Below are 72,089 nucleotides of genomic sequence, written 5' to 3'. Positions count from 1 at the left end.
CCGGTGATCGGGGGGATGGGGGGTGTGCGCACATGATGTGCGATGGGTGCCGGTACTTGGCTCTTATATTGCCCCTCTATCTCTCATCAAACCTCGAGAAACCACACCATCTTAAAGAGCATTTGAGATTTTATAGGTTTGCTGCCAGTAGCAATTAAAGTGTCTAAAATGGGGACACTTTTTTCAAATGGTCACAAAATCTTGTACACTTTGAGTTTTTAGCTGAATTTTTTTGTGCATGCCAAAAAAAATACTAGGATCACGTCTACCAAGTTTGGGGCCAAAAATCCTTCCGAAAAAATTTTAAAAAATCCCAAACCACAAAAAGTTTCAAAAATCATGAAAAATAAAAAACGAGTCGTCTTGCCATGAAACTTCACGTGAAGGGTTAAGGGACCATTGTGTGAATTTACAAGCCATAAAAATGGCATTGGCACACAGAAATATGAAGATGCGCCTAAACCCACCTACCACCCTATCGATCCACGGCTTGCGCTTCCTGTCTCTATGGCCGGCATAGTGCCCGCCCGCCCGCCCGTTTGTTTCATCGGTTGGCTTAGGCATATGGAGTTCATTGCCAATCTAAGATCAGACTGGACCGAGGGTTGTGGAGGCAGGATCGGTAGCATGAAGAAGGGGACCCAACCAATCCCTGGCTTACGCATCCCGCCCCTCTGGCTGGCTGAGTGCCCGCACATTCGTTTCATGGGTTGACTTAGGCATACGGAGTTCATTCCCAATCTAAGCATACGGACTTCATTCCCAGTCTAAGATTGTACTGGACCGAGGGTTGCGGCAGCACATTAGAGGCTCGGGCATCTGCTGGTGCCTTATTTTTCTTTACCGGGGCACCATCGTCGGAGCGTCGCCGGAGAACCTGACCGGCGGCATTGAGGTTCCGGTGATCAGGGGGCCGGGGGGAGTGTGCGCACATGATGTGTGATGGGAGCTGGTACTTGGCCCTTATATTGGCCCCCTATCCCTCATCAAACCTCGAGAACTCACACACTCTTAAAGAGCATTTGAGATTTTATAGGTTTGTTGCCAGTAGCCATTAAAGTGTCTGAAATGGGGACACTTTTTTCAAATGGTAACAAAATCTTGTACACTTCGACTTTTTAGCTGAATTTTTTTGTGCATGCCAACAAAAATACAAGGATCACGTCTACCAGGTTTGGGGCCAAAACTCCTTCTGAAAAAATTTTAAAAAATCCCAAACCATAAAAAGTTTCAAAAATCATGAAAAATAGAAAACGAGTTGTCTCGCCGTGAAACTTCATGTGAAGGCTTAAGGGACCATTGCATGAATTTACAAGCCATAAAAATGGCATTGGCACATAGAAATATGAAGATGTGCCTAAACCCACCTACCACCCTACGATCCACGGCTTGCGCATCCCATCTCTCTGGCCGACGTAGTGCCCGCCCGCCCGTCCGCTTGTTTCGTTGGTTGGCTTAGGCTTACGGAGTTCATTCCCAGTCTAAGATTGGATCAGATCGAGGGTTATGGCAGCAGGATCAACAGCACGCAGAGGGCAACCCGACCGATCCCCGGCTTGCACATCCCGCCCCTCTGGCCGGTTGAGCACACGCACGCTCGTTTCGTGGGTTGACTTAGGCATACAAAGTTCCTTCCCAGTCTAAGCATACGGAGTTCATTCCCAGTCTAAGATTGGATAGGACCAAGGGTTGCGGCAGCACATACGGGGCTCACGCATGTGTTGGTGCCGCATTTTTCTTCGTTGGGGCACCATCGTCGGAGCATCACCGGAGAACCTGACCAACGGCATTGGGGTTTCGGCGATCGGGAGGGCCGGGGGGGTGTGCGCACATGATGTGCGATGGGTGCTGGTACTTGGCCTTTATATTGGCCCCCTATCCCTCTTCAAACATTGAGAACTCACACCCCCTTAAAGAGCATTTGAGATTTTACAGGTTTGCTGCCAGTAGCCATTAAAGTGTCTGGAATGGGGACACTTTTTTCAAATGGTCACAAAATCTTGTACACTTCGACTTTTTAGCTGAATTTTTTTGTGCATGCCAACAAAAATACAAGGATCACGTCTACCAGGTTTGGGGCCAAAACTCCTTCTGAAAAAATTTTAAAAAATCCCAAACCATAAAAAGTTTCAAAAATCATGAAAAATAGAAAACGAGTTGTCTCGCCGTGAAACTTCATGTGAAGGCTTAAGGGACCATTGCATGAATTTACAAGCCATAAAAATGGCATTGGAACATAGAAATATGAAGATGTGCCTAAACCCACCTACCACCCTACGATCCACGGCTTGCGCATCCCATCTCTCTGGCCGACGTAGTGCCCGCCCGCCCGTCCGCTTGTTTCGTTGGTTGGCTTAGGCTTACGGAGTTCATTCCCAGTCTAAGATTGGATCAGATCGAGGGTTATGGCAGCAGGATCAACAGCACGCAGAGGGCAACCCGACCGATCCCCGGCTTGCACATCCCGCCCCTCTGGCCGGTTGAGCACACGCACGCTCGTTTCGTGGGTTGACTTAGGCATACAAAGTTCCTTCCCAGTCTAAGCATACGGAGTTCATTCCCAGTCTAAGATTGGATAGGACCAAGGGTTGCGGCAGCACATACGGGGCTCACGCATGTGTTGGTGCCGCATTTTTCTTCGTTGGGGCACCATCGTCGGAGCATCACCGGAGAACCTGACCAACGGCATTGGGGTTTCGGCGATCGGGAGGGCCGGGGGGGTGTGCGCACATGATGTGCGATGGGTGCTGGTACTTGGCCTTTATATTGGCCCCCTATCCCTCTTCAAACATTGAGAACTCACACCCCCTTAAAGAGCATTTGAGATTTTACAGGTTTGCTGCCAGTAGCCATTAAAGTGTCTGGAATGGGGACACTTTTTTCAAATGGTCACAAAATCTTGTACACTTCGACTTTTTAGCTGAATTTTTTTGTGCATGCCAACAAAAATACAAGGATCACGTCTACCAGGTTTGGGGCCAAAACTCCTTCTGAAAAAATTTTAAAAAATCCCAAACCATAAAAAGTTTCAAAAATCATGAAAAATAGAAAACGAGTTGTCTCGCCGTGAAACTTCATGTGAAGGCTTAAGGGACCATTGCATGAATTTACAAGCCATAAAAATGGCATTGGCACATAGAAATATGAAGATGTGCCTAAACCCACCTACCACCCTACGATCCACGGCTTGCGCATCCCATCTCTCTGGCCGACGTAGTGCCCGCCCGCCCGTCCGCTTGTTTCGTTGGTTGGCTTAGGCTTACGGAGTTCATTCCCAGTCTAAGATTGGATCAGATCGAGGGTTATGGCAGCAGGATCAACAGCACGCAGAGGGCAACCCGACCGATCCCCGGCTTGCACATCCCGCCCCTCTGGCCGGTTGAGCACACGCACGCTCGTTTCGTGGGTTGACTTAGGCATACAAAGTTCCTTCCCAGTCTAAGCATACGGAGTTCATTCCCAGTCTAAGATTGGATAGGACCAAGGGTTGCGGCAGCACATACGGGGCTCACGCATGTGTTGGTGCCGCATTTTTCTTCGTTGGGGCACCATCGTCGGAGCATCACCGGAGAACCTGACCAACGGCATTGGGGTTTCGGCGATCGGGAGGGCCGGGGGGGTGTGCGCACATGATGTGCGATGGGTGCTGGTACTTGGCCTTTATATTGGCCCCCTATCCCTCTTCAAACATTGAGAACTCACACCCCCTTAAAGAGCATTTGAGATTTTACAGGTTTGCTGCCAGTAGCCATTAAAGTGTCTGGAATGGGGACACTTTTTTCAAATGGTCACAAAATCTTGTACACTTCGAGTTTTTAGCTGAATTTTTTTGTGCATGCCAAAAAAAATACAAGGATCATGTCTACCAAGTGTGGGACCAAAACTCTTTCCGAAAAAATTTTAAAAAATCCCGAACCGCAAAAAGTTTCAAAAATCATGAAAAATAGAAAACGAGTCGTCTTGCCATGAAACATCACGTGAAGGCTTAAGGGACCATTGTATGAATTTACAAGCCATAAAAATGGCATTGGCACGTAGAAATATGAAAATGTGCCTAAACCCATCTACCACCCTATCGATCCACGGCTTACGCATCCCGTCTCTCTGGCAGACGTAGTGCCCGCCCGTCCGCTCGTTTCGTTGGTTGGCTTAGACATACGGAGTTCATTCCTAGTCTAAGATTGGATAGGACCGAGGATTGTGGTAGCAGGATCGGCAGCACACAGAGGGGGACCTGGTCGATCCCCGACTTGCGCATCCCACCCCTCTGGTCGACTGAGCACCCGCACACTCGTTTCGTAGGTTGACTTAGTCATACGGAGTTCATTCCCAGTCTAAGCATACGGAGTTCATTCCCAATCTAGGATCGGACCGGATCGAGGGTTGTGGCAGCACATGCTAGGCTCGAGCATGTGTTGGTGACGCATTTTTTTTCGCCGAGGCACCATCGCCGAAGCATCGTCGAAGAACCTGACCGGCGGCATTGGGGTTCCGACGATCGAGGGGGGTCGGGCGGTGTGCGCACATGATGTGCGATGGGTGCTGGTACTTGGCCCTTATATTGGCCCCCTATCCCTCATCAAACATCGAGAACTCACACCCCCTTAAGGAGCATTTAAGATTTTACAGGTTTGCTGCCATTAGCCATTAAAGTGTCTGAAATGGGGACACTTTTTTCAAATGGTCACAAAATCTTGTACACTTGGAGTTTTTAGCTGAATTATTTTGTGCATGCCAAAAAAAATACAAGGATCACGTCTACCAAGTTTGGGGCCAAAAATCCTTCCAAAAAAATTTTAAAAAATCCCGAACCGTAAAAAGTTTCAAAAATCGTGAAAAATAGAAAACGAGTTGTCTTGCCATGAAACTTCATGTCAAGGCTTAAGGGACCATTGTATGAATTTACAAGCCATAAAAATGGCATTGGCATGCAGGAATATGAAGATGTACCTAAACCCACCTACCACCCTATCGATCCACAGCTTGCGCATTCTGTCTCTCTTGTCGACGTAGTGCTCGCCCGCCCGTCCGCTCGTTTCATCGGTTGCCTTAGGGATACAGAGTTCATTCCTAGTCTAAGATCAGACTGGACCGAGGGTGGTGGCGGCAGGATTGATAGCACATAGAGGGGGAGCCGTCCGATCCCTGGCTTGCGCATCCTGCCCCTCTGGCCGGCTGAGCACCCGCACGCTCGTTTCATGGGTTGACTTAGGCGTAGGAGTTCATTCCTAGTCTAACCATATGGAGTTCATTCCCAGTCTAAGATTGGACTGGACCAAGGGTTACGGCAGCACACACTGGGCTCGAGCATGTGTTGGTGCCGCATTTTTCTTTGCCGGGGCACCGTCGTCGGAGCATCACCAGAGAACCTGACCGGCGGCATTTGGGTTCCGGCGATCGAGGGGCCGGGGGGGTGTGCGCACATGATTTGCGATGGGTGCTGGTACTTGGCCCTTATATTAGCCCCCTATCCCTCATCAAACCTCAAGAACTCACACCTCCTTAAAGAGCATTTGAGATTTTACAGGTTTGCTGCTAGTAGCCTTTAAAGTGCCTGAAATGGGGACACTTTTTTCAAATGGTCACAAAATCTTGTACACTTTGAGTTTTTAGCTGAATTTTTTTGTGCATGCCAAAAAAAATACAAGGATCACATCTGCCAAGTTTTTGGCCAAAACCCCTTCTGAAAAAATATTGAAAAATCCCGAACCATAAAAAGTTTCAAAAATCATGAAAAATAGAAAACGAGTGGTCTTGCCATGAAACTTCACGTTAAGGCTTAAGGGACCATTGTATGAATTTACAAGCCATAAAAATGGCATTGGCACGCATAAATATGAAGACGTGCATAAACCCACCTACCAACCTATTGATCCACGGCTTGCGCATCTTGTCTCTCTGGCCGACGTAGTACCCACTCACCCACCCTCCCGCTCGTTTCGTTGGTTGGCTTAGGCATACGGAGTTCATTCCTAGTCTAAGATTGGACCAGACCGAGGGTTGTGGCAGTAGGATCGGCAGCATGTAGAGGGGGACCCGATCTATCCCCAGCTTGCGCATCCCGCCCCTCTGGCCGGCTGAGCACCCGCACGTTCGTTTCGTGGGTTGGCTTAGGCATACGGAGTTCATTCCCAGTCTAAGCATACGGAGTTCATTCCTAGTCTAAGATCCAACCAGACCGAGGGTTACGGCAGCACATGCTGGGCTCGAGCATTTGTTGGTGCCGCATTTTTCTTCACCGGGGCACCAATGCCGGAGCATCGTCGGAGAACCTGACTGACGGCATTGGGGCTCCGACGATCGGGGGGGCCAGGGGGTGTACGTACATGATGTGCTATGGGTACTGGTACTTGGCCCTTATATTGGCTCCCTATCCCTCCTCAAACCTCGAGAACTCACACCCCTTAAAGAGCATTTGAGATTTTACAGGTTTGCTGCCAGTAGCCTTTAAAGTGTCTAAAATGGGGACACTTTTTTCAAATCGTCACAAAATCTTGTACACTTCAAGTTTTTAGCTGAATTTTTTTGTGCACACCAAAAAAAATACAAGGATCACGTCTACCAAGTTTGGGGCAAAAAATCCTTCCAAAAAAATTTTAAAAAATTCTGAATCGCAAAAAGTTTTGAAAATCATGAAAAATAGAAAATGAGTCGTCTTGCCATGAAACTTCACGTGAAGGCTTAAGGGACCATTGTAAGAATTTACCAGCCATAAAAATGGCATTGGCATGCAAAAATATGAAGATGTGCCAAAACCCACCTACCACCCTATCGATCCACGGCTTACGCATCCCGTTTCTCTGGTCGGCATGGCGCCCGTCCGCCCGCCCGTCCGCTCGTTTCGTCGGTTGGCTTAGGCATACGGAGTTCATTCCCAGTCTAAGATCGGATCAGACCGAGGGTTGCGGTAGTAGGATCGATAGCACACAGAGGGGGACCCGATCGATCCCCGACTTTCGCATCCCGCCCCTTTGGTCGGCTGAGCACCCGTACGCTCATTCCGTGGGTTGACTTAGGCATATAGAGTTCATTCCCAGCCTAAGCATACAGAGTTCATTCCCAGTCTAAGATAGGATTGGACCAAGGGTTACGGCAGCACCTATTAGGCTCGGGCATGTGTTGGTGCCACATTTTTCTTCATCGGGGGACCATCGCCAGAGCATCGTCGGAGAACCTAACTGGCGGCATTGGGGCTCCGGCGATCGGGGGGGCCAGGGGGTATACACACATGATGTGCTATGGGTGCTGGTACTTGGCCCTTATATTGGCCCCCTATCCCTCATCAAACCTCGAGAACTCACACCCCCTTAAAGAGCATTTGAGATTTTATAGGTTTGCTGCCAGTAGCCATTAAAGTGTCTGAATGGGGACACTTTTTTCAAATGGTCACAAAATCTTGTACACTTCGACTATTTAGCTGAATTTTTTTGTGCATGCCAACAAAAATACAAGGATCACGTCTACCAGATTTGGGGCCAAAACTCCTTCTGAAAAAATTTAAAAAATCCCAAACCACAAAAAGTTTCAAAAATCATGAAAAATAGAAAACGGGTCGTCTTGCCATGAAACTTCACTTGAAGGCTTAAGGGACCATTGTATGAATTTACAAGCCATAAAAAAGGCATTGGCACGTAGAAATATGTAGATGTGCCTAAACCCACGTACCACCCTATCGATCCACGGCTCGCGCATCCCGTCTCTGTAGCCGGGGTAATGGCCGCCCGGTCGCCCGCTCGCTCGCTCCTTTCGTCAGTTAGCTTAGGCATACAGAGTTCATTCTTAGTCTAAGATTGGACCGGACCGAGGGTTACGGCAGCAGGATGGGCATCGCCGGAGAACCTGACCGACGGCATTGAGGTTCCGGCGATCGGGGGGGCGGGGGGTGTGCGCACATGATGTGCGATGGGTGCTGGTACTTGGCCCTTATATTGGCCCCCTATCCCACAACAAACATTGAGAACTCACACCCCCTTAAAGAGCATTTGAGATTTTACAGGTTTGCTGCCAGTAGCCATTAAAGTGTCTGAAATGGTGACACCTTTTTCAAATAGTCACAAAATCTTGTACACTTCGAGTTTTTAGCTGAATTTTTTTGTGCATGCCAAAAAAAATAAAAGGATCACGTCTACCAAGTTTGGGGCCAAAAATCCTTCCAAAAAAATTTTAAAAAATCCCGAACCGTAAAAAGTTTCAAAAATCGTGAAAAATAGAAAACGAGTTGTCTTGCCATGAAACTTCACGTGAAGGCTTAAGGGACCATTGTATGAATTTACAAGCCATAAAAATGGCATTGGCACATAGAAATATGATGATGTGATTAAACCCACCTACCACCCTATCGATCCACGGCCTGTGCAACCCGTCTCTCTGGCCGACGTAGTGCCCGCAGGTCCGTCCGCCTGCTCATTTCATCGGTTGGCTTAGGCATACGGAGTTCATTCCCAGTCTAAGATCGTATCAGACCGAGGGTTGTGGCAGTAGGATCGGTAGTACGCAGAGAGAGACCCGATCGATCCTCGGCTTGCGTATCCTACCCCTTTGGCTGGCTGAGCTCCCGCACGCTCGTTTCGTGGGTTGACTTAGGTATACGGAGTTCATTCCCAGTCTAAGCATACGGAGTTCATTCCCGGTCTAAGATCGGACCGGACTGATTGTTGCGGTAGCACATGCTGGGCTCAGGCATGTGTTGGTGCTGCATTTTTCTTCACCGGGGCACCGTCGCGGGAGCATTGCCGGAGAACCTGATCGACGGCATTTTGGTTCCAGCGATCGGGGGGGCCGGGGGGTGTGCACACATGATGTGCGATGGGTGCTGGTAGTTGGCCCTTATATTAGCCCCCTATCCCTCATCAAACCTCGAGAACTCACACCCCCTTAAAGAGCATTTGAGATTTTACAGGTTTGCGGCCAGTAGCCATTAAAGTGTCTGAAATGGGGACACTTTTTTCAAATGGTCACAAAATCTTGTACACTTCTAGTTTTTAGCTGAATGTTTTTGTGCATGCCAACAAAAATACATGGATCACGTCTACCAAGTTTGGGGCCAAAAATCCTTTCAGAAAAATTGTTAAAAATCCCCAACCATAAAAAGTTTTGAAAATCGTGAAAAATAGAAAATGAGTCGTCTTGCCATGAAACTTCACGTGAAGGCTTAAGGGACCACTGTATGAATTTACAAGCCATAAAAATGGCATTGGCACGTAGAAATATGAAAATATGCCTAAGCCCATCTACCACCTTAAGATCGGACTGAAGGTTACGGCAGTAGGATCGATAGCATGCAGAGGGGGACCCGACCGATCCCTGGCTTGTGCATGCATCCCTTCTGGTCGATTGAAAGCCCGCATACATGTTTCATCGGTTGACTTAGGCATACAAAGTTCATTCCCTGTCTAAGCATACGGAGTTCATTCCCAGTCTAAGATCGGACTGGACCGAGGGTTGTGACAGCACATGCTGGGCTCGAGCATGCGCTGGTGCCGCATTTTTCTTCGTCGGGGCACCATCGTCGGAGCATCGTTGGAGAACCTAACCGGCGGCATTGGGGTTCCGACGATCGGGGTGGCTGGGGGGGGTGTGCAGACATGATGTGTGATGCGTGCTGGGTCTTGGCCCTTATTTTGGAACCCTATCCCTCATCAAACCTCGAGAACACAAACCCCCTTAAAGAGCATTTGAGATTTTACATGTTTGTTGCCAGTAGCCATTAAAGTGTCTGGAATGGGGACACTTTTTTCAAATGGTCACAAAATCTTGTACAATTCCAGTTTTTAGCTACATTTTTTTTTGCATGCCAACAAAAATACAAGGATCACGTCCACCAAGTTTGGGGCCAAAACTCCTTCAGAAAAAATTTTAAAAAATCCCGAACCAGAAAAAGTTTCAAAAATCGTGAAAAATAGAAAACGAGTCGTCTTGCCATGAAACTTCACGTGAAGGGTTAAGGGACCATTGTATGAATTTACAAGCCATAAAAATGGCATTGGCATGCAGAAATATAAAGACGTGCCTAAACCCACCTACCACCCTATCGATCCATGGCTTGCGCGTCCCGTCTCTCTGGCCTGTGTAGTGCTCGCCTGCCTACCCACCCGCTCGTTTCGTCAGTTGGCTTAGGCATACGGAGTTCATTCCCAGTCTAAGATCGGACTGGACTGAGGGTTACGGTAGCAGGATCGACAGCACATAGAGGGGAACCCGACCGATCCCCGGCTTGCGCATCCCGCCCCTCTGGCCAGCTGAGCGCCCGCACGCTCGTTTCGTGGGTTGACTTAGGCATACGGAGTTCATTCCCAGTCTAAGCATACGGAGTTGATTCCGAGTCTAAGATCGGACCGGATCGAGGGTTACAGTAGCACATGCTGGGGTCAGGTATGTGCTGGTGTCGCATTTTTCTTCACTGGGACACCATCGTCGGAGCATCATCGAAGAACCTAACCGACGGCACTGGTGTTCCGGTGATCGGGGGGGCTAGGGGGTCATCGCACATGATGTGTGATGGGTGCTGGTACTTGGCCCTTGTATTGGCCCCCTATCCCTCATCAAACCTTCAGAACTCACACCCCCTTAAAGAGCATTTGAGATTTTATAGGTTTGCTGCCAGTAGCCATTAAAGTGTCTGAAATGGGGACACTTTTTTCAAATGTCACAAAATCTTGTACACTTCGAGTTTTTGGCTGAATTTTTTGGTGCATGCCAGCAAAAATGCAAGGATCACGTCTACCAAAGTTTGGGGCCAAAACTCCTTCTGAAAAAATTTTAAAAAATCCCGAACCGTAAAAAGTTTCAAAAATCGTGAAAAATAAAAACCTAGTCGTCTTGCCATGAAACTTCACATGAAGGCTTAAGGGACCATTGTATGAATTTACAAGCCCTAAAAATGCCATGGGCATGCAGAAATATGAATATGTGCCTTAACGCACCTACCACAGTATCGATCCACGGCTTGCGCATCCCGTCTCTCTGGCCGACATAGTGCCCGCCCGCCCGCCCTCCCGCTCGTTTTGTCGGTTGGCTTAGGCATACGGAGTTCAGTCCCAGTCTAAGATCAGATCGGACTGAGGGTTGCGGCAGTAGGATCGGTAGCACGTAGAGGGGGACCCGTCTGATCCCCGGCTTGCGCATCCTGCCCCTTTAGCCAGCTGAGTGCCCGCATGCTCGTTTCGTGCGTTGACTTAGGCATACGGAGTTCATTCCAAGTCTAAGCATACGGAGTTGATTTCGAGTCTCAGATTGGACCGGACCGAGGGTTGTGGTAGCACATGCTGGGCTCGGGTATGTGCTGGTGTCGCATTTTTCTTCACTGGGACGCCGTCGTCGGAGCATCGTCGGAGAACCTAACCGACGGCATTGGTGTTCCGACGATCGGAGGGGCTAGGGGGGTCTGCGCACATGATGTGCGATGGGTGCTGGTACTTGGGCCTTATATTGGCCCCCTATCCCTCATCAAACCTTGAAAACCCACACCCCCTTAAAGAGCATTTGAGATTTTACAGGTTTGCTGCCACTAGCCATTAAAGTGTCTGAAATGGGGACTCTTTTTTCAAATGGTCACAAAATCTTGTACACTTCCAATTTTTAGCTAAATTTTTTTGTGCATGCCAAAAAAAATACAAGGATCACATCCACCAAGTTTGGGGCCAAAACTCCTTCAGAAAAAATTTTAAAAAATCCCGAACCGGAAAAAGTTTCAAAAATCGTGAAAAATAGAAAACGAGTCGTCTTGCCATGAAACTTCACGTGAAGGGTTAAGGGACCATTGTATGAATTTACAAGCCATAAAAATGGCATTGGCATGCAGAAATATAAAGACGTGCCTAAACCCACCTACCACCCTATCGATCCACGGCTTGCGCGTCCCGTCTCTCTGGCCTGCGTAGTGCCCGCCCGCCCACTCACCCACTCATTTCGTCAATTGGCTTAGGCATACGGAGTTCATTCCCAGTCTAAGATCAGACCGGACTGAGGGTTACGGTAGTAGGATCGACAGCACGTAGAGGGGAACCCGATCGATCCCCGGCTTGCGCATCCCGCCCCTCTGGCCATCTGAGGGCCCGCACACTCATTTCGTGGGTTGACTTAGGCATACGGAGTTCATTCCCAGTCTAAGCATACGGAGTTGATTCCGAGTCTAAGATCGGACAGGATCGAGGGTTACGGTAGCACATGCTGGGCTCGGGCATGTGCTGGTGTCGCATTTTTCTTCACTGGGATACCATCGTCGGAGCATCGTCGAAGAACCTAACCGAGGGCACTGGTGTTCCGGCGATCGGGGGGGCCAGGGGGGTCATCGCACATGATGTGTGGTGGGTGCTGGTACTTGGCCCTTGTATTGGCCCCCTATCCCTCATCAAACCTCCAGAACTCACACCCCCTTAAAGAGCATTTGAGATTTTATAGGTTTGCTGCCAGTAGCCATTAAAGTGTCTGATATGGGGACACTTTTTTCAAATGTCACAAAATCTTGTACACTTCGAGTTTTTGGATGAATTTTTTGGTGCATGCCAGAAAAAATGCAAGGATCACGTCTACCAAAGTTTGGGGCCAAAACTCCTTCTGAAAAAATTTTAAAAAATCCCGAACCGTAAAAAGTTTCAAAAATCATGAAAAATAAAAAACTAGTCGTCTTGCCATGAAACTTCACGCTAAGGATTGAGGGAGCATTGTATGAATTTACAAGCCATAAAAATGGCATTGGCACACAGAAATATGAAGATGTGCCATAACCCACCTACCACCGTATCGATCCACGGCTTGCGCATCCCGTCTCTTAGGCCAACGTAGTGCCCGCCCGCCCGCCCTCCCGTTCGTTTTGTCGATTGGCTTAGGCATACGGAGTTCAATCCCAGTCTAAGATCAGATCGGACCAAGGGTTGCGGCAGCACGTAGAGGGGGACCCGTCTGATCCTCGACTTGCGCATCCGCCCCTCTAGCCAGTTGAGTGCCCGCATGCTCGTTCCGTGCGTTGACTTAGGCATACGGAGTTCATTCCCAGTCTAAGCATACGGAGTTGATTCTGAGTCTAAGATCGGACCAGATCAAGGGTTGCGGTAGCACATGCTGGGCTCGGGCATGTGCTGGTTTCGCATTTTTCTTCACAGGGACACCATCGTCGGAGCATCGTCGAAGAACCTAGCCGACAGCATTGGTGTTCCGACGATCGGGTGGGCCAGGGGGTCTATGCACATGATGTGCGATGGGTGCTGGTACTTGGCCCTTATATTGGCCCCCTATCCCTCATCAAACCTCGAGAACCCACACCCCCTTAAAGAGCATTTGAGATTTTACAAGTTTGCTGCCAGTAGCCATTAAAGTGTCTGAAATGGGGACACTTTTTTCAAATGGTCACAAATTCTTATACACTTCGAGTTTTTAGCTGAATTTTTTTGTGCATGCCAACAAAAATACAAGGATCACGTCTACCAAGTTTGGGGCCAAAACGCCTTCTGAAAAAATTTTAAAAAATCACAAACCGTAAAAAGTTTTGAAATTGTGAAAAATAGAAAACGAGTCATCTCGCCATGAAACTTCACGTGAAGGCTTAAGGGACCATTGTATGAATTTACAAGCCAAAAAAATGGCATTGGCACGTGGAAATATGAAGATGTGCCTAAACCCACCTACCACCCTATCGATCCATGGGTTACGCATCCCGTCTCTCTGGCCGGCGTAGTGCCTGTCCGCCTGCCCGTTCGCTCATTTCGTCGGTTGGCTTAGGCATATAGAGTTTATTCCCAGTCTAAGATCAAACCGGACTGAGTGTTGCGGCAGTAGGATCGACAGCACGCAGAGGGGGACCCGATTGATCCCCGGCTTGCGCATCCCACCCTTCTGGCCGACGAGCACCCGCACGCTCGTTTCGTGGGTTGACTTAGGCATACAAAGTTCATTCCCAGTCTAAGATTGGACCGGACCGAGGGTTACGACAGCACATGCTGGGCTCGGGCATGTGCTGTGCCACATTTTTCTTCATCGGGGCACCATCGCTGGAGCATCGTCGGAGAACCTGACCGGCGGCATTGGGGTTCCGACGATTGGGGGGGCCGGGGGGGTGTGCGCACATGATGTGTGATGGGTGCTGGTACTTGGCCCTTAGATTGGCCCCCTATCCCTCATCAAACCTTGAGAACTCACACCCGATTAAGAAGCATTTGAGATTTTACAGGTTTGTTACCAGTAGCCATTCAAGTCCATTAAAGTGTCTAAAATGAGGACACTTTTTTCAAATGGTCACAAAATCTTGTACACTTCGAGTTTTTAGCTGAATTTTTTTGTGCATGCCAACAAAAATACAAGGATCACGTCTACCAAGTTTGGGGCCTAAACTCCTTTCAAAAAAATTTTAAAAAATCTCAAACCGCAAAAAGTTTCAAAAATTGTGAAAAATAGAAAACGAGTCGTCTTGCCATGAAACTTCACGTGAAGGCTTAAGGGACCGTTGTATGAATTTACAAGCCATAAAAATGGCATTGGCACATAGAAATATGAAGGTGTGCCTAAACCCACCTACCACCCTAAGATCCGACCGGACCGAGGGTTGCGGCAGCAGGATCGACAGCACGTATAGGGAGACCCGGCCGATCCCCGACTTGCGCATCCATCCCCTCTGGTCGGCTGAGCGCCCGCGTGCTTGTTTTATGGGTTGACCTAGGCATACGAAGTTCATTCTCAGTCTAAGCATACGGAGTTCATTCCCAATCTAAGATCGGACCGGACCGAGGGTTGCGGCAGCACATGCTGGGCTTGAGCATGTGCTGGTGCCGCATTTTTCTTCACCGGGGCACTATCACTGGAGCATCACCGGAGAACCAGACCGACGGCATTGGGGTTCTGGCGATCGGGGAGGCCGGGGGGGTGTGCGCACATGATGTGCGATGGGTGCTGGTACTTGGCCCTTATATTGGCCCCCTATCCCTCATCAAACCTCGAGAACTCACACCCTCTTAAAGAGCATTTGAGATTTTACAGGTTTGCTGCTAGTAGCCATTAAAGTGTCTGAAATGGGGACACTTTTTTCAAATGGTCACAAAATCTTGTACACTTCGAGTTTTTAGCTGAATTTTTTTGTGCATGCCAATAAAAATACAAGAATCACGTCCACCAAGTTTGGGGCTAAAACTCCTTCCAAAAAAATTTTAAAAAATCTTGAACCGCAAAAAGTTTCAAAAATTGTGAAAAATAGAAAACGAGTCGTCTTGCCATGAAACTTCACGTGAAGGCTTAAGGGACCATTGTATGAATTTACAAGCCATAAAAATGGCATTGGCACGCAGAAATATGAAGATGTGCCTAAACCCACCTACCACCCTAAGATCAGACCGGACCGAAGGTTGCGATAGTAGGATCGATAGCATGCAGAGGGGGACCCGACCGATCCCCGGCTTGCGCATCCATCCCCTCTGGTCGGTTGAGTGCCCGCACGCTCGTTTTGTGTGTTAACTTACGCATACAGAGTTCATTCTCAGTCTAAGCATACGGAGTTCATTCCCAATCTAAGATTGGACCAGACCGAGGGTTGCGGCAGCACATGCTGGGCTTGAGCATGTGCTGGTGTCGCATTTTTCTTCATCGGGGTACCATCACCGGAGCATTGCCAGAGAACTTGACCGGCGGCATTGGGGTTTTGGCGATCGAGGAGGCCGATGGGGTGTACGCACATGATGTGCGATGGGTGCGGGTACTTGGCCCTTATATTGGCCGCCTATCCCTCATCAAACCTCAAGAACTCACACCCCTTTAAAGAGCATTTGAGATTTTACAGGTTTGCTGCCAATAGCCATTAAAGTGTCTGAAATGGGGACACTTTTTTCAAATGGTCACAAAATCTTGTACACTTCGAGTTTTTAGCAAAATTTTCTTGTTCATGCCAACAAAATTACAAGGATCACGTCTACCAAGTTTGGGGCCAAAACCCCATCCGAAAAAATTTTAAAAAATCCTGAACCGCAAAAAGTTTTAAAAATCGTGAAAAATAGAAAACGAGTCGTCTTGCCGTGAAACTTCACGTGAAGGCTTAAGGGACCATTGTATGAATTTACAAGCCATAAAAATGGCATTGGCACACAGAAATATGAAGATGTGCCTAAACACACCTACCACGCTATCGATCCATGGCTTGCGCATCCCGTCTCTCTAGCCGGTGTAGTGCCCGCCCGCCCGCCCGCTCGTTTATTCGGTCGACTTAGGCATACAAAGTTCATTCCCAGACTAAGATCAGAACGGACCGAGGGTTGCAGTAGCTGGATCAACAGCACGCAGAGGGGGACCCGATCAATCCCCGGCTTGCCCATCCCACCCCTCTGGCCGGCTGAGCACCCGCACGCTCGTTTCATGGGTTGACTTAGGCATACAGAGTTCATTCCCAGTCTAGGCATACGGAGTTCATTCCCAGTCTAAGATCAGACCGGACCAAGGGTTGTGGCAGCACATGCTGGGCTCGAGCATGTGCTGGTGCCACATTTTTCTTCATCGGGGCACCATCACCAGAGCATCGCCGGAGAACATGACCGGCGGCATTGAGGTTCTCTCGATCGGAGAGGTCGGGGGGGGGGTGTGCGCACATGATGTACGATGGGTGCTGGTTTCGCATTTTTCTTCACAGGGACACCATCGTCGGAGCATCGTCGAAGAACCTAGCCGACAGCATTGGTGTTCCGACGATCGGGTGGGCCAGGGGGTCTATGCACATGATGTGCGATGGGTGCTGGTACTTGGCCCTTATATTGGCCCCCTATCCCTCATCAAACCTCGAGAACTCACACCCCTTTAAAGAGCATTTGAGATTTTACAGGTTTGCTGCCAGTAGCCATTAAAGTGTCTGAAATGGGGACACTTTTTTCAAATGGTCACAAAATCTTGTACACTTCTAGTTTTTAGCTGAATTTTTTTATGCATGCCAATAAAAATACAAGGATCTCGTCTACCAAGTTTGGGGCCAAAATTCCGTCCGAAAAAATTTTAAAAAATCCTGAACTTCAAAAAGTTTCAAAACCTTATCGATCCACGGCTTGCGCATCCCATCTCTCTGGCCGACGTAGTGCCCGCCTGCATACCCGTCCGCTCGTTTCGTCAGTTGGCTTAGGCATACGAAGTTCATTCCCAGTCTAAGATCAGACCAAACCGAGGGTTGCGACAGCAGGATCGACAGCATGCAGAGGGGGATCCGATCGATCCCCGACTTGCACATCCCGCCCCTCTGGTCAGTTAAGCGCCTGCACGCTCGTTTCATGGCTTGACTTAGGCATACAAAGTTCATTCCCAGTCTAAGCATACGGAGTTCATTCCCAGTCTAAGATCGGACCGGACCGAGGTTTGTGGCAGCACATGCTGGGCTTGGGCATGTGTTGGTGCCGCATTTTTCTTCACCGGAGCAACGCTAGAGAACCTAAACGGTGGCATTGGGTTTCGGTGATCGGGGGTGCCAAGCGGGGTGTGCGCACATGATGTGTGATGGGTGCTAGTACTTGGCCCTTATATTGGCCCATTATCCGTCATCAAACCTCGAGAACTCACACCCCCTTAAAGAGCATTTGAGATTTTACAGGTTTGCTGCCAGTAGCCATTAAAGTGTCTGAAGTGGGGACACTCTTTTCAAATGGTCACAAAATCTTGTACACTTCGAGTTTTTAGCTGAATTTTTTTGTGCATGCCAACAAAAATACAAGGATCACGCTACAAAGTTTGGGGTCAAAAATGCTTCCAAAAAAATTTTAAAAAATCTAGAACCACAAAAAGATTTGAAAATCATGAAAAATAGAAAATGAGTCGTCTTGTCGTGAAACTTCACGTGAAAGCTTAAGGGACCATTTTATGAATTTACAAGCCATAAAAATGGCATTGGCACGTAGAAATATGAAGATGTGCCTAAACCCACCTACCACCATATTGATCCGTGGCTTGCGCATCCCGTCTCTCTGGCCGACGTAGTGCTCGCCCGCCCACCTGCCCAATCGTTTCGTCGGTTGGCTTAGGTATACGAAGTTCATTCCCAGTCTAGGATCGGACTGACTGAGGGATGTGGCAGTAGGATCGGTAGCAAGCAGATGGGGATCCCGCCAATCCCCGGCTTGCACATCCCGCCACTTTGGCCGGTTGAGCACCCGCATGCTCGTTTCGTGGGTTAACTTAGGCATACGGAGTTCATTCCCAGTCTAACCATATTGAGTTCATTCCCAGTCTAATATCTGACCGGACCGAGGAATGCGGTAGCACATCCTGGGCTCGGGCATGTGCTGGTGCCACATTTTTCTTCGCCGGGGCACCATCAACAGAGCATCACTGGAGAACCTGACCGACGGTATTGGGGTTCCGACAATCGGGGGGCCGGGGGGGTTGTGCGCACATGATGTGCGATGGGTGCTAGTACTTGGCCCTTATATTGGCTCCCTATCCCTCATCAAACCTCGAGAACTCACACCCCCTTAAAGAGCATTTGAGATTTTATAGGTTTGCTGCCAATAGCCATTAAAGTGTGTGAAATGGGGACACTTTTTTCAAATGGTCACAAAATCTTGTACACTACGAGTTTTTTGCTGAATTTTTTTGTGCATGCCAACAAAAATACAAGGATTACGACTACCAAGTTTGGGGTCAAAACTCCTTTCGAAAAAATTTTAGAAAATCTCGAACTGCAAAAAGTTTCAAAAATTATGAAAAATAGAAAACGAGTCGTCTTGCCATGAAACTTCACGTGAAGGCTTAAAGGACCATTGTATGAATTTTCAAGCCATAAAAATGGCATTGGCATGCAGAAATATGAAGATGTACCTAAACCCACCTACCACCCTATCGATCCACGGCTCACGCATCCCGTCTCTCTGGCCGACGTAGTGCGTGTCCGCCCTCTCGCCCGCTCATTTCATCAGTTGGCTTAGGTACACGGAGTTTATTCCCAGTCTAAGATCAGGTCGGACTGAGGGTTGCGGTAGTACGCAGAGGGAGACCCTACCAATCCTCGGCTTACGCATCCTGCCCCTCTGGCCGGCTGAGCGCCTGTAGGCTAGTTTTGTGGGTTGACTTAGGCATACGGAGTTCATTCCCAATCTAAGCATACAAAGTTCATTCCCAGTCTAAGATCGGATCTGACCAAGGGTTGCAGCAGCACATGCTGGGCTTGGGCATGTGCTGGTGCCGTATTTTTCTTCACCAGGGTACAATCGCTGGAAAACCTGACCGACGGCATTGGGGTTTCGACGATCGAACCAGACCGAGGGTTGCAACAGCAGGATCAGCAGCATGTAGAGGGGGACCTGGCCATTCCCCGACTTGCGCATCCCGCCTCTCTGGCCGACTGAGTGCCCGCACGCTCGTTTCGTGGGTTGACTTAGGCATACGGAGTTCATTCCCTGTCTAAGCATACGAAATTCATTCCCAGTCTAAGATCGGACCGGACCGAGGGTTGAGGCAGCAAATGCTGGGCTCGGGCTTGTTCTGGTGCCGTATTTTTCTTCGTCGGGGCACCATCGCCGGAGCATCATCGGAGAACATGACCGACGACATTGGATTCCGACGATCGGGGGGCCGGGGGGGTGTGCCCACATGATGGGCAATGGGTTCTGGTACTTGGCCCTTATATTGGCCCCCTATCCTTCATCAAACCTTGAGAACTCACACCCCCTTAAAGAGCATTTGAGATTTTGCAGGTTTCATGCCAGTAGCCATTAAAGTGTCTGAAATGGGGACACTTTTTTCAAATGGTCACAAAATCTTGTACACTTCGAGTTTTTAGATGAATTTTTTTGTGCATGCCAAAAAAAATACAAGGATCACATCTAACAAGTTTGGGGCCAAAACTCCTTCTGAAAAAATTTTAAAAATCCCGAATCGAAAAAAGTTTCAAAAATCGTGAAAAATACAAAACGAGTCGTGTTGCCATGAAACTTCACCTAAAGGCTTAAGGGACCACCGTATGAATTTACAAGCCATAAAAATGGCATTGGCACACAGAAATATGAAGATGTGCCTAAACCCACATACCACCCTATCGATCCACGGCTTGCGCTTCCCGTCTCTCTGGCCGGCGTTGTGCCCGCCCGCCCACTCGTTTCGTTGGTTGGCTTAGGCATACGAAGTTCATTCCCAGTCTAAGATCAGATCAGACCAAGGGTTGCGATAGTAGGATCGATAGCATGTAGAAGGGGACTCGATCGATCCCCGGCTTGCACCTCCCGCCCCTCTGGCCTGCTGCGCGCCCACACGCTCGTTTCATGGGTTGACTTAGGCATACGGAGTACATTCCCAGTCTAAGCATACGGAGTTCACTCCCAGTCTAAGATTGGACCGGACCGAAGGTTGCGGCAGCACATTTTGGGCTCGAGCATGTGCTGGTGCCGCATTTTTCTTCATCGCGGTGCCATCGCCGGAGCATCGTCGGAGAACCTGACCGGCGGCATTAGGCTTCCTGCGATCGGGGTGGCCGGAGGGGTGTGCGCACATGATGTGAGATAGGTGCTGGTACTTGCCCCTTATATTGGCCCCCTATCCCTCATCAAACCCCGAGAACTCACACCCCTTAAAGAGCATTTGAGATTTTATAGGTTTGCTGCCAGTAGCCATTAAAGTGTCTGAAATGGGGACACTTTTTTCAAATGGTCACAAAATCTTGTACACTTTGAGTTTTTAGCTGAATTTTTTTCTGCATGCCAACAAAAATTCAAGGATCACGTCTACCACGTTTGAGGCAAAAACTCTTTCCGAAAAAATTTTAAAAAATCTCGAACCGCAAAAAGTTTTGAAAATCGTGAAAAATAGAAAACGAGTCGTCTTGCCATGAAACTTCACGTGAAGGCTTAGGGGACCATTGTATGAATTTACAAGCCATAAAAATGGCATTGGCATGCAGAAATATGAAGATGTGCCTAAACCAAACTACCACCCTATCGATCCAAAGCTTGCGCATCCCATCTCTCTAGCCGGCGTAGTGCCTGCTCGCCCGCCCGTCCGCTCGTTTCCTCATATGGCTTAGGCTAACGGAGTTCATTCCCAGTCTAAGATCAGATCGGACCGAGGGTTGTGGCAGCAAGATCGACAGCACGTAGAGGGGGACCCGACCGATCCCCGGCTTGCACATCCTGCCCTTCTGGCCGGCAGAGCGCCCGCACACTCGTTTCGTTGGTTGGCTTAGGCATACGGAGTTCATTCCCAGTCTAAGCATACGGAGTTTATTCCCAGTCTAAGATCAGACCAGACCGAGGGTTACGACAGCACATGCTGGACTCGTGCCTGTGCTGGTGCCACATTTTTCTTCGTCGGGGCACCATCCCCGGAGAACCTGACAGGTGGCATTGGGGTTCCAGCCATCGAGGGGGCGGGGGGTGTGCGCACATGATGTGCGATGTCTGCTGGTACTTGGCCCTTATATTGGCCCTTTATCCCTCATCAAACCTCGAGAACTCACACCCCCTTAAAGAGCATTTGAGATTTTACAGGTTTGCTGCCAGTAGCCATTAAAGTGTCTAAAATGGGGACACTTTTTTCAAATAGTCACAAAATCTTGTACACTTCGAGTTTTTAGCTGAATTTTTTTTTGCTTGCCAACAAAAATACTAGGATCACATCTACGAAGTTTGGGGCCAAAATTCCTTTCGAAAAAAATTTTAAAAAATCCTGAACCGCAAAAAGTTTGAAAAATCATGAAAAATAGAAAACGAGTCGTCTTGCCATGAAAGTTCACGTGAAGGCTTAAGGGACCATTGTATGAATTTACAAGCCATAAAAATGGCATTGGCATGCAGAAATATCAAGATGTGCCTAAACCCACCTACCACCCTATCGATCCACGGCTTGCACATCCCGTCTCTCTGGCAAGCGTAGTGCCTGCCCGCCCGCCCGTCCGCTCATTTCCTCGTATGGCTTAGGCATATGGAGTTCATTCCTAGTCTAAGATCAGACCGGACCGAGGGTTGTGGCAGCAAGATTGGCAGCATGTAGAGCGGGACCCGACCGATCCTCGGCTTGCGCATCCTGCCCCTATGGCCATCTGAGTGCCCGCACGCTCGTTTCGTTGGTTGACTTAGGCATACGGAGTTCATTCCCAGTCTAAGCATACGGAGTTCATTCCCAGTCTAAGCATACGAAGTTCATTCCCAGTCTAAGATAGGACCGGATCGAGGGTTGCGGCAGAACATGCTGGGCTCGGGCATGTGCTGTTGCCACATTTTTCTTTGTTGGGGCACCATCGCCGGAGAACTTGATTGTCGGCATTGGGGTTCCGGCCATCGGGGGGGCGGGGGGGTGTACGCACATGATGTGCGATGTGTGCTGGTACTTGGCACTTATATTGGCCCCCTATCCCTCATCAAACCTTGAGAACTCACACCCCCTTAAAGAGCATTTGAGATTTTACAGGTTTGCTACCAATAGCCATTAAAGTGTCTGAAATGGGGACATTTTTTTCAAATGGTCACAAAATCTTGTACACTTTGAGTTTTCAGCTGAAATTTTTTTTTGCACGCCAACAAAAATACAAGGATCACATCTATGAAGTTTGGGGCCAAAAATCTTTTCGAAAAAATTTTAAAAAATCCTAAACCGCAAAAAGTTACGAAAATCTTGAAAAATAGAAAATGAGTCGTCTTGCCATGAAACTTCACGTGAAGGCTTAGGGGACCATTGTATGAATTTACAAGGCATAAAAATGGCATTGGCACGTAGAAATATGAAGATGTGCCTAAACCCACCTACCACCCTATCGATCCACGGCTTGCGCATCCCATCACTCTGGCCAGCGTAGCGCCCGCCCGCCCGCCTGCTCGTTTTGTAAGTTGGCTTAGGCATACGAAGTTCATTCCCAGCCTATGATCAAATCGGACCAAGGGTTGCGGTAGCAAGATCAATAGCACACAGAGGGGGACCCGACCGATCCCCGGCTTGTGCATCCCGCCCCTCTAACCGTCTGAGGGATCGTACGTTTGTTTCGTGGGTTCACTTAGGCATACGGAGTTCATTCCCAGTCTAAACATACGGAGTTCATTCCCAATCTAAGATCGGATCGGACCGAGGGTTGCGGCAGCACATGTTGGGCTCGGGCATGTGCTGGTATCGCATTTTTCTCCGTCGGGGCACCATCGCCGGAGAACCTGACCGGCGGCATTGGGGTTCCGGCCATCGGGGGGCAGGGGGTGTGCGCATATGATGTGCGATGTGTACTGGTACTTGGCCCTTATATTGGCCCCCTATCCCTCATCAAACCTCGAGAACTCATAGCCCCTTAAAGAGCATTTGAGATTTTACAGGTTTGCTGCTAGTAGCCATTAAAGTGTCTAAAATGGGGACACTTTTTTCAAATAGTCACAAAATCTTGTACACTTTGAGTTTTTAGCCGAATTTTTTTTTGCACAACAACAAAAATACAAGGATCACGTCTACTAAGTTTGGGGCCAAAAATCCTTTCGAAAAAATTTTAAAAAATCCTGAACCGTAAAAAGTTTTGAAAATTGTGAAAAATAGAAAACAAGTCGTCTTGCCATGAAACTTCACGTGAAGGCTTAAGGGACCATTGTATGAATTTACAAGCCATAAAAATGGCATTGGCACACAGAAATATGAAGATGTGCCTAAACCCACCTACCACTCTATCGATCCATGGCTTGCGCATCTCCTCTCTCTGGCCGACGTAGTGCCCGCCCGCCCGCCTGCCCGTTCGTTTCGTCGGTTGGCTTAGGCATATGGAGTTCATTCCCAGTCTAAGATCAGATCGGATTGAGGGTTGCGGTAGCAGGATCAGCAGCACGCAGAGGGGGACCCGACCGATCCCTAGCTTGTGCATCCCCCCTCTAGTCGGCTGAACGCCCGCACGCTCGTTTCCTGGGTTGACTTAGGCATAGGAGTTCATTCCCAATCTTAGCATACGTTGTTCATTCCCAGTCTAAGATCAGACCGGACCGAGGGTTACGGTAGCACATGCTAGGCTCGGGCATGTGCTGGTGCTACATTTTTCTTCGTCGGGGCACCATCACCGGAGCATCGTCGGAGAACCTGAGCGACGGCATTAGGGTTTCGGTGATCGGGGGGCGTTGGGGTGTGTGCACATGATGTGCGATGGGTGCCTAAACCCACCTACCACCCTATCGATCCATGGCTTGTGCATCCCGTCTCTCTCATCGATGTAGTGCCTGCCGCTCACCCGTCCACTCGTTTCGTCAGTTGGCTTAGGCATACGGAGTTCATTCCCAGTCTAAGATCGGATCAGACCGAGGGTTGCGGTAACAAGATCGGTAGCACACAGAGGGGGACCCGACCGATCCCCGGCTTGTGCATCCCACCCCTCTGGTCGACTGAGGGCTCACACGCTTGTTTCGTGGGTTGACTTAGGCATATGGAGTTCATTCCCAGTCTAAGATTGGACCAGACCGAGGGTTGCGGCAGCACATGCTGGGCTTAGGCGTGTGCTGGTGCCACATTTCTCTTCGTTAGGGCACCATCGTCGGAGCATCGTCGAGAACCTGACCGACGGCATTGGGGTTCCAAGGATCGGGGGGGCCGAGGGGGTGTGCGCACATGATGTGCGATGGGTGCTGGTACTTGGCCCTTATATTGGCCCCCTATCCCTCATCAAACCTCGAGAACTCACACCCCCTTAAAGAGCATTTGAGATTTTACAGGTTTGCTGCCAGTAGCCATTAAAGTGTCTGAAATGGGACACTTTTTTCAAATGGTCAGAAAATCATGTACACTTCGAGTTTTTAGCTGAATGTTTTTGTGCATGCCAAAAAAAATACAAGGATCATGTCTACCATGTTTGGGGCCAGAACTCCTTCCAAAAAAATTTTAAAAAATCCTGAACCGTAAAAAGTTTCAAAAATTGTGAAAAATAGAAAACGAGTCGTCTTGCCATGAAACTTCACGTGAAGGCTTAAGGGACCACTGTATGAATTTATAAGCCATAAAAATGGCATTGGCACGCAAAAATATGAATATGTACCTAAACCCACCTACCACCCTATCGATCCACGGCTTGCGCATCCAGTCTCTCTGGCCAGCGTAGTGCCCGCCCACCCGCTTGCTCGTTTCGTCGGTTGGCTTAGCCATATGGAGTTGATTCCTAGTCTAAGATTGGACCAGATTGAGGGTTACGGCAGCAGGATCGGCAGCACGCAGAGGGGGACCCAACCAATCCCCGACGTGCACATCCCGCCCCTCTGGCCGACTGAGCGCCCACACGCTCGTTTCGTGGGTTGACTTAGGCATACGGAGTTCATTCCCTGTCTAAGCATACAAAGTTCATTCCCAGTTTAAGATCAGACCAGACCGAGGGTTACGACAGCACATGCTGGGCTCGGGCATGTGCTGGTGCCGCATTTCTTTTCGTCGGGGCACCATCACCGGAGCATCGTCGGAGGACCTGACCAGCGGCATTGGGGTTTCGACGATCGGGGGGGCCGGGGGGTTGTGCACACATGATGTGCAATGGGTGCCGATACTTGAACTTTACACTGGCCCCCTATCACTCATCAAGCCATGAGAATTGACACCCCCTTAATGAGCATTTGTGATTTTACAGGTTTGCTGCCAGTAGCCATTAAAGTGTCTAAAATGGGGATACTTTTTTCAAAAGGCCACAAAATATTGTACACTTCGATTTTTTAGCTGAATTTTTTTGTGCACAACAACAAAAATACAAGGATCATGTCTACCGGGTTTGGGCTCAAAAATCCTTCCAAAAAAATTTTAAAAAATCTTGAACCATAAAAAGTTTTGAAAATCGTGAAAAATAGAAAATGAGTCATCTTGCCAGGAAACTTCACGTGAAGGCCTAAGGGACCATTGTATGAATTTACAGGCCATAAAAATGGCATTGGCATGCAAAAATATGAAGATGTGCCTAAACCCACCTACCACCCTATCGATCCACGGCTTGCGCATCCCATCTCTCTGGCTGACGTAGTGCCCGCCCGGCCACCCGCTCGTTTCGTTGGTTGGCTTAGGCATATGGAGTTCATTCCCAGTCTAAGATCAGACCAGATCGAGGGTTGTGGTAGTAGGATCGACAGCACGCAGAGGGGGACGTGGCTGATCCCCGGCTTGCGCTTCCCGCCCCTCTGGCCGACTGAGCGCCCGCACGCTCGTTCCGTGGGTTGACTTAGGCATACGGAGTTCATTCCTAGTCTAAGCATACGGAGTTCATTCCCAGTCCAAGATTGGACCAGACAAAGGGTTGCGGCAGCAGATGCTGGGCTCGGGCATGTGCTGGTGCTGGATTTTTCTTCGTCGGGGCACCATCGTCGGAGAACCTGACAGGCGACATTGCGGCTCCGACGATCGGGGGGGCCAGGGGGTGTACGCACATGATGTGCGATGGGTGCTGGTACTGGGCCCTTATATTGGCCCCGTATCCCTCATCAAACCTTAAGAACTCACACCCCTTTAAAGAGTATTTGAGAGTTTACAGGTTTGCTGCCAGTAGCCATTAAAGTGTCTAAAATGGGGACACTTTTTCAAATGGTCACAAAATCTTGTACACTTGGAGTTTTTAGCTGAATTTTTTTGTGCATGCCAACAAAAATACAGGGATCACGTCTACCAAGTTTGGGGCCAATACACTTTTCGAAAAAATTTTAAAAAATCCCAAACGGCAAAAAGTTTCAAAAATCGTGAAAAATAAAAAACGAGTCGTCTTGCCATGAAACTTCACGTGAAGGATTAAGGGACCAATGTATGAATGTACAAGCCATAAAAATGGCATTGGCACTTAGAAATACAAAGATGTGCCTAAACCCACATACCACCCTATCGATCCACGGCTTGCGCATCCCGTCTATCTAGCCGACGTAGTGCCTGCCCGCCAGCCCGCCCGCTCATTTCGTCGGTTGGCTTAGGCATACAGAGTTCATTCCCAGTCTAAGATCAGACTGAACTGAGGGTTGCAGCAACATGATCGATAGCACGTAGAGGGGAACCCGATCGATCCCTGCTTGCGCATCCCACCCCTCTGGCCGGCTGAGCGCCCGCACGCTCGTTCCGTGGGTTGACTTAGCCATACGGAGTTCATTCCCAGTCTAAGCATACAGAGTTCATTCCCAGTCCAAGATCATATCGGATTGAGGGTTGTAGCAGCAAATGCTGGGCTCGGGCATGTGTTGGTGCCGCATTTTTCTTCGTCGGGGCACCATCGCCAGAGCATAGCCGGAGAACCTGATCGACGGCATTGGGGTTCCGATGATCGAGGAGGCCGGGGGGGTGTGCGCACATGATGTGCGATGGGTGCTGGTACTTGGCCCTTATATTGGCCCCCTATCCCTCATCAAACCTCGAGAACTCACAGCCCCTTAAAGAGCATTTGAGATTTTACAAGTTTGCTGCGAGTAGCCATTAAAGTGTCTGAAATGGGGACACTTTTTTCAAATGGTCACAAAATCTTGTACACTTCGAGTTTCTAGCTGAATTTTTTTGCGCATGCCAAAAAAAATACAAGGATCACGTTTACCAAGTTTGGGGCCAAAACTCCTTCCAAAAAAATTTTAGAAAATCCCGAACCACAAAAAGTTTGGAAAATCATGAAAAATAGAAAACGAGTCGTCTTGCCATGAAACTTAACATGAAGGCTTAAGGGACCATTGTATGAACTTACAAGCCATAAAATGGCATTGGCACACAGAAATATGAAGATGTGCCTAAACCCACTTACCACCCTATCGATCCATGGCTTGCGCATCCCGTCTTTCTGGCCGACGTAGTACCTGCCTACCCGCCCGTGTGCTCGTTTTGTCGGTTGCCTTAGGCATACGGAGTTCATTCCCAGTCTAAGATCAGACCAGATCGAGGGTTATGGTAGCAGGATCGACAGCACGTAGAGGGGGACCCGGTCGATCCTTGGCTTGTGCATCCCACCGTTCTGGCCGGTTGAGCGCCCGTACGCTCGTTTTGTGGGTTGACTTAGGCATACGGAGTTCATTCCCAGTCTAAGCATACGGAGTTCATTCCCAGACTAAGATCGGATGGACCGAGGGTTGCGACAGTACATGCTGGCCTCGGGCATGTGCTGGTGTCGCTTTTCTCTTCGCCGGAGCACCATCGCCGGAGCATCGTCAGAGAACCTGACCGACGGCATTGGGGTTTCGACGATCGGGGGGCCGAGGATGTGCACAAATGATGTACGATGGGTGCTGGTGCTTGGCCCTTATATTGGCCCCCTATCCCTCATCAAACCTTGAGAACTCACACCCCCTTAAAGAGTATTTGAGATTTTACAGGTTTGCTGCCAGTAGCCATTAAAGTGTCTAAAATGGGGACACTTTTTTCAAATGGTCACAAAATCTTGTACACTTCGAGTTTTTAGCTGAATTTTTTTTTGCATGCCAAAAAAAATACAAGGATCATGTCTACCAAGTTTGGGGTGAAAACGCCTTCCAAAAAAATTTAAAAAAATCCCAAACCGCAAAAAGTTTCAAAAATTGTGAGAAATAGAAAACGAGTCATCTTGCCATGAAACTTCACGTGAAGGCTTAAGGGACCAATGTATGAATTTACAAGCCATAAAAATGGCATTGGCATGCAGAAATATGAATATGTGCCTAAACCCACCTACCACGCTATCGATCCATGACTTACGCATCTCGTCTATCTGGCCGAGGTAGTGCCCGCCCGCCAGCCCGCTCGCTCGTTTCGTCGATTGGCTTAGGCATACGGAGTTCATTCCCAGTCTAAGATCGAATCAAATTGAGGGTTGCAGCAGTAGGATCGATGGCACGTAGAGGGAGACCCGGTCGATCCTTGCTTAGCATCCCGTCTCTCTGGTCGGCTGAGCGCCCGTACGCTCGTTTCGTGGGATGACTTAGGCATACTGAGTTCATTCCCAGTCTAAGCATACGAAGTTCATTCTCAGTCTAAGATCAGACTGGACTGAAGGTTATTGCAGCACATGCTGGGCTCGGGCATGCGTTGGTGCCGCATTTTTCTTCGTCGGAGCATCGCCGGAGAACTTAACTGACAGCATTGGGGTTCCGATGATCGAGGAGGCCGGGGGGGTGTGCGCACATGATGTGCGATGGGTGCTGGTACTTGGCCCTTATATTGGCCCCCTATCCCTCATCAAACCTCGAGAACTCACAGCCCCTTAAAGAGCATTTGAGATTTTACAGGTTTGCTGCCAGTAGCCATTAAAGTGTCTGAAATGGGGACACTTTTTTCAAATGGTCACAAAATCTTGTACACTTCGAGTTTTTAGCTGAATTTTTTTGTGCATGCCAAAAAAATTACAAGGATCACGTCTACCAAGTTTGGGCCAAAACTCCTTCCCAAAAAATTATAAAAAATCTCAGACCACAAAAAGTTTCAAATATCATGAAAAATAGAAAACGAGTCGTCTTGCGATGAAACCTCACGTGAAGGCTTAACGGACCATTGTATGAATTTACAAGCCATAAAAATGGCATTGGCATGCATAAATATGAAGATGTGCCTAAACCCACCTACCACCCTATCGATCCACGGCTTGCGCATCCCGTCTCTCTAGCCGACGTAGTGCCCGCCCGTCCGCCCGCCCGCCCATTCGTTTCGTCGGTTGGCTTAGGCATACGAAGTTCATTCCCAGTCTAAGATCAGATCGGACCATGGGTTACGGCAGCAGGATCAGCAGCATGCAGATGGGGACCCGACCGAGCCCCGGCTTGCGCATCCCGCCCCTCTGAACGCTCGTTTTCTATGTTGACTTAGGCATACGGAGTTCATTCCTAGTCTAAGCATACGGAGTTCATTCCCAGTTTAAGATCGAATCAGACCGAGGCTTACAGCAACACATGCTGGGCTCGAGCATGTGCTGGTGCAGCAATTTTCTTCACCGGGGCACCATCGTCGGAGAACCAGACCGCCGACATTGGGGTTCCGACGATCGGGGTGGCCGGGCAGTGTGCGCACATGATGTGCGATGGGTGCTGGTACTTGGCCCTTATATTGGCCCCCCATCCCTCATCAAACCTCGAGAAGTCACACCCCTTAAAGAGCATTTGAGATTTTATTGGTTTGCTGCCAGTAGCCATTAAAGTGTCTGAAATGGGGACACTTTTTTCAAATGGTCAAAAAATCTTGTACACTTTGAGTTTTTAGCTGAATTTTTTTATCCATGCCAACAAAAATACAAGGATCACGTCTACCAATTTTGGGGCCAAATATCCATCCGAAAAAATTTTAAAAAATCCTGAACCGTAAAAAGTTTTGAAAATCATGAAAAATAGAAAACGAGTCATCTTGCAATGAAACTTCACGTGAAGGCTTAAGGGACCATTGTATGAATTTACAAGTCATAAAAATGGCATTCCATGTAGAAATATGAAGATGTGCCTAAACGCACCTATCACCCTATTGATCCACGACTTGTGCATCTCGTCTCTCTGGCTGGAGTAGCACCCGCCTGCCCGCCCGTCTGCTCGTTTCGTTGGTTGGCTTAGGCATACAGAGTTCATTCCCAGTCTAAGATCAGATCGAATCGAGAGTTATGGTAGCAGGATCAGCAGCATGTAGAGGGGGACCCGGTCGATCCTCGGCTTGCGTATCCCGCCCCTCTGGCTGGTTGAGTACCCGCACACTCATTTCATGGGTTGACTTAGGCATACGAAGTTCATTCCTAGTCTAACCAAACGAAGTTCGCTCCCAATCTAAGATCAGACTGGACCGATGGTTGCGGCAGCACATGCTGGGCTCGGGCATGTGTTGGTGCCGCATTTTTCTTCGTAGGGGCACCATCGTCGGAGCATCATCGGAGAACCTGACCGGTGGCATTGGGGTTTCGACGATCTAGGGGGCTGGGGGGGGTGTGCGCACATGATGTGCGATGGGTGCTGGTACTTGGCCCTTATATTGGCCCCCTATCCCTCATCAAACCTCGAGAACTCACACCCTCTTAAAGAGCATTTGAGATTTTACAGGTTTGCCGCCAGTAGCCATTAAAGTGTCTGAAATGGGGATACTTTTTTCAAATGGTCACAGAATCTTGTACATTTCGAATAGAAAACCAGTCATCTTGCCATGAAACTTCACGTGAAGGCTTAAGGGACCATTGTATGAATTTACAAGCCATAAAAATGGCATTGGCATGTAGAAATATGGAGATGTGCCTAAACCCACCTGCCACCCTATCGATCCACAGCTTGCACATCCCATCTCTCTGGTCGGCATAGTGAGCGCCCGTCCGCCCTCCCGCTCATTTCGTCGATTGGCTTAGGCATACGGAGTTCATTCCCAGTCTAAGATCGGATGGGATAGAAGGCTGCGGCAGCAGGATTGAAAGCACGCAGAGGGGGACCCGACCGATCCCCGGCTTGTGCATCCCGTCCCTCTGGTCGGCTGAGCGCCCGTACGCTCATTTCGTGGGTTGACTTAGGCATACGGAGTTCATTCCCAGTCTAAGCATACGGAGTTCAATCCCAGTCTAAGATCAGATCGAATCGAGGGATGTGGCAGCACATGTTGTGCTCGGGCATCTGCTGGTGCCGTATTTTTCTTCGTCGGGGCACCATCCCCGGAGCATCGCCGGAGAACCTGACTGGCGGCATTGGGGTTCTGACGATCGGAGGGTCCGATGGGTGTGCGCACATGATGTGAGATGGGTGCTGGTACTTGGCCCTTATATTGGCCCCCTATCCCTCTTGAAACCTCAAAAACTCACACCCCCTTAAAGAGCATTTGAGATTTTACAGGTTTGCTGTCAGTAGCCATTAAAGTGTTTGAAATGGGGACACTTTTTTCAAATGGTCACAAAATCTTGTACACTTCGAGTTTTTAGCTGAATTTCTCTATGCAAGCCAACAAAAATACAAGGATCACGTCTACCAAGTTTGGGGCAGAAACTCCTTCCGAAAAAGTTTTAAAAAATCCTGAACCGTAAAAAGTTTTGAAAATCATGAAAAATAGAAAACGAGTCATCTTGCCATGAAACTTCACGTGAAGGCTTAAGGGACCATTGTATGAATTTGCAAGTCATAAAAATGGCATTCCATGTAGAAATATGAAGATGTGCCTAAACGCACCTACCACCCTATTGATCCACGGCTTGCGTATCTCGTCTCTCTGGTTAGAGTAGCGCCTGCCTGCCCGTCCACCCGCTCGTTTCGTCGGTTGGCTTAGGCATACAGAGTTCATTCCCAGTCTAAGATCAGATCGGACCGAGGGTTATGGCAGCAGGATCGGCAACATGTAGAGGGGGACCCAGTCGATCCCCGACTTGCGCATCTCGCCGCTCTGGCTGGTTGAACGCCCGCCCGCTCATTCCGTGGGTTGACTTAGGCATATGAAGTTCATTCTTAGTCTAAACAAATGGAGTTCATTCCCAGTCTAAGATCGGATCGGATCGGACAGAGGGTTACGGCAACACATGCTGGGCTCGGGCATGTACTGGTGTCACATTTTTCTTCATCAGTTACCATCACTGGAGCATCACCGGAGAACTTGACCGACAGCATTGGGGTTCCGATGATCGGGGGGCTGGGGGGGTGTGCGCACATGATATGTGATGGGTGCTGGTACTTGGCCTTTATATTGGCCCCCTATCAAACCTCGAGAACTCACACCCGTCCGATCCCCGGCTTGCGCATCCCGCCCCTCTAGCCGGTTAAGCACTTGCACACTCGTTTCGTGGGTTGACTTAGGCATACGGAGTTCATTCCCAGTTTAAGATCGGATCAGACCGAGGGTTGCGGCAGCACATGCTAGGCTCGAGCATGTGCTAGTGCCACATTTTTCTTCGTCGGGGCACCATCGCCGAAGCATCGTCGGAGAACCTGACCGGCGGCATTGGGGTTCCGACGATCGGGGAGGCCGGGGCCATGTGCGCACATGATGTGCGATGGGTGCTGGTACTTGGCCCTTATATTGGCCCCCCATCCCACATCAAAACTTGAGAACTCACACCCTTTTAAAGAGCATTTGAGATTTTACAACTTTCCTGCCAGTAGCCATTAGAGTGTTTGAAATGGGGACATTTTTTTCAAATGGTCACAAAATCTTGTACACTTCGAGTTTTTAGCTGAATTTTTTTGTGCATGCCAACAATAATAAAAGGATCATGTCTACCAAGTTTGGGGCCAAAAATCCTTCTGAAAAAATTTTAAAAAATCCCAAACCGCAAAAAGTTTTAAAAATCATGAAAAATAGAAGCCATAAAAATCATGTGAAGGCTAAAGGGACCACTGTATGAATTTACAAGCCATAAAAATGGCATTGGCACATAGAAATATGAAGATGTGCCTAAATCCACCTACCACCCAATTAATCCATGGCTTGTGCATCTCGTCTCTCTGGCCGAAGTAGTGTCCGCTCCCCCGCCCACCCGCTCGTTTCGTCGGTTGGCTTAGGCATACGGAGTTCATTCCCAGTCTAAGATCGGATCGGACCGAGGGTTATGGCAGCAGGATCGACAGCACGTAGAGGGGACCCGATCGATCCCTGACTTATGCATCCCACCCCTCTGGCCGGTTGAACGCCCGCACGCTCGTTTCGTGGGTTGACTTAGGCATACGAAGTTCATTCCCAGTCTAAGCAAATGGAGTTCATGCCCAGTCTAAGATCGGACCGGACCGAGGGTTGCAGCAACACTTGCTGGGCTTGGGCATGTGCTGGTGTTGCATTTTTCTTCATCGGGCACCATCGTTGGAGCATCGTCGGAGAACCTGACCGGTGATATTGGGGTTCTGGCGATCGGGGGGGCCGGGGGGTATGCGCACATAATGTGTGATGAGTGCAGGTACTTGGCCCTTATATTGGCCCCCTTAAAGAGCATTTGGGATTTTACAGGCTTGCTGCCAGTAGCCATTAAAGTGTTTGAAATGGGGACACTTTTTTCAAATGGTCACAAAATCTTGTACACTTGAAGTTTGTAGTTGAATTGTTTTGTGCATGCCAACAACAATACAAGGATCATGTCTACCAAGTTTGGGGCAAAACTCCTTTCGAAAAAATTTTAAAAAATCTTGAACCGCAAAAAGTTTCAAAAATCATGAAAAATAGAAAACAAGTCATCTTGCCATGAAACTTCACATCATTGGCACACAGAAATATGAAGATGTGCCTAAACCCACCTACCACCCTATCGATCCACGGCTTGCGCATCCCGTCTCTCTGGTCTGCGTAGTGCCCGTTCGTCCGCCCGCCTGCTCATCTCGTCGGTTGGCTTAGGCATACAGAGTTCATTCCCATTCTAAGATCGGATCGGATAGAGGGTTGCAGCAGCAGGATCGGCAGCATGCAGAGGGGGACCCTACCGATCCCCGGCTTGAGTATCCCACCCCTCTGGCCAGCTGAGTGCCTGAACGCTCGTTTCGTGGGTTGACTTAGGGATACGGAGTTCATTCCCAGTCTAAGCATACGGAGTTCATTCCCAGTATAAGATCAGACCAGATCGAGGGCTACGGCAGCACATGCTGGGCTCAGGCATGTGCTGGTGCCACATTTTTCTTTGTCGGGGCACCATCGTCGGAGCATCATCGGAGAACCTGACCGGCGGCATTGGGGTTCCGGCAATCGAGGGGGCCGGGGAGTGTGCGCACATGATGTACGATGGGTGCTGGTACTTGGCCCTTATATTGGCCCCCTATCCCTTATCAAACCTCCACAACTCACACCCCCATAAAGAGCATTTGAGATTTTACAGGTTTGCTGCCAGTAGCCATTAAAGTGTCTGAAATGGGGACACTTTTTTCAAATGGTCACAAAATCTTGTACACTTCGAGTTTTTAGCTGAATTTTTTTGTTCATGCCAACAAAAATACATGGATCATGTCTACCAAGTTTGAGGCCAAAACTTCTTCCGAAAAAATTTAAAAAAATCCCGAACCGCAAAAAGTTTCAAAAATCATGTAAAATGGAAAACGAGTCATCTTGCCATGAAACTTCACATGAAGGCTTAAGGGACCATTGTATGAATTTACAAGCCATAAAAATGACATTGGCATGTAGAAATATGAAGATGTGCCTAAACCCACCTACCACCCTATCGATCCACGACTTGCGCATCCCGTCTCTCTAGCCGACGTAGTGCTCGCCAGCCCGGCCGCCCGCTCGTTTCGTCTGTTGGCTTAGGCATACGGAGTTCATTCCCAGTCTAAGATCAGATAGGACCGAGGGTTGTGGCTGCAGGATCGGTAGCATGTAGAGGGGGACCCGACCGATCCCCGGCTTATGCATCCCCCCCTCTGGCCGGTTGAGCGCCCGTACGCTCGTTTCGTGGGTTGACCTAGGCATACAGAGTTCATTCCCAGTCTAAGCATACGGAGTTCATTCCCAATCTAAGATCGGACTGGACCAAGGATTGTGGCAGCACATGCTGGGCTCGGGCATGTGTTGGTGCCGCATTTTTCTTCGTCGGGGCACCATCACCGGAGCATCGCCGAAGAACGTGTCCGACGGCATTGGGGTTCCGGCGATCAAGGGGGCCGGGGGGTGTGCGTACATGATGTGCGATGGGTGCTGGTACTTGGCCCTTATATTGGCCCCCTATCCCTCATTAAACCTCAAGAACCCACACCCCCTTAAAGAGCATTTGAGATTTTATAGGTTTGCTGCCAGTAGCCATTAAAGTGTCTGAAATGGGGACACTTTTTTCAAATCGTCACAAAATCTTGTACACTTCGAGTTTTTAGCTGAAATTTTTTGTGCATTCCAACAAAAATACAAGGATCATGCCTACCAAGTTTGGGCTAAAACTCCTTTTGAAAAAATTTTAAAAAATCTTGAACCGCAAAAAGTTTTGAAAATTTTGAAAAATAGAAAATGAGTCGTCTTGCCATGAAACTTCTTGTGAATGCTTAAAGGACCATTGTATGAATTTACAAGCCTTAAAAATGGCATTGGCAAGCAGAAATATGAAGATGTGCTTAAACCCACCTACCATGCTATCGATCCACGGCTTGCGCATCTCGTCTCTCTGGTCTGCGTAGTGCCCGCCCACCCGCCCGACTGCTTGTATCATCGATTGGCTTAGGCATACAGAGTTCATTCCCATCTAAGATTGGACCGGACCGAGGGTTGTGGTTGTAGGATCGACAGCATGCAGAGAGGGACCCAACCAATCCTCGGCTTGCGCATCCTGCCCCTCTGGTCGGCTGAGTGCCCACACACTCTTTTCGTGGGTTGACTTAGGCATGCAGAGTTCATTCCCAGTCTAAGATCGGATCGGACTGAGGGTTGCGACAGCAGGATTGGCAGCATGCAGAGGGGGACCCGACCGATCCCTGGCTTGCGTATCCCACCCTTCTGGCTGGCTGAGCACCCGCACGCTCGTTTCATGGGTTGACTTAGGCATATAGAGTTCATTCCCACTCTAAGCATAGGGAGTTCATTCCCAGTCTAAGCAAACGGAGTTCATTCCCAGTCTAAGCAAACAGAGTTCATTCCTAGTCTAAGATTGGACCGGACCGATGGTTGTGGTAGCAGGATCTGTAGCACACACAAGAGGACCCGGCCGATCCTCGGATTACGCATCGCGCCCCTTTGTCCGACTGAGCTCCAGCATGCTCGTTTCGTGGGTTGACTTAGGCATACGAAGTTCATTCCTAGTCTAAGCATATGGAGTTCTTTCCCAGTCTAAGATAGGATCAGACCGAGGGTTGCTGCAGCACATGCTGGGCTCGGGCATGTGTTGATGTCGCATTTCTCTTCGTTAAGGCACCATCGCCGGAGCATTGTCGGAGAACTTGATCGGCGGCATTGGGGTTTCGACGATCGGGGGGTCGGGGGGTTTGCGCACATGATGTGCAATGGGTGCTGGTACTTGGCCCTTATATTGGCCCCCTATCCCTCATCAAGCCTCGAGAACTCACACCCCTTTAAAGAGCATTTGAGATTTTACAGGTTTGCTGCCAGTAGCCATTAAAGTGTCTGAAATGGGGACACTTTTTTCAAATGCTCACAAAATCTTGTACACTTCAAGTTTTTAGCTGAAATTTTTTGTGCATGCCAACAAAAATACAAGGATCATGTCTACCAAGTTTGGGCTAAAACTCCTTTCGAAAAAATTTTAAAAAATCCTGAACCGTAAAAGTTTCAAAAATCATGAAAAATAAAAAACGAGTCGTCTTGCCATGAAACTTCTTGTGAAGGCTTAAGGGACCATTGTATGAATTTACAAGCCATAAAAATGCCATTGGCAGGCAGAAATATGAAGATGTGCCTAAACCCACCTACCACCCTATCGATCCACGGCTTGCGCATCCCGTCTCTCTGGTCGGCGTAGTGCCCACCCACCCGCCAGCCCGTTCGTTTCATCGATTGGCTTAGGCATACGGAGTTCATTCCCAGTATAAGATTGGACCAGATCGAGGGTTGTGGTTGTAGGATCGGCAGCATGCAGAGGGGGACTCGGCCGATCCCCGGCTTGCGCATCTTGCCCCTCTGGTCGGCTGAGCGCCCACACACTCTTTTCGTGGGTTGACTTAGGCATACATAGTTCATTCCTAGTCTAAGCATACGGAGTTCATTTCCAGTCTAAGATCAGATTGGACCGATGGTTGCAGCAGCACATGCTGGGCTTGGGCATGTGTTGGTGCTGTATTTTTCTTCGTAGGGGCACCATCGTCGGAGCATCATCGGAGAACTTGATCGACGGCATTGGGGTTCCGGCGATCGAGGGGGCCGGGGGGGGTGTGCGCACATGATGTGCGATGGGTGCTAGTACTTGGCCCTTATATTGGCCCCCTATCCCTCATCAAACCTTGAGAACTCACACCCCCTTAAAGAGCATTTGAGATTTTACAGGTTTACTGCCAGTAGCCATTAAAGTGTCTGAAATGCGGATACTTTTTTCAAATGGTCACAAAATCTTGTACATTTCAAAATTTTCACTGAATTTTTTTGTGCATCCCAAAAAAAATACAAGGATCACGTCTACGAAGTTTGGGGCTAAAACTCCTTCCAAAAAAATTTTAAAAAATCTTGAACCGCAAAAAGTTTCAAAAATCGTGAAAAATAAAAAACGAGTCGTCTTGCCATGAAACTTCACGTGAAGGCTTAAGGGACCATTGTATGAATTTACAAGGCATAAAAATGGCATTGGCACACAGAAATATGAAGATGTTCCTAAACCCACCTACCACCCTATCGATCTACGGCTTGCGCATCCCGTCTCTCTGGCCGACGTAGTGCCCGCCCGCCCGCTTGCCCACTCGTTTCATCGATTGGCTTAGGCATACGGAGTTCATTCCCAGTCTAAGATCAAACCGGACTGAGGGTTGCTACTGTAGGATCGGTAGCACACCGAGGGGGACCCGATCGATCCCCGGTTTGTGCATCCCGACCCTCTGGTCAGCTGAGCGCCCGCACACTCGTTTCATGGGTTGACCTAGGCATACGAAATTCATTCCCAGTCTAAGCATACGGAGTTCATTCCCAGTCTAAGATCGGATCAGACTGAGGGTTGTGGCAGCACATGCTGGGCTCGGGCATGTGCTGGTGCCACTTTTTTCTTCATCGGGGCACCATCACCGGAGCATCATCGGAGAACCTGACCAGTGGCGTTGGGGTTCTGGCGATCGAGGGGGTCGGGGGGGTGTGCGCACATGATGGAAGATGGGTGCTGGTAGTTAGCCCTTATATTTTGCATGCCAACAAAAATACACAGATCACGTCTACCAAGTTTGCGGCCAAAACTCTTTCTGAAATAATTTTAAAAAATCCCGAACCGCAAAAATTTTTAAAAATTGTGAAAAATAAAAAATGAGCCGTCTTGTCATGAAACTTCTTGTGAAGGCTTAAGGGACCATTGTATGAATTTACAAGCCATAAAAATGGCATAGGCATGCAAAAATATGAAGATATGCCTAAACCCACCTACCAACCTATCGATCCACAGCTTGCGTATCCTGTCTCTCTGGCCGGCGTAGTGCCCACCCGCTCGTTTCGTCGGTTGGCTTAGGCATATGGAGTTCATTCCCAATCTAAGATCAGACTGGACCGAGGGTTGTGGTAGCAAGATCGACAGCACGTAAAGGGGGACCCGGCCGATCCCCGGCTTACGCATCACGCCCCTCTGGCCGGCTGAGCGCCCACACGCTCGTTTTGTGGGTTGACTTAGGCATACGGAGTTCATTCCCAGTCCAAGCATACGGAGTTCATTCCCATTCTAAGATCGGACCAGACCAAGGGTTGTGGTAGCACATGCTGGGCTCGGGCATGTGCTGGTGCTGCATTGGGCACCGTCGTCGGAGCATCGTCGAAGAACCTGACCGGCGGCTTTGGGGTTCCGGCGATCGAGGGGGCCGGGGGGGTGTGCGCACATGATGTGAGATGGGTGCTGGTACTTGGTGCTTATATTGGCCACCTATCCCTCATCAAACCTCAAGAACTCACACCCCCTTAAAGAGCATTTGAGATTTTACAGGTTTGTTGCCAGTAGCCATTAAAGTGTTTGAAATAGGGACACTTTTTTCAAATGGTCACAAAATCTTGTACACTTCGAGTTTTTAGCTGCATTTTTTGGTGCGTGCCAAAAAAAATACAAGGATCACGTCTACCAAGTTTGGGGCCAAAAATCCTTCCAAAAAAATTTTAAAAAATCCCGAACTGTAAAAAGTTTCAAAAATCATGAAAAATAGAAAACGAGTTGTCTTGCCATGAAACTTCACGTGAAGGCTTAAGGGACCATTGCATGAATTTACAAGCCATAAAAATGGCATTGGCACACAGAAATATGAAGACGTGCCTAAACCCACCTACCACCCTATCGATCCACGGCTTGCGCATCCCGTCTCTCTGGCCGGCATAGTGCCCGCCCGCCCGCTCGCTTGTTTCGTCTGTTGGCTTAGGCATGCGGAGTTCATTCCCAGTCAAAGATTGGACCGAACTAAGGGTTGCGGCAGTAGGATTGGCAGCACGCAAAGGGGGACTCGGCCGATACCCGACTTGCACATCCCGCCACTCTGGCCGACTGAGCACCCGTACGCTCATTTAGTGGGTCAACTTAGGCATACGGAGTTCATTCCCAATCTAAGATCGGACTGGACCAAGGATTGTGGTAGCACATGCTGGGCTCGGGCATGTGTTGGTGCCGCATTTTTCTTCGTCGGGGCACCATCGCCGGAGCATCGTCGGAGAACGTGATCGGTGGCATTGGGGTTCCTGCGATCAGGGGGGCCGGGGGCTGTGTGCACATGATGTGCGATGGGTAATGGTACTTGGCCCTTATATTGGCCCCCTGTCCCTCATCAAACCTTGAGAACTCACACCCCCTTAAAGAGCATTTGAGATTTTACAGGTTTGCTGCCAGTAGCCATTAAAGTGTCTCAAATGGGGACACTTTTTTCAAATGGTCACAAAATCTTGTACACTTCGAGTTTTTAGCTGAATTTTTTTATGCATTCCAACAAAATAACAAGGCTCACGTCTACCAAGTTTGGGACCAAAAATTCTTACAAGAAAATTTTAAAAAATCCTGAACCATAAAAAGTTTTTAAAATCGTGAGAAATAGAAAACGAGTCATCTTGCCATGAAACTTCACATGAAGGCTTAAGGGACCATTGTATGAATTTACAAGCCATAAAATGGCATTGAAACTTAGAAATATGAAGATGCACCTAAACCCACCTACCACCCTATCGATCCACGGCTTGCGCATCCTATCTCTCTGGCCGGCGTAGTGCCCAGCCGCCCACCCACCCGCTCGTTTCGTCGGTTAGCTTAGGCATACGGAGTTGATTCCAGTCTAAGATCAGACCAGATTGAGGGTTGTGGTAGTAGGATCGGTAGCACGCAGTGGGGGACCTGGCCGATCCCCGGCTTGCCCATCCTGTCCCTTTGGCCGACTGAGCACCCGCGCGCTCATTTCGTGGGTTGACTTAGGCATATGGAGATCATTTCCAGTCTAAACATATGAAGTTCATTCCCAGTCTATGCTCGGACAGGACCGAGGGTTACGGCAGCACATGCTGGGCTCGGGCATGTGTTGGTGCCGCATTTTTCTTCGTCGCGGCACCATCGCCAGAGCATCACCGAAGAACCTGACCGACGGCATTGGGGTTCCGGCGATCGGGGGGCCAGGGGGTGTGCGCACATGATGTGCGATGGGTGCTGGTACTTGGCCCTTATATTGGCCCCCTATCCCTCATCAAGCCTCAAGAACTCACACCCCTTTAAAGAGCATTTGAGATTTTACAGGTTTGCTGCCAGTAGCCATTAAAGTGTCTGAAATGGGGACACTTTCTTAAAATGGTCACAAAATCTTCTACACTTTGAGTTTTTAGCTTAATTTTTTTGAGCGCGCCAAAAAAAATACAAAGATCACATCTACCATGTTTGGGGTCAAAACTCCTTCCAAAAAAATTTTAAAAAATCCCGAAACACTAAAAGTTTTGAAAATCGTGAAAAATAGAAAATGGGTCATCTTGCCATGAAACTTCACGTGAAGGCTTAAGGGACCATTGTACGAGTTTACAAGCCATAAAAATGGCATTGGCATGCAGAAATATGAAGATGTGCCTAAACCCACCTACCACCCTATCGATCCACGTTTTGCGCATCCCGTCTCTCTGGCCGACGTAGTGTCCGCCCGCTCGTTTCATCGATTGGCTTAGGCATACGAAGTTCATTCCCAGTCTAAGATTGGATCGGATCGAGGGTTACGGTAGTAGGATCGGCAGCATGCAGAGGGTGACCCGACCGTTCCCCAGCTTGTGCATCCCACCCCTTGGCCGGCTGAGCAACCGCACGCTCATTTTATGGGTTGACTTAGGCATACGGAGGGGTGGGCGCTCAGCCGGCCAGAGGGGCGGGATGTGCAAGCCGAGGAACGACCGGTTCCCCCTCTACGTGCTGTCGATCCTGCTACAGCAACCCTCGGTCCGGTTCAATCTTAGATTTGGAATGAACTACGTATGCCTAAGCCAACTAATAAAACAAGCGGGTGGGTGGGCGGGCACTACGTCGGCCAGAGAGACGGGATGCGCAAGTCGTGGATCGATAGGGTGGTAGGTGGGTCTAGGCACATCTTCATATTTCTATGTGCCAATGCCATTTTTATGGCTTGTAAATTCATACAATGGTCCCTTCAGCCTTCATGTGAAGTTTCATATCAAGACGACTTGTTTTCTGTTTTTCAAGATTTTTGAAACTTTTTATGGTTCGGGATTTTTTAAAATTTTTTCGAAAGGAGTTTTGGCCCCAAACTTGGTAGATGTTATACTTGTATTTTTATTGGCATGCACAAAAAGATTCAGCTAAAAACTCGAAGTGTACAAGATTTTGTGACCATTTGAAAAAAGTGTCCCCCTTTCAGACATTTTACTGCCTACTGGCAGCAAACCTGTAAAATCTCAAATGCTCTTTAAGGGGGAGTGAGTTCTTGAGGTTTGATAAGGGATAGGGGGCCGATATAAGGGCCAAGTACCAGCACGCATCACACATCATGTGCACACACACCCCCGGCCCCCTCGTTCGCCAGAACCCCAATGCCGCCGGTCAAGTTCTCCGACGATGCTCCGACGATGGTGCCCCGACGAACAAAAATACGGCACCAGCACATGCCCGAGCCTAGCATGTACTGTCGTAACCGTCGGTCTGGTCTGATCTTCGACTGGGAATGAACTTCATATGCTTAGACTGGGAATGAACTCCGTATGCCTAAGTCAACCCACGAAACGAGCGTGCGGGCACTCAGCCGACCAGAGGGGCGGGATGATCAAGCCGGGGATCGGTCGGGTCCCCCTCTACGTGCTGCCGATCCTGTTGTCGTAACCCTCGGTGTGGTCTAATCTTAGGCTGGGAATGAACTCGTATGCCTAAGCCAACCGACGAAACAAGCGGGCGGCCGGGCAGGCGGGCAATACGTCGACCGAGAGACGGGGTGCGTAAGCCATGGATAGATAGGGTGGTAGGTGGGTTTAGGCACATCTTCATATTTCTGCATGCCAATGCCATTTTTATGGCTTGTAAATTCATACAATGGTCCCTTAAGCCTTCACGTGAAGCTTCACGGCAAGAGGACTCGTTTTCTATTTTTCACGATTTTTGAAACTTTTTGCAGTTCATAATTTTTTAAAATTTTTTCGAAAGGAGTTTTGGCCGTAAACTTGGTAGACGTGATCCTTATATTTTTTTTGGGATGCCCAAAAAAATTCAGCTAAAAACTCGAAGTGCACAAGATTTTATGACCATTTGAAAAAAGTGTCCCAATTTCAGACACTTTAATGGCTACTGGCAGCAAACCTGTAAAATCTCAAATGCTCTTTGAGGGGGTGTGAGTTCTCGAGGTTTGATGAGGGATAGGAAGCCAATATAAGGGCCAAGTACCAGCACCCATCGCACATCATGTGCGCACACCCCCCGGCCCCCCGATCATCGGAACCCCAATGTTGTCGGTCAGGTTCTCCAGTGATGCTTCGACGATGGTGCCCCGACGAAGAAAAATACGGCACCATCACATGCTTGAGCCCAGCATGTGCTGCCGTAACCCTTGGTCCGGTCCAATCTTAGATTGGGAATGAACTCCGTATGCTTAGACTGGGAATGAACTCCATATGCCTAAGTCAACCCACGAAATGAGCATGCGGGCGCTCAGTCGGCCAGAGGGACAGGATGTGCAAGCCAGGGATCGATCGGGTCCCCCTTTACGTGCTGCCGATCCTGTTGCCACAACCCTCGGTTCGGTCCAATCTTAGGCTGGGAATGAACTTCGTATGCCTAAGCCAACCGACGAAACCAGCGGGCAGACGGGCGGGCGGGCACTACGCTGGCCAGAAAGACGGGATGCGCAAGCCGTGGATCGATAGGGTGGTTGGTGGGTTTAGGCACATCTTCATATTTCTGCATGCCAATGCCATTTTTATGGCTTGTAAATTCATACAATGGTCCCTTAAGCCTTCACGTGAAGTTTCATGGCAAGACGACTCGTTTTCTATTTCTCACGATTTTTAAAACTTTTTGTGGTTCGGGATTTTTTAAAATTTTCTTGAAAGGATTTTTGGCCCCAAACATGGTAGATGTGATCCTTGTATTTTTGTTGGCATGCACAAAAAAATTTAGCTAAAAACACGAAGCGTACAAGATTTTGTGACCATTTCAAAAAAGTGTTCCCATTTCAGACACTATAACGACTACTGGCAGCAAACCTGTAAAATCTCAAATGCTCTTTAAGAGGGTGTGAGTTCTCGAGGTTTGATGAGGGATAAGGGGCCAATATAAGGGCCAAGTACCAGCACCCATCGTACCTCTGTGCACACACCCCCCCGCTATCACCGGATCCCCAATGCTGCCGGTCTGGCTCTCTGGCAATGGTCTGGGAATGAGCTCCGTATGCCTAAGTCAACCCATGAAATGAGAGTGCGGGTGCTCAGCCGACCAGAGGGGTGGAATGCACAAGCCGAGGATCGGTCAAGTCCTCCTCTACGTGCTACCGATCCTGCTGCTGCAACCCTCAGTCTGGTCTGATCTTAGACTGGGAATAAACTCCGTATGTGTAAGCCAACCGACAAAACGAGCGGGCGGGCAGGCTGGCGAGCACTACGCCGACAAGAGAGACGGGATGCGCAAGCCGTGGATCGATAGGGTGATAGGTGGGCTTCGGCACATCTTCATATTTCTGGATGCCAATGCCATTTTTATGGCTTGTAAATTCATACAATGGTCCCTTAAGCCTTCACGTGAAGTTTCATTGCAAGACGACTCGTTTTCTATTTTTCATGATTTTTGAAACTTTTTCTGGTTCTGGATTTTTTAAAATTTTTTTGAAAGGGCTTTTGGCCCCAAACTTAATAGATGTGATCTTTGTATTTTTATTGGCAAGCACAAAAAAATTCAGCTAAAAACTCAAAGTGTACAAGATTCTGTGACCATTTGAAAAAAGTGTCCCCATTTCAGACACTTTAATGGCTACTGGCCGCAAACCTGTAAAATCTCAAATGCTCCTTAAGGGGGTGTGAGTTCTCAAGGTTTGATGAGGGATAGGGGGCCAATATAAGGGCCAAGTACCAGCAGCCATCGCACATCATGTGTGCACACCCCACCCGGCCCCTCTATCGCTGGAACCCCAATGTCGCCGTTCAGGTTCTCCGATGATGCTCCGGTGATGGTGCCCCGGGGAATAAAAATGTGGCACCAACACATGCCTGAGCCTAGCATGTGCTGCCGCAACCCTCGATTTGATCCGATCTTAGACTAGGGATGAACATCGGCTAGAGAGACAGGATGCGCAAGCCATGGATCGATAGGGTGGTAGGTGGGTTTAGGCACATCTTCATATTTCTGCATGCCAATGTGATTTTTATGGCTTGTAAGTTCATACAATGGTCCCTTAAGCCTTCACGTGAAGTTTCATGGTAAGACGACTCGTTTTCTATTTTTCACGATTTTTGAAACTTTTTACGGTACGGGATTTTTGAAAATTTTTTCGGAATGAGTTTTGGCACCAGACTTGCTAGACGTGATCGTTGTATTCTTGTTGGCATGCACAAAAAATTCAGCTAAAAACACGAAGTGTACAAGATTTTCTGACCATTTTAAAAATGTGTCCCCATTTCAGACACTTTAATGGCTACTAGCAGCAAACCTGTAAAATCTCGAATGCTCTTTAAGGAGGTGTGAGTCTTGAGGTTTGATGAGGGATAGGGGGCCAATATAAGGGCCAAGTACCATAACCCACCGCACATCATGTGCGCACACGCCCCCGGCCCCCCCGATCGCAGGAACCCCAATACTGCCTGTCAAGTTCTCTGGTGATGGTGCCCCGGCGAAGAAAAATGCGGGGCACCAGCACATGCCCGAGCCCAGCATGTGCTGCCGCAACCCTTGGTCTGGTCTGATCTTAGATTGGGAATGAACTCCATATGCTTAGACTGGGAATGAACTCCATATGCCTAAGTCAACTCATGAAACGAGCGTGCGGGCGTTCAGTCGGCCAGAGGGGCGGGATGTGGAAGCTGGGGATCAGTCGGGTCCCCCTCTACATGCTGTTGATCCAACTATCACAACCCTTGATCATGTCTGATCTTAGACTGGGAATGAACTCCGTATGCCTAAGCCAACCGACGACACAACCGGGCAGGCGGGCGGGCACTATGCCGACCGGAGAGACGAGATGCGTAAGCCATGGATCGATAGGGTGGTAGGTGGGTTTAGGCACATCTTCATATTTCTGCATGCCAAAGCCATTTTTATGGCTTGTGAATACATACAATTGTCCCTTAAGCCTTCAGGTGAAGTTTCATGTCAAGACGACTCATTTTCTATTTTTCACGATTTTTGAACGTTTTTACGATTCAGGATTTTTTAAAATTTTTTTGGAAGAAGTTTTGGCCCCAAACTTGGTAGACGTGATTGTTGTATTTTTTTTGGCATGCACAAAAAAATTCATCTAAAAACTCGAAGTGTACAAGATTTTGTGACCATTTGAAAAAAGTGTCCCCATTTTTGATACTTTAATTGCTATTGGCAGCAAACCTGTAAAATCTCAAATGCTCTTTAAGGGGGTGTGAGTTCTCGAAGTTTGATGAGGGATAGGGGGCCAATATAAGGGCCAAGTACCAGCACCCATCGCACATCATGTGAGCTCACCCCCCGACCCCCCCGATCATCGGAACCCCAAAGCCGCCGGTCAGGTTCTTCGACGATACTCCGACGATGGTGCCCCGAGGAAGAAAAATTTGACACCAACACATGCTCAAGCCCAACATGTGCTGCCGCAACCCTCGGTCTGGTCTGATCTTAGACTGGGAATGAACTCCGTATGCCTAAGCCAACCAACGAAATGAGCGGGCGGGCGGGCGGGCACGACGCCGGCCAGAGAGATGGGATGCGCAAGCCATGGATCGATAGGGTGGTAGGTGGGTTTAAGCACATCTTTATATTTCTACATGCCAATGCCATTTTTATGGCTTGTAAATTCATACAATTGTCCCTTAAGCCTTCACGTGAAGTTTCATTGCAAGACGACTCGTTTTCTATTTTTCACGATTTTTGAAACTTTTTGCGGTTTGAGATTTTTTAAAATTTTTTCGGAAGGAGTTTTGGCCCCAAACTTGGTAGACGTGATCCTTGTATTTTTGTTGGCATGCACAAAACAATTCAGCTAAAATCTCGAAATGTAGAAGATTTAATGACCATTTGAAAAAAGGGTCCCCATTTCAGACACTTTAATGGCTACTGGCAGCAAACCTGTAAAATCTCAAATGCTCTCTAAGGGGGTGTGACTTCTCGAGGTTTGATGAGGGATAGGGGGCCAATATAAGGGCCAAGTACCAGCACCCATCGCACATCATGTGCGCTCACCCCCCCGGCCCCCCCGATCGCTGGAACCCCAAAGCCACCGGTCAGGTTCTCCGACAATACTCCGACGATGGTGCCCCGACGAAGAAAAATTTGACACCAACACATGCTCGAGCCCAGCATGTGCTGCCGTAACCCTCGGTCTGGTCCGATCTTAGACTGGGAATTAACTTCATATGCTTAGACTAGGAATGAACTCCGTATGCCTCAGTCAACCCACGAAATGAGTGTACGGGTGCTCAGCCGGCCAGAGGGGCGGGATGCGCAAGCCAGGGATCGATCGAGTCCCCCTATGCGTGCTGTCGATCCTGCTGCCGCAACTCTTGATCTGGTCTGATCTTAGACTGGGAATGAACTCTGTAGGCCTAAACCAACCGACGAAACGAGCGGACGGGAGGGCGGGTAGGCACTACGTCAGCCAGAGAGACGGGATGCGCAAGCCGTGGATCGATAGGGTGGTAGGTGGGTTTAGGCACATCTTCATATTTCTATGTGCCAATGCCATTTTCATGGCTTGTAAATTCATACAATCGTCCCCTAAGCCTTCACGTGAAGTTTCATGAAAAGACGACTCATTTTCTATTTTTCACGATTTTTGAAACTTTTTGCGGTTTGGAATTTTTTAAAATTTTTTTGGAAGGATTTTTGACCCCAAACCTGGTAGACGTGATCCTTGTATTTTTTTTGGCTTGCACAAAAAAATTCAGCTAAAAACTCGAAGTGTACAAGATTTTGTGACCATTTGAAAAAGTGTCCCCATTACGGACACTTTAAAGGCTACTACTGGCAGCAAACCTGTAAAATCTCAAATGCTCTTTAAGGGGGTGTGAGTTCTTGAGGTTTGATGAGGGATAGGGGGCCAATATAAGGGCCAAGTACCGGCACCCATCGCACATCGTGTGCGCACACCCCCTGGCCCCCCCGATCGTCGGAACCCTAATGTCGCCGGTCAGGTTTTCTGACGATGCTCTGGTGATGGTGCCCCAACGAAGAAAAATGCGGCACTAGCACATGCTCAAGCCCAGATGTGCTACCGCAACCCTCAGTCCGATCCAATTTTAGACTGGGAATGAACTCCGTATGCTTAGACTGGGAACGAACTCCGTATGCCTAAGTCAACCCACGAAACGAGCGTGCGGGTGCTCAGTCGGCCAGAGGGGCGGGATGCGCAAGCCGAGGATCGGCTGGGTCTCCCTCTGCGTGCTGCCGATCCTGCTACCGCAACCCCCGATCTGTTCAGATCTTAGACTGGGAATGAACTCCGTATGCCTAAGCCAACCGACGAAACGAGCGGGCGGGCGGGCAAGCACTACGCCGGTCAGAGAGACGGGATGCGCAAGCTGTAGATTGATAGGGTGGTAGGTGGGTTTAGGCACATCTTCATATTTCTGCATGCCAATGCCATTTTTATGGCTTGTAAATTCATATAATGGTCCCTTAAGCCTTCACGTGAAGTTTCATGGCAAGACGACTCGTTTTCTATTTTTCACGATTTTTGAAACTTTTTGTGGTTCAGGATCTTTTAAAATTTTTTTGGAAAGATTTTTAGCCCCAAACTCGGTAGACGTGATCCTTGTATTTTTTTTAGCAGGAAAAAAAAAATTCAGCAAAAAACTCGAAGTGTACAAGATTTTGTGACATTTGAAAAAAGTGTCCCCATTCCAGACACTTCAAAGGCTACTACTGGCAGCAATCCTGTAAAATCTCAAATGCTCTTTAAGGGGGTGTGAGTTCTCGAGGTTTGATAAGTGATAGGGGGCCAATATAAGGGCCATGTACCCAGACCCATCACACATCATGTGCGCACGCCCCCGCCCTAACCCCCTCGATCGCCGGAACCCCAATGCCGCCGGTCAAGTTCTCCGGCGATGCTCCGACGATGGTGCCCCGGTGAAGAAAAATGCGGCACCAGCACATGCCCAAGCCCAGCATGTGCTACAATAACCCTCAGTCTAATCCGATCTTAGACTGGGAATGAACTCCGTATGCCTAAGTAAACCCACGAAACGAGCTTGCGGGCGCTCAACCGGCCAGAGGGGTGGGATGCGCAAGCCGGGATTGGTAGGGTCCCCCTCTACGTGCTGCCGATCCTACTACCGCAACCCTCGGTTCGGTTTGATCTTAAACTGGGAATGAACTCCGTATGCCTAAGCCAACCGATGAAATGAGCGGGCGGGCGGGCGGGCACAATGCCGACCAGAGAGATGGGATGCGAAAGTCGTGGATCGATAGGGTGGTAGGTGGGTTTAGGCACATCTTCATATTTCTACGTGCCAATGCCATTTTTATGGCTTGTAAATTCATACAATGGTCCCTTAAGCCCTCACGGGATAGGGGGCCAATATAAGGGCCAAGTACCAGCACTCATCGCACATCATGTGTGCACACCCCCTCGACTCCCCCGATCGCGGGAACCCTAATGCTGTCGGTCAGGTTCTCTGGCGATGCTCCGACGATGGTGCCCCGATGAAGAAAAATGCACCACCAGCACATGCTCGAGCCCAGCATGTGCTGTCGCAGCCCTCGGTCCTGTTTGATCTTAGACTGGGAATGAACTCCGTATGCCTAAGTCAACCCACGAAACGAGCGTGCGGGCGCTCAGCTAGCCAGAGGGGCGGGATGTGCAAGCCGGGGATCGATCAGGTCCCCCTCTACGTGTTGCCAATCCTGCTACCGCAACCCTCAGTCCGGTCTAATCTTAGACTGGGAATGAACTCCGTATGCTTAGACTGGGAATGAACTCCGTATGCCTAAGTCAACCCACGAAATGAACGTGCGGGTACTCAGCCGGCCAAAGGGGGGATGCGCAAGCTGGGGATCGGTCGGGTCCCCCTTTGCGTGCTGCCAATCCTGCTGCTGTAACCCTCAGTTTGGTCTAATCTTAGACTGGGAATGAACTCTGTATGCCTAAGCCAACCGACGAAACGAGCGGGCGGACAGGCGAGCAGGCGAGCAGGCATACGCCAGCTAGAGAGAGGGGATGCGAAAGCCATGGATCGATAGGGTGGTAGGTGAGTTTAGGCACATCTTCATATTTCTACGTGCCAATGCCATTTTTATTGCTTGTAAATTCATACAATGGTCCCTTAAGCCTTCACGTGAAGTTTCATGGCAAGACGACTCGTTTTCTATTTTTCACGATTTTTAAAAGTTTTTACGGTTCGGGATGTTTTAAAATTTTTTCGGAAGGAGTTTTGGCCCCAAACTTGGTAGACGTGATCCTTGTATTTTTGTTGGCCTGCACAAAAGAATTCAGCTAAAAACTCAAAGTGTACAAGATTTTGTGACCATTTCAAAAAAGTGTCCCCATTTCAGACACTTCAATGGCTACTGGCAGCAAAACTGTAAAATCTCAAATGCTCTTTAAGAGGGTGTGAGTTCTCGAGGTTTGATGAGGGATAGGGGGCCAATATAAGAGCCAAGTACCAGCACCCATCGCACATCACGTGCGCACACCCCCTGGCCCCCCCGATCACCGAAACCCCGATGTCGTCGGTCAGGTTCTCCGACGATGATCCGACGATGGTGCCCCGACAAAGAAAAATGCGACACCAACACATGCCCGAGCCTAGCATGTGCTGCCGCAACCCTCGGTCCGGTCCGATCTTAGACTAGGAATGAACTCTGTATGCTTAGACTGGGAATGAACTCTGTATGCCTAAGTCAACCCACGAAACGAGCGTGCGGGTGCTCAGCCGGCCAGAGGGGTGGGATGTGCAAGTCGGGGATCGGTCGGGTCCCCCTCTGCGTGCTGCCAATCCTGCTACCGCAACCCTTGGCCTGGTCTGATCTTAGACTGGGAATGAACTCCGTTTACCTAAGCCAACCGACGAAATGAGCAGACGGGCGGGTGGGCGGGCACTACACCAGCCAGAGAGACGGGATGCGCACGCCGTAGATCGATAGGGTGGTAGGTGGGTTTAGGCACATCTTCATATTTCTGTGTGCCAATGCCATTTTTATGGCTTGTAAATTCATATAATGGTCCCTTAAGCCTTCACATGAAGTTTCATGGCAAGAAAACTCATTTTCTATTTTTCACGATTTTTGAAACTTTTTGCGGTTCGGGATTTTTTAAAATTTTTTCGGAACTTGTTTTGGCCCCAAGCTTGGTAGACATGATCCTTGTATTTTTTTTGGCATGCGTAAAACAATTCAGCTAAAAACTCGAAATGTACAAGATTTTGTGACCATTTGAAAAAAGTGTCCCCATTTCAGACACTTTAATGGCTACTGGCAGCAAACATATAAAATCTCAAATGCTCTTTAAGGAGGTGTGAGTTCTTGAGGTTTGATGAAGGATAGGGGGCCAATATAAGGGCCAAGTACCAGCACCCATTGCACATCATGTGCGCACAGCCCCCCGGCCCACCCGATCGCCGAAACCCCAATGCCGTCGGTCAGGTTCTCCGACGATGCTCCGGCGATGGTGCCTGGACGAAGCAAAATGCGGCACCAACACATGCCCGAGCCTAGCATGTGCTGTCGCCACCCTCGATCCGGTCTGATCTTAGATTGGGAATGAACTCCCTATGCTTAGACTGGGAATGAACTCCGTATGCCTAAGCCAACCCACGAAACGAGCGTGTGGGCGTTCAGCCGGCCAGAGGGGCGAGATGAGCAAGCTGGGGTTCGATCGGGTCCCCCTCTACGTGCTGTTGATCCTGCTACCACAACCCTCGATCTGGTCCGATCTTAGACTGGGAATGAACTCCGTATGCCTAAGCCAACCGACGAAACGGGCGGGCGGGCGGGTGGGCACTACGCCGGCCAGAGAGACGGGATGGGCAAGCCGTGGATCGATAGGGTGGTAGGTGGGTTTAGGCACATCTTCATATTTCTGCATGCCAATGCCATTTTTATGGCTTGTAAATTCATCCAATGGTCCCTTAAGACTTCACGTGAAGTTTAATGGCAAGACGACTCGTATTCTATTTTTGACGATCTTTGAAACTTTTTGTGGTTCAGGATTTTTTAAAATTTTTTCGGAAGGATTATTGGCCCCAAGCTTGGTAGACATGATCCTTGTATTTTTGTTGGCATGCACAAAAAAATTCAGCTAAAAACTCGAAGTGTACAAGATTTTGTGACCATTTGAAAAAAGTGTCCCCATTTCAGACACTTTAATGGCTACTAGCAGCAAACTTGTAAAATCTCAAATGCTATTTAAGGGGGTGTGACTTCTCAAGGTTTGATGATGGATAGGGGGCCAATATAAGGGCCAACTACCAGCACCCATCGCACATCATGTGCGCACACCCAGCCCCGACCCCCCCGATCACCGGAACCCCAATGCCGCCGGTCAGGTTCTTCGATGATGCTCCGGGGATGGTGCCCTGACGAAGAAAAATACGGAACCAACACATGCTCGAGCCCAGCATTTGATGGTGCAACCTTCGGTCTAGTCTGATCTTAGACTGGGAATGAACTCTGTATGCTTAGGATGGGAATGAACTCAGTATGCCTAAGTCAACCCACGAAACGAGTGTACGGGTGCTCAGCCGGCTAGAGGGGTGGGATGCGCAAGCCGGGGATCGGTCGGGTCCCCCTCTGTGTGCTGCCGCAACCTTCAGTTTGTTCTGATCTTAGACAGGGAATGAACTCCGTATGCCTAAGCCAACCGACGAAACGAGTGGGCGGGCGGGTGGGTAGGCACTACGTCGGTCGGAGACACGGGATGAGCAAGCCGTGGATCGATAGGGTGGTAGGTGGGTTTAGGCACATCTTCATATTTCTACATGCCAATGCCATTTTTATGGCTTGTAAATTGATACAATGGTCTTTTAAGCCTTCACGTGAAGTTTCATCGCCAGACGACTCATTTTTTATTTTTCACGATTTTCAAAACTTTTTGCTGTTCGGGATTTTTTAAAATGATTTCGAAAGGAGTTTTGGCCCCAAACTTGGTAGACATGATCCTTCTATTTTTGTTGGCAAGCAAAAAAAAATTCAGCTAAAAACTCGAAGTGTACAAGATTTTGTGACCATTTGAAAAAAGTGTCCCCATTTCAGACACTTTAATGGCTACTGACAGCAAACCTATAAAATCTCAAATGCTCTTTAAGGGGGTGTGAGTTCTTGAGGTTTGATGAGGGATAGAGGGCCAATATAAGGGCCAAGAACCAGCACCCATCGCACATCATGTGCGCACACCCCGGTCCAATCTTAGACTGGGAATGAATTCTGTATGCCTAAGTCAACCCACGAAACGAGCGTGTGGGTGCTCAACCGGCCAGAGGGGCAGGATTCACAAGCCGGGGATCGGTCGAGTCCCCTTCTGCGTGCTGCCGATCCTGCTGCCACAACCCTCGGTCTGGTCTGATCTTAGACTGGGAATGAACTCCGTATGCCTAAGCCAACCGACGAAACGAGCGAGCGGGTGGGCGGGCGGGCACTACGCCGACCAGAGAGACGGGATGAGCAAGCCGTGAATCGATAGGGTGGTAGGTGGGTTTAGGCACATCTTCATATTTCTGCGTGCCAATGCCATTTTTATGGCTTGTAAATTCATACAATGGTCCCTTAAGCCTTAATGTGAAGTTTCATGGCAAGACGACTTGTTTTCTATTTTTCACGATTTTTGAAACTTTTTGCGTTTCATTATTTTTTAAAATTTTTTCAGAAGGAGTTTTGGCCCCAAACTTGGTAGACGTGATCCTTGTATTTTTTTTGGCATGAAAAAAAAAATTCAGCTAAAAGCTCGAAGTGTACACGATTTTGTGACCATTTGAATAAAGGGTCCCCTTTTCAGACACTTTAATGGCTATTGGTAGCAAACCTATAAAATCTCAAATGCACTTTAAAGGGGTGTGAGTTCTTGAGGTTAGATGAGGGATAGGGGGCCAATATAAGGGCCAAGTACCAGCACCCATCGCACATCATGTGCGCACACCCCCCCGCCCCCCCGATCGTCGGAACCCCAATACCGTCGGTCAGGTTCTCCGGCGATGCTCCGACGATGGTGCCCCGGCGATGAAAAATGTGGCACCAGCACATGCCCGAGCCTAGCATGTGCTGTTGCAACCCTCAATCCGGTCCGATCTTAGATTGGGAATGAACTCCATATGCCTAAGCCGACTGACGAAACGAGCGAGCGGGCGGGCACTACACTGGCCAGAGAGACGGGATGCGCAAGCCGTGGATCGACAGGGTGGTAGGTGGGTTTAGGCACATCTTCATATTTCTGTGTGCCAATGCCATTTTTATGGCCTGTAAATTCATACAATGGTCCCTTAAACCTTCACGTGAAGTTTCATGGCAAGACAACTCGTTTTCTATTTTTCATGATTTTTGAAACTTTTTAAGGTTCTGAATTTTTTAAAATTTCTTTGGAAGGATTTTTGGCCCCAAACTTGGTAGACTTGATCCTTGTATTTTTGTTGGCACACACAACAAAATTCATCTAAAAGCTCGAAGTGTATAGGATTTTGTGACCGTTTGGAAAAAGTGTCCCCATTTCAGACACTTTAATGGCTACTGGCAGCAAACCTGTAAAATCTCAAATGCTCTTTAAGGGGGTGAGAGTTCTAGAGGTTTGATGGGGGATAGGGGCCCAATATAAGGGCCAAGTACCAGAACCCATCACACATCATGTGCGCACACCCCCTGGCCCCCCCGATCGTCGTAACCCCAATGTCGCCGGTCAAGTTCTCCGGTGATGCTTCGACGATGGTGCCCTAACGAAGAAAAATATGACACCAGCACATGCCTGAGCCTAGCATCTGCTGCCGCAACCCTCGGTTCGATCTGATCTTAGACTGAGAATGAACTCTGTATTCCTAAGTCAACCCACGAAATGAGCATGCCAAAGGGGCGGGATGCGTAAGTCAGGGATCGGCCTGGTCCCCCTCTGCGTGCTGCCGATCCTGCTACCGTAACCCTCGGTCTGGTCTAATCTTAGACTAGGAATGAACTCCGTATGCCTAAGCCAACCGACGAAACGAGTGGGCGGGCGGGCGAGCACTACGTCGGCCAGAGAGACGGGATGCGCAAGCTGTGGATCGATAGGGTGGTAGGTGGGTTTAGGCACATCTTCATATTTCTGCATCCCAATGCCATTTTTATGGCTTGTAAATTCATACAATGGTCCCTTAAGCCTTCACGTGAAGTTTCATGGCAAGACGACTCGCTTTCTATTTTTCACGATTTTCAAAACTTTTTACGGTTCGAGATTTTTTAAAATTTTTTCAGAAGCAGTTTTGGCCCCAAACTTGGTAGACGTGATCCTTGTATTTTTGTTGGCGTGCACAAAAATATTCAGCTAAAAACTCGAAGTGTACAAGATTTTGTAACCATTTGAAAAAAGTGTCCCCATTTCAGACACTTTAATTGCTACTGGCAGCAAACCTGTAAAATCTCAAATGCTCTTTAAGGGGGTGTGAGTTCTCGAGGTTTGATGAGGGAGAGGGGGCCAATATAAGGGCCAAGTACCAGCACCCATCGCACATCACATGTGCACACCCCTCCCGGCCCCCCCGATTGTCGGAACCCCAATGCCGTCGATCAGGTTCTCCAACGACGCTCCGACGATGGTGCCCCGACGAAGAAAAATGCGGCACCAACACATGCTTGAGCCTAGCATGTGCTGTCGCAACACTCGGTCTGATCCAATCTTAGACTGGGAATGAACTCCGTATGCTTAGACTGGGAATGAACTCCGTATGCCTAAGTCAACCCACGAAACGAGCGTGCGGGTGCTTATCCGGCCAGAGGGGCAGGATGAGCAAGCCGGGGATCGACCGGGTCCCCCTCTGCGTGCTGCCGATCCTGTTGCTGCAACCCTCAGTCTGGTCCAATCTTAGACTGGGAATGAACTCCGTATGCCTAAGCCAACCGACGAAACGATCGGGCGGGTGGGCACTACGCCGACCAGAGACACGGGATGCACAAGCCATGGATCGATAGGGTGGTAGGTGGGTTTAGGCACATCTTCATAGTTTTACATGCCAAAGCCATTTTTATGGCTTGTAAATTCATACAATGGTCCCTTAAGCCTTCACGTGAAGTTTTATGGCAAGACGACTCGTTTTCTATTTTTCACGATTTTTGAAACTTTTTGCAGTTCGAGATTTTTTAAAATTTTTTCGGAAGTATTTTTGGCCCAAAACTTTGTAGACAGGATCCTTGTATTTTTGTTGGCATGCACAAAAACATTCAGCTAAAAACTCGAAGTGTACAAGATTTTGTGACCATTTGAAAAAAGTGTCCCCATTTTAGACACTTTAATGGCTACTGGTAGCAAACCTGTAAAATCTCAAATGCTCTTTAAGGGGGTGTGAGTTCTCGAGGTTTGATGAGGGATAGGTGGCCAATATAAGGGCCAAGTACTAGTGTCACGGGTCGAGACTCAAGCTCCGAACCCGCACGGCTTCGAGACCCGGGCATTCACCCTTCCGGCGTCCCAGATCAGCCTACCTACCACGGTTCACACCCTTGTGAGGTATTGTCCGCTCTGGCCCCCCTGGCCTCATGATTTTGTCCTACAAAAGGTGCCTTACAAGGCAGAGATGGTGTGAACCCTTTTATACCCCAGGGACCTTCCTATTATGTTTGATGTGGGATTCAAGACTCCCCCTTAGGTCCGTGACAACTGTCACGGGCTTCGACCTTAGACTCAGAATTCGTGCGGCCTTAGGCTTGGAATCTCCTCCTTTATGCCTAAGTCAGCCTAAAACACAAGCGTGCGGGCACTAGAACAATGGGAAGGGCTGATTACGCAAGTTAAAGAGAAGCAGGATAGGAAAATAGAATTCTAGAAATGCTCTTGTATTCACTGAAACAGAAGTGTTTGATGGTGTACAAATGAGGGTGGAGCAGCCCTCTATTTATAGTTGAGGCTCCAGCTACAACTTAATGGCAAATCCCTAGAATAAAGGCTAAAATCATGGGATTACAATCAATCAAGATGCTGGCTCCTGATTTTCAGGGTCAACCAAATCTGCCAGGATGCTGATGCTGATCATGCCTGGTTCCAGAAGCTTCCTTTGCGTATCCAACACCTTGGGCCCTTTTGGATGTGGTGCGGGCAGTTTGTATGACAGGCCTTGGTCTCATGGGCTGGCCTGCAAGTCAGGCGGGTGTTTGGAACTCGTTTGCTAGGCTTTGCGTACTGATACCCGCCAGCACGCCTGGTCTGCGGGCCTCAGCCTCTGGCTCACCTGCTGGTCTGCCTGATGTGCCTGGCGCGCCTGCCCAGGGTGTGACATTCTCCCCCACCTGATTGCGCAATGCCCTTGTTGCGTCTTCTGCATGGTACCACCTGATCTGGTCCCCGAATTGCCATAAGTCCTCTGCTGGTTCCCAGCTCGCCTCACTGTCTGAAAGTCGCTTCCAGCGCACCAAGTACTCATGTCTTGGTTGATAGTTCTTCCGTCTCACCTCCCGGTCAGCCATAATGCTGTGGACCTCCTTCTCATATGAGGCCCTTGCTCCCAACGGTGCACGCTTTGACTCTGCCCATCCTAGATCTCCCTTATCCTCATGGAACGGCTTGAGCATGCTCACATGGAACACCAGGTTTACGCTCGGCTTGGGTGGCATATCCAGCTTGTAGGCAACCTTGCCTACCCTCTTGACTACTCGGAAAGGTCCCTCATACCTCCGGACTAGGCCTTTGTGCAGCCCCCTGTGGCGCACAATGGGATGCAGCTTCACCAACACCAAGTCTCCAACCTGGAACTGCATGTCCCGCCTATGCTGGTCTGCCCACCTTTTCGACCTCTTGGCCGCCTTGTGTAGACAAACTCTGGCCAAGTCAGTTTGCTCCTGCCATGCCTTGGCAAACTTGTATGCTGCTGGATTCGACCCTGTATAACCTGCAGCAATCGAACCGGGTGTTAGTGGTTGTTGCCCTGTCACAACCTCAAATGGGCTCTGGTTCATTGCCTCTCTCCTTTGCAAGTTGTAGGAAAACTGTGCAATATCCAGTAGCTTTGGCCAGTCCCTTTGTGTGGCACTCACATAGTGTCTGAGGTAGACCTCCAATAGTCTGTTCACACGTTCTGTCTGCCCATCGGTCTGCGGATGCATGCTGGTGGAAAAGTTCAAGTCTGATCCCAACAGCTTGAACAACTCAGTCCAGAACCTGCCCATGAACGCCCGTCCCGATCACTAACAATGGTCTTCGGCACTCCCCAGTACTTCACCATGTTCTTCAGGAACAATCGAGCTGCCTCCTCGGCTGGGCACTCCTTGGTTGCTGGAATGAAGATTCCATACTTGGAAAACCTGTCCACCACTACCATGATGCTTCCAAACCCATCTACTTTGGGTAGACCGACTATAAAGTCCAGAGAAACACTCTTCCATGGTCACTCTGGCACTGGCAATGGCTCCAAGAGACCCCCTCATTTCTTAAGCTCCACCTTGTCCTGTTGGCACACAAGACAAGTCTTCACATAGGCCTCCACATCGTCCCTCATGTGCGGAGAGTAGTACCGGTCCTCGATCAGCGCCAAGGTGCGGCTCACTCCTGGGTGTCCAGCCCACCTTAAATCATGACACTCTTGCAAAACTTCCTTGCAGAGCTTCCCGTGCTGCGGCACAAACAGTCTACTACCCCTGGTGTACAACAACCCATCTTGCAACCAAAACCACCTAGTCTTACCTTGCTGGGCGTACTCCATCAATGCCTTGGCTGTAGGATCATGCGTAAGTCCCTCCTTGATGCGCGGCACCAGTGATGCCTCTAGTTGGCTAATGGCAGCAAGGTTAGCCTTTCTACTCAGGGTGTCTGCCACTAGGTTCGCCCGTCCTGGCTTGTACTCCATCTGGAAATCCAATTTTGCAAGATGCTTGTGCTGAAATAGAACCGATGCACCATATGGTGCCTTCGATGGCCTGATGAAGTCAGCATCAACTAACTCTTTGAGCTACTTCCTCAACTCTTCCAACTCTGGTGGAGACATTCGGTAAGGGGCTTTGGCTGGTGGCTTGGCCTTGGACACCAGCTCGATCTTGTGGTCCACCTCTCTCTTAGGTGGTAGCTTGCTAGGCAGCTTTGCGGGCATCACATCACTAAAGTTCTTCAACACCTTTAGCACCTCCAAGGGTGACTCGGTCTTCTTTTCCCTTGGCTCATCATATTTTAGGGCTGCCAAGAAGGTGTCTTCTTATCTGCTTACCGCCTTGGCAAATTGGATGGCTGACACCACCCGTGACCCAACTCCAAACCCTCTCCTCAATGGTACTAGGCATTGGCACCGTGCATCCAAGATGCAAACACAATCGACAAAAGGCATAAGGAGGGCGTTAATCCGAACAAGGAAATCCAACCCAATCACAAACTCATAGTCGTCAAGGGGTATTACCTCAATGGTCTCCTTGCCTTTCCAGTCTCCAAGCTGTAACTCCACTCCCCGTGCTACTCTAATGGCTGGAACTTCCTTGGAGTTCACCGCCTTAATGGTACCAGTCCTTTTCTGCACCTTTAGTCCGAGCTTTCGGGCTCCATCACCTGAAATAAAATGATGTGAGGCACCTATGTCCACCAGTGCGCTCACTTTCTGACCCGTAACCATCAGATCCGTAAACATCAAGCCCTTTGGCTTGCGGCTCCCCTTACTCTGGACAGCATTGAGCACCAACGACCCAAGCTTTGCTGCCCCTGACTCTGGCTCCTCGTCAGACTCCCTGTCTACAGTAGCTAGCTTGCCCTTCTGTGGGCAATTGCGCGCTATGTGGCTCCTTCCACATAGGTAGCATGCTAGTGGCTCTCGGTCCCTCTTTGCTTTCCACTTGCCTGCTGATGGCTTCCTCTCGCCATCCTTGGTTGAACGGTCTCGGTCTCCATCCTTGGACTCCCGGTCACGGTCCTTCCCATTGGACTGCTTCTTCCGGTCCCTATAGTCCCTGCCCTTACCCTTGGGCTTGGTAGACTCGAACTTGTTCAGAGGCTTGAACTCTATCAAGGCCTCGGTAGTAGTCATGGCTTTAGCCAAGTCATGAACTCCTCTCCTTTGTAGCTCATGCTTCACCCATGGCTTCAGCCCATCCATGAAAGCAAAGAATGCATCCTTCTCGCCTAGATCCGAGATCTGTAGCATCAGTTTAGAGAATTTTTGAACATACTCTCTTATGTTCCCTTGCTGGCTCAACCTGCACAACTTTGCCCGTGCCTCATCATCGGCATACTCCGGGTAAAATTGTTCTCTGAACTCTTTTTGAAACTCTGCCTAGGTTCCAATCTTTGCATTCCCATGCCCGACATCATCACACCTGCGCCTTCACCACAATAAGGCTACATCAGTGAGATACATAGCAGCGGTGCTTACCTTTATCGCCTCGTCTTGCATGTCCATGGCCTGGAAGTACTGCTCCATACCCCAAAGGTAGTTGTCTACTTCCTTGGCCGCCCTAGTCCCCTTGAACTCCTTAGGCTTGGGGACATCCAATCTGGATCTAGACACTCCAGCAAACATGCCATTCCCAATGGCAGTCTTGCAAGTAACGAGCTCACTGGTAAGCTCCTCCATCCGCTGGCGCATGGCCTCCATGCCATCTTGCAAAGTCAGCACTTCCGCCTCCAAGGATTCATTCTTTTGGGTGATCACATCCAGGCCATTGTTGAGAGCAGCTGCTAGCTCACTTTGGATCTCCTCCCCCATGGAGTCTAGCGATGCAATGTGAGTCTCTACTTCCTCCAGCTTCTCCCCCATGTCGCCTATGGTCACCTCCACCTTGGCCAGCCTACCGTCCATGGTAGACCAGATATCTCTAGAACCAGCTTTCTTGCCTCTTCCTCGCCCATGCTCCTGGGCCTCTGGTTGTTGGCTAGCAACGTCACTTTGGGATGCCATCTCCACAATCACGATCTAACCTGCACAACACAAACACGCAGAATCGAACTTGCTCTGATACCAACTGTCACGGGCTCTGACCTTAGACTCAGAATCCATGCGACCTTAGGCTTGGAATCTCCTCCATTATGCCTAAGACAGCCTAAAACACAAGCGTGCGGGCACTAGAACAATGGGAAGGGCTGATTACGCAAGTTAAAGAGAAACAGGACAGGAAAATAGAATTCTGGAAATGCTCTTGTATTCACTGAAACAGAAGTGTTTGATGGTGTACAAATGAGGGTGGAGCAGCCCTCTATTTATAGTTGAGGCTCTAGCTACAACTTAATGGCAAATCCCTAGAATAAAGGCTAAAATCATGGGATTACAATCAATCAAGATGCTGGCTCCTGATTTTCAGGGTCAACCAAATATGCCAGGATGCTGATGCTGATCCTGCCTGGTTCCAAAAGCTTCCCTTGCGTATCCAGCACCTTGGACCCTTCTGGATGTCGTGCGGGCAGCTTGTATGACAGGCCTTGGTCTCATGGACTGGCCTGCAAGTCGAGCGGGTGTTTGGAGCTCGTTTGCTGGGCTTTGCGCACTGATACCCGCCAGCACGCCTAGTCTGCGGGCCTCAGCCTCTGGCTCGCCTGCTGGTTTGCCTGATGTGCCTGGCGCGCCCGCCCAGGGCGTGACACTAGCACCCATCGTACATCATGTACGCACACCCCGCCCGACCCCCCCGACCACCGAAACCCCAATGTCGTCGATCAGGTTCTTCGGTGATGCTCCGGGGATGGTGCCCCGGTGAAGAAAAATATGGCACCAGCACATGCCCGAGCCCAGCCTCTACTACCGCAACCCTCTGTCCAGTCCTATCTTAGACTGGGAATTAACTCCGTATGCTTAGACTGGGAATGAACTCCGTATGCCTAAGTCAACCCACGAAACGAGCGTAAGGGCGCTCAGCCGGCCTGAGGGGTGGGCTGCGCAAGTCGGGGATCGACCGAGTCCCCCTCTGCATGCTGTCGATCCTGCTGCCACAACCCTTGGTCTGGTCTGATCTTAGACTGGGAATGAACTCCGTATGCCTAAGCCAACCGATGAAACGAGCGGACGGGCGGGCGGGCAGGCACTACGCTGGCCAGAGAGACGGGATGTGCAAGCCGTGGATCGATAGGGTGGTAGGTGGGTTTAGGCACATCTTCATATTTCTGCTTGCCAATGCCATTTTTATGGCTTGTAAATTCATACAATGGTCCCATAAGCCTTCATGTGAAATTTCATGCCAAGACGACTCGTTTTTTATTTTTCATGATTTTTTAAACTTTCTGCGGTTTGGGATTTTTTAAAATTTTTTCAGGAGGAGTTTTGGCCCCAAACTTAGTAGACGTGATCCTTGTATTTTTTTTTTGCATGCACAAAAAAATTCAGCTAAAAACTTGATGTGTACAAGATTTTGTGACCATTTGAAAAAAGTGCCCCCATTTCAGACACTTTAATGGCTACTGGCAGCAAACCTGTAAAGTCTCAAATGCTCTTTAAGGGGGTGTGAGTTCTTGAGGTTTGGAGAGGGATAGGGGGCCAATATAAGGGCCACGAACCAGCACCCATCGCACATCATGTGCGCACACCTCCCCAGCCCCCTGATCGTCAGAGCCCCAATGCCACTGGTCAGGTTCTCCGGTGATGGTCCGGTGATGGTGCCCCGGCGAAGAAAAATGCGACACCAGCACATGCCGAGCCCAGCATGTGCTACCGCAACCCTCGATCCGGTCTGATCTTAGACTGGGAAAGAACTTCGTATGCTTAGACTGGGAATGAACTCCGTATGCCTAAGTCAACCAACGAAACGAGCGGGTGGGCACTACTCCAGCCAGAGAGACGGGATCCGCAAGCTGTGGATCGATAGGGTGGTAGGTTGGTTTAGGCACATCTTCATATTTCTGCGTGCCAATGCCATTTTTATGGCTTGTAAATTCATACAATGGTCCCTTAAGCCTTCTCGTGAAGTTTCATGGCAAGACGACTCGTTTTCTATTTTTCACGATTTTTGAATCTTTTTGCGGTTCAGGATTTTTTCAAATTTTTTCGGAAGGGGTTTCGGCTGCAAACTTGGTAGACGTGATCCTTGTATTTTTGTTGGCATCCACAAAACAATTCAGCTAAAAACTCAAAGTGTACAAGATTTCGTAACCATTTGAAAAAAGTATCCCCATTTCAGACACTTTAACGGCTACTGGCAGCAAACCTGTAAAATCTCAAATGCTCTTTAAGAGGGTGTGAGTTCTCGAGGTTTGATGCGAGATAGGGGGCCAATATAATGGCCAAATACCAGCACCCATCACATATCACGTGCGCAAACCCCCCACCCCCGGCCCCCCTGATCGCAGGAACCCTAATGTTGCCATCAGGTTCTCCGACGATGCTCCGATGATGGTGCGCCGGCGAAGAAAAATGCGGCACCAGCACATGCCCGAGCCCAGTAGCCATTAAAGTGTCTGAAATGGGGACACCTTTTTCAAATGGCCACAAAATATTGTACACTTGGAGTTTTTAGCTGAATGTTTTTGTGCATGCCAAGAAAAATACAAGGATCACGTCTACCAAGATTGGGGCCAAAACTCCTTCTGAAAAAATTTTAAAAAATCTTGAACCGCGAAAAGTTTAAAAAATCGTGAAAAATAGAAAACAAGTCGTCTTGCCATGAAACTTCACGTGAAGGCTTAAGGGACCACTATATGAATTTACAAGCCATAAAAATGGCATTGGCATGCAGAAATATGAAAATGTGCCTAAACCCACCTACCACCCTATCGATCCACGGCTTGCGCATCCCGTCTCTCTGGCCGGCGTAGTGCCCGCCCGCTCGTTTCGTCGGTTGGCTTAGGCATATGGAGTTCATTCCCAGTCTAAGATCAGATCGGACCAAGGGTTGCGGCAGCAAGATTGAGAGCACACAGAGGGGGACCCGGTCAATCCCTGGCTTATGCATCCCACCCCTCTGGCCGGCTGAGCGCCCGCACGCTCGTTTTGTGGGTTGACTTAGGCATACAGAGTTCATTCCCAGTCTAAGCATACGAAGTTCATTCCCAGTCTAAGATCGGACCAGACCAAGGGTTGCGGCAGCACATGTTGGGCTCAGGCATGTGCTAGTGCCGTATTTTTCTTCACCGGGGCACCATCGTTAGAGCATCGCCGGAGAACCTGACCGACGACATTGGGGTTCCGATGATCGAGGGGGCCGGGGGGGTGTGCGCACATGATGTGTGATGGGTGATGGTACTTGGCCCTTATATTGGCCCCCTAATCCTCATCAAACCCCGAGAACTCACACCCTCTTAAAGAGCATTTGAGATTTTACAGGTTTGCTGCCAGTAGCCGTTAAAGTATCTGAAATGGGGCACTTTTTTCAAATGGTCACAAAATCTTGTACACTTCAAGTTTTTAGCTAAATTTTTTTGTGCCTGCCAAGAAAAATACATGGATCAAGTCTACCAAGTTTGGGGCCAAAATTCCTTCCGAAAAAATTTTAAAATATCCTAAACCATAAAAGGTTTCAAAAATCGTGAAAAATAGAAAAGGAGTCGTCTTGCCAGGAAACTTCACATGAAGGCTTAAGGGACCGTTGTATGAATTTACAAGCCATAAAAATGGCATTGGCATGCAGAAATACGAAGATATGCCTAAACACACCTACAACCCTATCGATCCGTGGCTTGCGCATCCCGTATCTCTGGCCGGCGTAGTGCCCGCCCGCTCGTTTCGTCGGTTGGCTTAGGCATACGGAGTTCATTCCCAGCATAAGATCGGATCGGACCAAGGGTTGTGGTAGCAGGATCGACAGCACATAGAGGGGGACCCGGTCGATCCCCAGCTTACGCATCCGGCCCCTCTGGCTGGCTGAGCGCCCGTACGCTCGTTTCATGGGTTGACTGAGGCATATGGAGTTCATTCCCAGTCTAAGCATACGGAGTTCATTCCCAGTCTAAGATCGGACCAGACTGAGGGTTGTGACAGCACGTGCTAGGCTCGGGCATGTGCTGGTGCCGCATTTTTCTTCACCGGGGCACCATCGTCGGAGCATCGTCGAAGAACTTGACCGACGGCATTGGGGTTCCGACAATCGGGGGGCCGGGGGGTGTGCGCACATGATGTGCGATGGGTACTGGTACTTGGCCCTTATATTGGCCCCCTATCCCTCATCAAACCACGAGAACTCACACCCCCTTAAAGCGTATTTGAGATTTTACAGGTTTGCTGCCAATAGCCATTAAAGTGTTTGAAATGGGGACACTTTTTTCAAATGGTCACAAAATCTTGTACACTTCGAGTTTTTAGCTGAATTATTTTGTGCATGCCGAAAAAAATACAAGGATCACGTCTACAAAGTTTGGAGCCAAAACTCCTTCCGAAAAAATTTTAAAAAATCCTGAACCGTAAAAAGTTTCAAAAATCATGAAAAATAGAAAATGAGTCGTCTTGCCATGAAACTTCACGTGAAGGCTTATGGGACCATTATATGAATTTACAAGCCATAAAAATGGCGTTGGCACGCAGAAATATGAAGATGTGCCTAAACCCACCTACCACCCTATCGATCCATGGCTTGCACATCTCGTCTCTCTGGCCGGCGAAGTGCCCGCCCGCCCGCTCATTTCATCGGTTCGCTTAGGCATACAGAGTTCATTCCCAGTCTAAGATTGAATCAAACTGAGGGTTGCAGAAGCAGGATCGATAGCACACAGAGGGGGACCCGGTTGATCCTCGGCTTACGCATCCCGCCCCTCTGGCCGGACGAGCACCCGCGCGCTCGTTCCATGGGTTGACTTAGGCGTACGGAGTTCATTCCCAGTCTAAGCATACGGAGTTCATTCCCAATCTAAGATCGGATCAGACCGAGTGTTACGGCAGCACATGCTGGGCTCGAGCATGTGTTGGTGCCGCATTTTTCTTCGTCGGGGCACCATCGCCGGAGCGTCGTCGGAGAACCTGATCGACGGCATCGGGGTTTCGGCGATCGGGGGGGTCGGGGGGTGTGCGCACATGATGTGCGATGGGTTCTGGTACTTGGCCCTTATATTGGCCCCCTATCCATCATCAAACCTCGAGAACTCACACCCCCTGAAAGAGCATTTGAGATTTTACAGGTTTGCTGCCAGTAGCTATTAAAGTGTTTGAAATGGGGACACTTTTTTCAAATGGTCACAAAATCTTGTACACTTCGAGTTTTTAGCTGAATTATTTTGTGATGCCAACAAAAATACAAGGATCACGTCTACGAAGTTTGGGGCCAAAACTCCTTCCGAAAAAATTTTAAAAAATCCTGAACCGCAAAAAGTTTCAAAAGTCATGAAAAATAGAAAACGAGTCGTCTTGCCATGAAACTTCACGCGAAGGCTTATGGGACCATTATATGAATTTACAAGCCATAAAAATGGCGTTGGCACGTAGAAATATGAAGATGTGCCTAAACCCACCTACCACCCTATCGATCCATGGCTTGCACATCCCGTCTCTCTGGCCGACGAAGTGCCCGCCCGCCCGCTCGTTTCATCGGTTCGCTTAGGCATACAGAGTTTATTCCCAGTCTAAGATTGAATCAGACTGAGGGTTGCAGAAGTAGGATCAACAGCACACAGAGGGGGACCCGGTCGATCCCCGGCTTGAGCATCCCGCCCCTCTGGCCGGACGAGCACCCGCGCGCTCGTTTCGTGGGTTGACTTAGGCATACGGAGATCATTCCCAGTCTAAGCATATGGAGTTCATTCCCAATCTAAGATCGGATCAGACCGAGTGGTGCGGCAGCACATGCTGGACTCGAGCATGTGTTGGTGCCATATTTTTCTTCGTCGGGGCACCATCGCCGGAGCGTCGCCGGAGCGTCGTCGGAGAACCTGATCGACGGCATCGGGGTTCCGATGATCTGGGGGGCCGGGGGGTGTGCCACATGATGTGCGATGGGTGCTGGTACTTGGCCCTTATATTGGCCCCCTATCCATCATCAAACCTCGAGAACTCACACCCCCTGAAAGAGCATTTGAGATTTTACAGGTTTGCTGCCAGTAGCTATTAAAGTGTTTGAAATGGGGACACTTTTTTCAAATGGTCACAAAATCTTGTACACTTCGGGAATTTAGCTGAATTGTTTTGTGCATGCCAACAAAAATACAAGGATTACGTCTACCAAGTTTGGGGCCAAAACTCCTTCTGTAAAAATTTTAAAAAATCTCGAACCGAAAAAAGTTTTGAAAATCGTGAAAAATAAAAAACGAGTCGTCTTGCCATGAAACCTCACGTGAAGGCTTAAGGGACAATTGTATGAATTTACAAGCCATAAAAATGGCATTGGCATGCAGAAATATGAAGATGTGCCTAAACCCACCTACGACCCTATCGATCCACGTTTTGCGCATCCCATCTCTCTGGCTGACGTAGTGCCCGCCCGCCCGCTCGTTTCGTCGGTTGGCTTAGGCATACGGAGTTCATTCCCAGTCTAAGATCGGATCGAACTGAGGGTTGCGGCAGCACATGCTGGGCTTGGGCATGTGTTGGTGTCGCATTTTTCTTCGCCGGGGCACCATCGCTGGGGCATCGCTGGAGAACCTGACCGACGGCATTGGGGTTTTGATGAACGGGGGGGTCGGGAGGGGGGTGTGCGCACATGATTTGTGATGAGTGCTAGTACTTGGCCCTTATATTGGCCCCCTATCCCTCATCAAACCTCAAGAACTCACACCACCTTAAATAGCATTTGAGATTTTACAGGTTTGCTGCCAGTAGCCATTAAAGTGTCTGAAATGGGGACACTTTTTTCAAATGGTCAAAAAATCTTGTACACTTCAATTTTTTAGCTGAATTGTTTTGTGCACACCAAAAAAAAATACAAGGATCACATCTACCAAGTTTGGGGCCAAAACTCCTTCCGAAGAAATTTTAAAAAATGTCGAACCTCAAAAAGTTTCGAAAATCGTGAAAAATAGAAAATGAGTCGTCTTGCCATGAAACTTCACGTGAAGGCTTAAGGGACCATTGTATGAATTTAAAAGCCATAAAAATGGCATTGGCATGTAGAAATATGAAGATGTGCCCAAACCCACATACCACCCTATCGATCCACGGCTTGCGCATCCCGTCTCTCTGGCCGGTGCAGTGCCGCCCGCCCGTCCGCCCGCTCATTTTGTTGGTCGGCTTAGGCATACGGAGGTCATTCCCGTCTAAGATCAGACCGGACCGAGGGTTGCGGCAGCAGGATCGACAACACGTAGAATGGGACCCGACCGATCCCAGGCTAGTGCATCCCGCCCCTCTGGCCGGTTGAGCACCGGCACGCTCGTTTCATGGGTTGACTTAGGCATACGGAGTTGATTCCCAGCCTAAGCATACGAAGTTCATTCCCAGTCTAAGATCGGACCAGACCGAGGGTTACGGCAGCATATGCTGGGCTCGAGCATGTGTTGGTACCACATTTTCTTCACCGGGGCACCATCGCCGGAGCATCACCAGAGAACCTGACCGACGACATCGGGGTTCCCGCGATCGGGGGGTGTGCGCACATGATGTGCGATGGGTTCTGGTACTTGGCCCTTATATGGGTCCCCTATCTGTCATCAAACCTCGAGAACTCACACCCCCTTAAAAAGCATTTGAGATTTTACAGGTTTGCTGCCAGTAGCCATTAAAGTGTCTGAAATGGGGATACTTTTTTCAAATGTTCACAAAATCTTGTACACTTCGAGTTTTTAGCTTAATCTTTTTGTGCATGCCAAAAAAATACAAGGATCACATCTACCAAGTTCGGGGCCAAAACACCTTTTGAAAAAATTTTAAAAAATCTCGAACCACAAAATGTTTCGAAAATCATGAAAAATAAAAAACGAGTCGTCTTAACATGAAACTTCACGTGAAGGCTTAAGGGCCCATTGTATGAATTTACAAGCCATAAAAATGGCATTGGCATGCAAAAATATGAAGATGTGCCTAAACCCACCTACCACCCTATCGATCCACGGCTTGTGCATCCCGTCTCTCTGGCCGGCGTCGTGCCCGCCCGCCCGCCCGCCCGTCCGCTCGTTTCGTCGGTTGGCTTAGGCATACGGAGCCCATTCCCAGTCTAAGATCGAATCGGACTGAGGGTTGTGCCAGCAGGATCGACAGCAAGTAGAGGGAGATCCGGTCAATCCTCGGCTGGCGCATCCCGCCCCTCTGGCCGGCTGAGCACCCACACGCTCGTTTCGTGGGTTGACTTAGGCATGTGGAGTTCATTCCTAGTCTAAGCATACGGAGTTCCCAATCTAAGATCGGATCAGACCGAGGGTTGCAGCAGCACATGCTGGGCTCGGGCATCTGTTGGTGTCGCATTTTTCTTCGCCAGGGCACCATCGCTGGAGCATCGTCAGAGAACCTGACCGACGGCATTGGGGTTCCAACGATCGGGGGGGCTGGGGGGCGGTGTGCGCTCATGATATGCGATGGGTGCTGGTACTTGGCCCTTATATTGGCCCCCTATCCCTCATCAAACCTTGAGAGCTCACACCCCTTTAAATAGATTTGAGATTTTACAGGTTTGCTGCCAGTAGCAATTAAAGTGTCTGAAATGGGGACACTTTTTTCAAATGGTCACAAAATCTTGTACATTTCGAGTTTTTAGTTGAAGTTTTTTGTGCATGCCAACAAAAATACAAGGATCACGTCTACCAAGTTTAGGGCCAAAACTCCTTCCGAAAAAATTTTAAAAAATCCCAAACTGTAAAAAGTTTCAAAAATTGTGAAAAATAGAAAACGAGTCGTCTTGCCATGAAACTTCACGTGAAGGCTTAAGGGACCAATGTATGAATTTAAAAGCCATAAAAATGGCATTGGCATGCAGAAATATGAAGATGTGCCTAAACCCACCTACCACCCTATCGATCCACGGCTTGCGCATCCCGTCTCTCTGGCCGACGTAGTGCCTCCCGCATGCCCGCCCGTTCGTTTCTTCGGTTGGCTTAGGCATACAGAGTTCATTCCCAGTCTAAGATCGGATCGGACTGAGGGTTACGACAGTAGGATCGGCAGCACGTAGAGTGGGACCCGGTCGATCCCCGACCTGCGCATGCCGTCCCTCTGGCCAGCTGAGCACCCGCACGCTCGTTTTGTGGGTTGACTTAGGCATACATAGTTCATTCCCAGTCTAAGCATACGGAGTTCATTCCCAGTCTAAGATCGGACCGGACCGAGGGTTACGACAGCACATGCTGGGCTCGGGCATGTGTTGGTGCTGCATTTTTCTTCGCCGGGGCACCATCGCCAAAGCATCGCTGGAGAACCTGACCGACGGTATCGGGGTTCCGGCGATCGGGGGGGTCGAGGGGGGTGTGCGCACATGATGTGCAATGGGTGCTGGTACTTGGCCTTTATATGGGCCCTTATCCGTCATCAAACCTCGAGAAGCCACACTCCCTTAAAGAGCATTTGAGATTTTACAGGTTTGCTGCCAGTAGCCATTAAAGTGTCTGAAATGGGGACACTTTTTTCAAATGGTCACAAAATCTTGTACACTTCGAGTTTTTAGCTTAATTTTCTTGTGCATGCCAACAAAAATACAAGGATCACGTCTACCAAGTTTGGGGCCAAAACTCCTTCCGAAAAAATTTTAAAAAATCTTGAACCGTAAAACGTTTTGAAAATCGTGAAAAATAGAAAACCAGTCATCTTGCCATGAAACTTCACGTGAAGGCTTAAGGGACCATTGTATGAATTTACAAGCCATAAAAATGGCAGTGGCATGCAAAAATATAAAGATGTGCCTAAACCCACCTACCACCCTATCGATCCACGGCTTGCGCATGCCGTCTCTCTGGCCGACGTGGTGCCCGCCCGCTCGCCCAACTGCTAGTTTCGTCGGTTGGCTTAGGGATGCGGAGTTCATTCCCAGTCTAAGATCAGATCGGACTGAGGGTTGCGGCAGCAGGATCGCCAGCAAGGAGAGGGGGATCTGGTCGATCCCCAGCTTGCACGTCCCGCCCCTCTGGCCTGCTGAGCACCCGCACACTCATTTCGTGGGTTGACTTAGGCATACGGAGTTCAATCCCAGTCTAAGATCGGACCGGACCGAGGGTTGCAGCAGCACATGCTGGGCCCGGGCATGTGTTGGTGCCATATTTTTCTTAACCGGGGCACAATCGTCGGAGCATCACCGGAGAACCTGACCGGCGACATTAGGGTTCCAGCGATCGGAGGGGCCAGGGGGTGTGCGCACATCATGTGCGATAGGTGCTGGAACTTGGCCCTTATATTGGCCCCCTATCCCTCATCAAACCTCGAGAACTCACACCCCTTAAAGAGCATTTGAGATTTTATAGGTTTGCTGCCAGTAGCAATTAAAGTGTCTGAAATGGGGACACTTTTTTCAAGTTTTTAGCTGAATTGTTTTGTGCATGCCAAAAAAAAATACAAGGATCACGTATACCAAGTTTGGGGCAAAAACTCCTTCCGAAAAAATTTTAAAAAATCCCGAACCGCAAAAAGTTTTAAAAATCGTGAAAAATAAAAAATGAGTCGTCTTGCCATGAAACTTCAGGTGAAGGCTTAAGGGACCATTGTATGAATTTACAAGCCATAAAAATGGCATTGGCATGCAGAAATATGAAGATGTGCTTAAACCCACCTACCACCCTATCGATCCACGGCTTGCGTATCCTGTCTCTCCAACCGGTGTAGTACCCGCCCGCCCGCCCGCTTGTTTCGTCGATTGCTTGGGCATACGGAGTTCATTCCTAGTATAAGATCAGACCGTACCGAGGGTTTTGGTAGCACATGCTGGGCTCGGGCATGTGGTGGTGCCATTTTTTTCTTCGTTGGGGCACCATCATCGGTGCATCGCCGGAGAACCTGACCGACAGCATTGGGGTTCTCGCGATCGGGGGGTCGGGCGGGGTGTGCTCACATGATGTGCGATGGGTGCTGGTACTTGGCCCTTATATTGGCCCCCTATCCCTCATCAAACCTCGAGAACTCACACCCCCTTAAAGAGCATTTGAGATTTTACAGGTTTGCTGCCAGTAGCCATTAAAGTGTCTGAAATGGGGACACTTTTTTCAAATGGTCACAAAATCTTGTACACTTCGAGTTTTTAGCTGAATTTTTTTGTGCATGCCAAG

This window comes from Durio zibethinus, chromosome 5, assembly GCF_047325235.1.
Source record: "Durio zibethinus cultivar Kanyao isolate XHJ-2024 chromosome 5, ASM4732523v1, whole genome shotgun sequence".
NCBI classification, from domain to species: Eukaryota; Viridiplantae; Streptophyta; class Magnoliopsida; order Malvales; family Malvaceae; genus Durio; species Durio zibethinus.
This window is presented reverse-complemented; position numbering follows the sequence as displayed.